Source organism: Hibiscus syriacus, unplaced genomic scaffold (assembly GCF_006381635.1).
Source record: "Hibiscus syriacus cultivar Baekdansim isolate YM2019G1 unplaced genomic scaffold, ASM638163v2 tig00110575_pilon, whole genome shotgun sequence".
In the NCBI taxonomy this organism is placed as follows: Eukaryota; Viridiplantae; Streptophyta; class Magnoliopsida; order Malvales; family Malvaceae; genus Hibiscus; species Hibiscus syriacus.
Genome location: NW_024062786.1, coordinates 248,269 through 309,216, shown reverse-complemented (window position 1 = coordinate 309,216; position 60,948 = coordinate 248,269). Strand labels below are relative to the sequence as shown.

Sequence of the window (60,948 nt, the reverse complement as noted above, 5' to 3'; positions counted from 1 at the left end):
GAGATCTGCTTCAACCCAGGTGGCTTGGATTAGCCCCGATTAAGTGTTATTTCCGCATTATTGTTTAACCCTTGAGGGTTTGTTCGTCGCTTAGTGAGCCAGAGACTCACAAGGACGTGGATAAGGCTGACTTAGGCGCCATTTCGACCTGGAAATCGTCTAAGTGCCGCACGAATCGTCTAGCAGAAGTCTAGCCCCGTGACACTAGGTTTGGGCTTGTGTGATGTTCAGCTGTGTGTTTATTGTACCTTATCTCCTATACCACTTCAAGACACTTTTTTTTTCTTATTTAAGATTAGGGGTTTTTTTAATGAAGTACTCGAGGTGATTTACTTTAGCGCAGTCTAGGTTAGGTCCTGTAGTAACGTTAAACAACTGAGCGCATCTCTTAAAGAACCCAATTCTGTTGTTTACACGTGCATCGTTGGGTATCCCACACTCCAGTCCACTGTTGATTATGTTGTTCACCAATCCAAATCACGCCGTCCGATTAGCCGCCAAGTAGGCTTCTGTCGGGACGTATTTACCCACCATGACACCGTGGCAAGACGGCTTCGGTGTCTGCACCGTCATCCAGAACCAAAACGCGGTTTTGTATGCGATCAAAGAGTTGTTGGCTACTATTTCCGGGTTTCTTAACCCATCAAAACCAACTGCCCTCCCAGCCTGTCCATAATTGTAATTCCTGTTAACAAAAAAACATCAACCTATTCAGTTAAACCAATGAAAAAAGACATAAAAATGAATGTAATAATGATATTACTGTTATTACCAGGAGGATAGTTGAATGGGGCCTCTTCCATGGTACGATTTTCCAGGGAAGCAAGGCCACCGTGTGTTGGTAGCGTCACAGTAGTTGCTTTGAGGATTGATTTCCTCTTTGAAGCACAGACCCCAAGCGAATGGGCCGTCGGGTGCGGTGGCCCATCTGCCGGTGGTCTCTTGCGATATTTGAGCTAGAAAAGCCGCGATTTTGCGCCTCCTGGTGGCTATATCCCCCGTGTTACCGAACTTGGGGAAGCAGCTCGCTGCTTGAATGAAAGAGTTGTAAGTGTAAAAGTTTCTTGCAAGGCATGCATTATCATCCTTGTGTAAAAATATGGAATTATACAGGTTTTCTGTGATCAAAGAGGAGATGGATGAGCGCCTTCGAGCCTCGACTCCGGTCGATCCGATGAATAGAATAGTAAGCACAAGATTAATAAGAAGGGAATAAGAGAAGAGGATTCCATAATGGCTGCGTGTTTGAAAATGACGATGGCTGCTGTTATTTATAATGGCCACTACACGTCCATGTGAACTTGCGGACATTGTGGCGGGAATTGTTATACCACATAAACAAGCTATGAAGCTAGCCAGCCATATCGAGTCTTTTGACTTCTATAAACGTTTTTCAGAACTAAAAGGTATGATATCAACTTTAGCCCTCGCTGTTTATATTTTTATCAATTTGATCTTTATTTTTTGAACTAATTTTAACTCTCAATATTTTATAATAGGCCAACTTATTTCTTTTAACAGAAAAATCAATTAAACATTAACTTTTCCATAAATTTTGACAAGAGAACAGGCCTTACAATTCACGAATAATTCATATTAATATGACAATTTATTTATTAAGACACATCAATAAATAATGTATAATATCTATTAAAATTATTATGAAATACATGTAAACTACATAATATTAACAAAATTTAGTTTGAAAAAGACCTTAATGATAAATAGGAGTGTTATTCTCTTCAGAGGTCTCAGATTCGAGGAACTATGTTTGTAGGGTGTGTGTATTGTCAATCACTAAGAAATATCCTAAATGTATACTACCTTGTAATCAACCTATACTATTAAAAAAAATAAGAATTAAATAGATAAAAATAATATACATATTAAAGACAATATATCATTATACCTAACCAATGGAGATTGAGATAGTCAGTGTAATTTGCAAAGAGTTGACCCCATCACTTTGTGAAATCGATTTGGTGCGACCAATTGTTCCTCAAATCTCATAAAATGGTGGAAATGTCGACACAGCGCATAAGCTGACTTGCAGGAAGAGCATGCAATGCAAAGGGCTGATATTGCCATTCCCAGCATTTAAATTCAATTTATTATTTTCTTTAATCTTCATGTAAATCTTTCTTACCATAAACTTGCCAACCTTTAAATGAATTGCCAGCATTTCAAGCCATAAATGTGTTCAAAATGTTAGATATTTATATAAACTTGGAAATGTTGATAATTTATTTTAAATGGAATTAAAAGATACGTGTAGTTGTGACTGATTGTAGTTAATGGAATGGATGGACTTTGTCAAATGTATTAAGAGTTGCAAAGGTCGGCTGAAGCATTTTTGGATTTGTTTTGACTTGGAGATCGAATCAAAATGATTTTAAAAATAATCTGGTGAAAGTTGACTTGCTAAGTGGCCAAAAATGATGGTAGCTTTCTGGATTTACTCGGTCGTTAATGATCAGACTGTATAATATAAATATTATTAAGTGGCCAATCAACGGCGGCCGGCTTCGGAGTAAGTACATTCAAAACGTAAAAACAACAGATAAACAGTCTTGAAAAAAAAAAACAAATAAAAGCAAACATAAATATTACAGAGCGGTAACGAGTATTATTCTCTCTAAATATTTTAAGCTCGAGTAGTTGTGTAGGTATGTCTGTGTTAATAACAGCTATTTTTTTTAATATATTATTAGAGTCGTTATATGAAGAGTACTCTAAGCCCGTGCTCAAGGCCTTTCACTTTTTACCTTTATAATTAGAAGACTTAACTTTTTTTTCAATTTCATAAAATGACTCTTACTTTCTATTTTTATAACTGGAAGTTAATTTAATCATTTTGTATGATTTGTCAATATAATATTATATTAATTATTTAGAGTAATAGACTTTCGTTTGTAGGGCCTATTTTTAAGTTTTTACTTAAAACCTCAAAAATATTTGAAACAATTATAAATATTATCTTATAATCCCTTCATGATATTGAAAAAAAAATACCTTAGTGAGAGTAAATACATTTGCCCATAATTAAATCCAAGGCGTCGGTTTTCGGCCTCTCCTGCAATGTTCTCTAGTGTTCTGCCATCACCAAAACCAAGTACAGGAGCAATTTCGGTCTGAAATTGCGAGGTTTCCAGGGAGCTTGAAACATACATTTGAAGGCAGGTTTTATGCTGTGTAAAAAAGAAAGATGGCAGTGAGTCGTCTCCTAGATAAAAGAAAACCCTTTCAATTTCAAGGGTTCTCAAAAAGATTCATTGGTTTGTTTGTGTGCATTCAAACATCTCAATCTCCTTAGATTTTATATTTTTTTTCTCTTTTCTCAGAGCTTGTATGATACGTAAACAAAGACATCGGTCTAGCATGCCGTTTTCGTAGTATTCTCACTTCGGAACGTTCTCCACATATCATTCCAAAGCATGGAAAGTGCCTTTCCCATTCATACAAAAGATGCAACTTTCCAGGAAACTGGCTTGGATAGACCACAATCACGATAAAGGCTACTTGAGCAATAACGCATCATATGTAAATATTTCTGTGATTCTCTTTTAATTGACCTCTTTGAACAACTTGCTTTTAGGCAACGTAGCAGAAATTTATAGCAAGACAAAGAAAGAAGGGGGTGGGGGGAGCCTTTGAAAGACATATGCTTCATTTTTCTATCAAATCACTCACTTATTCGTTACTGCAAACAAACTTACAAGAAACAATCTCTCTAACAAATCGATAACCACATCGGCTAGTCCAGTAAACTTCGTATGTCGGCCATCATTCCCTTGCTGAGGTGACAACGGGCTGTTGTGTTGAGAAATGGCAAGAATCAAAATTCCAAACTAAAAAAATGTCACCGTAAAGAGCTTCTGCTTTGATTACCTGAACTATGCAAATGAGTTGATATATGGTAACAATCTGAATAATGCTTGGGGTAGATGCTTTCATTTAGAGGTTCACAAGTTTCTGGGAACACCAAGGCGGAGTACCCTTGAATGTACGAGCAGTTCCACGGAGACTCCGAGGTTACATTGAGAGTAATATTCAATAAGCAAAGATGACGAAAACTGTCCCCTTCTATGCCGTTGAGGAGACCTGCAAATTTTATGTTATCTCCTTTGACATCTTTAACAGTGATCCTTTCTATTACAGGGAGAGCATTTGGATCATAAAACTCATCTGGATGCTCGGAAAAGTTGCTATTGAACCTTAGAGCTGTGTCTACACCGGACAAGGTAACATCTGATATATAGATATTTCTCACATAACCACCCCTTCCAGGAGCAGTCTTTATTATGAAAGCTGTGCTTGAATCGAAAAAATAGAGGTTTTCTGCATGAACTTCGGAAACACCTCCTGACATCTCACTTCCAATTGCGATCCCAGAGCCGTTTCGATTATGACCAGTGAGCCGGTGGATGAAAATATTTGTGCTGGGGCGTGCTAATGAAATGCCGTACTCATCCCACCCACTCTTGATGGCAATTAGATCATCCCCAGTGCTAATATAACAGTCTTCAATGCACACATCATCGGAAGAATCTGTATGTGTTCAACCATATTAGTAGAACGAGGTGAAACGGTTCAAACAGAATTTCCAGTTTAGCATAAAGAATTCACCTGGATCGATCCCATCCGTGTTTGGTGAATCCAGAGGAGCCAGAATTGTGACATTCTGGACTGTGACACGGCTATGCATTGAGAAAATAAAAGTCACAACCTCATTGCAAGATCTGAAGAGCATGCTAATATTATAATGAGGACCACTAACCTGCAGTATACTGGATGGATGGTCCAAAATGGAGAATTCAAGAAATTCAAGTTTGAGATTACAACTCCAGTCGAGTTCATCAACTCAACCAGATGGGGCCGAGTAGAGTCCAGAGTTTTACTTCTAAACCAGTTCCACCAAACACTGCCTTGGCCATCGATGGTTCCGTTGTCACCTGCATGGAGAAGCACTGGCATCAAGAAAAGAAATAAAATACTATCAGAAGACGACTTTCCATCGATGCTACTTAACCTGTTATGATTACATCGGTCAAATTGCAACCATATATGAGGCTTCGATGCCTTCCTCCAGGTAATTCCCTTCCTTGGCCATAGGAAGGCAGAGGATCAACAACTGGCCAATCATCAGGATTCTGAAACAACAAAATATGATTTTATATCATTGTAACAACAGGCTAAATCCGGACTACTACCAAATTTCAAGCCAAAATGAACCACAAGAAGACCATGTGTTTAGGTTGTAATGTTCATTGGACATGTGGGTTAATATTGTTTCGAAGTAAGCTAAAAACTGACCTTCGATCCAAGAATTACTGCATCCTTATCTAACCACAAAGTCAGGTGACTGATGAGATCGAAGCTTCCTGTCAACCACCGGCCAGCCGGTACAAAAAGCTTGGCCCCACCTTTGTCAGCGAATGAATTGAGGTAGAAGATGGCATTCTGAAAGGCTTTCGTATTGAGAGTGACACCGTCTCCAACCGCCCCAAATTCGGTAACAGTGACACTGTGAGGCCGAATCTCCTCGGGGTCCGTCTGTTTGCAATGTGAGCTGCCCTTGACAGCCCATGTAATATGACTCCAAAATGTAACTATTAAAAGTACCTTAACCATCTGAAAAGAAATGGTTTAGACTTTAACATGAATAGTTTAAATCATAATTTAAACAGCTTGTCTTCCCCATTTTTTCTTTAGTTACTCTTATTCATGATTGAACATGAGATGAAGATCTATTAATTAAGTAATTTAGATAAGAATGATCATTGAACAAACTCTGAGAGTTCAAAATGCAGATATGCACAATCTACTAATTTAGATAAGTATGACCATTTAGCAAACTCAGAGTTCAAATAACAGAAAATGAAAGCCAGATTAACAACAATGTGAATCAAAGTAAGCCTGAAAATAGCATAGTCAGAACCGAAGGGAACCGTACCGGCCAAGTCATGGAAAAAAACTAAAATGAAGAACTATTTGCTCATTCAGATCCTAAAAGTGAACTTGTTCGAGTCCAAAAACTTGGATTTTTAGAGAGAAAGAAAGCACAAATTTAGAGAGAAAGAAGTAAAAACTTTAAAACAATAAAACAGAAAGTCAAAAAGGAAAAACATTGATCGAACGACTCACATTGAAAGATCTCTTCATATGAAATAATGAATGGGATCTGCAACTTTCCCTTTTAAATCCAAGCAGGTAGGCAGAAAACTTGGGATGCTCCAACTCAAGTTTTTTTTTTTTTTTGTTAAAAACAAAACACTTTGAAGAATAGAAGAAGAGTTTGTTAAGATCCTTCCTCTAGCTAGCTAGTAATCAAGTGCGTGTGAGGGAGACAGTGTGTGGGTGATAAGATGGGTCACTGAAAGAACCACCCAAATAAAACATCATTGAAAGCGACCGTAGCTGCCCACCAAAAATTAAGCAGTAGGTCCTCTTATGTCTTTACTTGCTTGCTCTCTTCCCACAACTGATGAGAAGAAATGAAGAATTACCCTGAAAAGTTAAAGCTTTCAGAAGCTGAACATAGGTAAAAAAAACCATTTTTTAATTACTACCTTACCTAACTCCTAATGGATATTTTTCGACTATGTTTACAGATCCATCATTTAGTTCCTACGTAAATTATGTTGTGAGTGGTCCTCCACCGCAAACACTTCAATCACAATGTGTCATAAAAATCGATATCCGATTTTTCATAATTTTCGCAGTTCTTAGCGAGTGGTGGGATTGTCATTCATACACCTCCAGTGTCCTTATTTTATAGATATCATATATTGACATTCAGTCTTTATCGAGATAATGTTATTGAGAGTGATGATGACAACGACGAGGAAGAAGAGGAGGATGAGGATGTTGAAGATGATGATGAGGAGGATGAGGATGACAACGATGAGGATGGTGAAGAGCATCATATCAGAAGAAACCCTCCTAGAAGTAGACGACTATCACCCTGTGGAACACATTCCAGGAGACATCGATGAATTAGACAACCATGATAATCTTTTTATTTATTGTGTGTTTATTATATATTTGTCTCTTATTTTGTTTTGTTTTATTATGTATTTATATGAAGTAAGATTTTTCCTCTTAATTGGTTTTTGACTCTTATTTTGTTTCATTGTTCTATATATTTATAAAGTAAGTTTTTGTATGAAGTTTAATGTCTTTTTGCTAACAATGACAAGCAAGATACAATAATTTGGGTAGGCTCGTTTTATAGGATTATTTCCTAAGACCTATATATATATATATATATATACATATGCAAGGTGAAAGCTAATTTTAATCTAATCATACAAAAACTTTAGTTGTTTAGCTAGAATAGCTAATATTCAGACAAATATTTTTTATTACAAATATTTAAGCACGCCATTCAATAAAAAATTACTTGAGGAGTTGAAGCTTAAAATAAAAAGAAAGGTTAAACTTGGGAGGAAAAGAATAATCTCTTTGTTATATTGTAGATTGTCAGTATCATTTAAGAGTTTTTTTTCTAAGCGATGATGTCGACCTTTATGATATGATTGAGATATACTACTCTCATTTTGTATCTCATGTGGATTTGTTTGTAGAGTTTAAGGATGCTGATGATGATGTTTCGAGTTAGACTACCCAACAAATTAAACAGAATGAGTTCGAGAACACAAAGATAGATGATGAACAGTCGAAAGTATGGTTCAAACGCAATTGGGCATCGTAACATCATTAAGAAAAGTCTGCTTTAGGTGTATGCGTATGTTTTTATTTATTGTTTTAGGTTTATGTGTATGTTTTTATTTACTGTTTAAGGTCTGTGAAAGATGTGTGGTATTTTTGGTTCGTTGGTTTGGTATGTTTCATGTCATGTTTAATAGTTTGTTGTTTAATGTAATGTTTATGGTTTGTTGTTTTTATAGTTCACATATATAACAAATCTCATATTGAATTTAATTAGTCCTACTAAGAACAAAATCCATTACAATATTGCTTTCATGATTCCAAAAACAATAAAAGCAACCTTTAAACGTGTCATCACATGAGCAATATGTTTATGAAATCTTTTCGATGTACGAAACTGAGAAAATTTTGGCAATGGTTGAGATAGTCATGCTTCTGCAGTGGAAAAACTGTTTTTGCTTCATCTGTATATGGATTGGTTTAGACTGTACAACACTTGATCTCCTTTTGCAGCCTCTCTTTTATGTGAAGTAACTGTATGCCTAAAGCATAAGTTGCTTTGATGACACCCATTGTAGAGGCTTGCTTCAAGATATGACAACCAACTTCAACATTGACACAATATTTGGAAAAACACTCAACTATACCTTCCCTGAACAATGCATCTGGATTTTTGGAAACATAAACATTTCATACGAACAACCATTCAGAACGATCCAAATATTTCAAAGCATACCAATGAAGTTGAACATTTACAAATATGAATATGTAATTTGATGCCAAGCAAAAGTCTAGTAAGTTAAACGAAGGTGAAAAAGTCTTCAATAGAATTAGAAGCAACACAATGTAAAATCTCAGCTAATATATCATTTGGAAGATAAGATAATGAATATTTAGATGCCATTGAAAACGATAGAAAATTCTATGAAAATGATAGATAACATCATCAGAAAGATACACAGAAGGCAAAGTACTGAGAACTGTTTGCTTAATCTCTTATATATATAATGTCTGATGTTGGATAAGATAAAATCTGAAGAAAAAGAAAAACGAGTTTCAATGGATGCACTTTCCCCATTTTCAGAGAATATGTGTCATGTCATAGTGTTCCATCCCATCCGAAATGAAAGACGCATTCCAGGGGAAGCGTTTTCCATTATTATTAAGAAAATCTCTTCCACGTCATAGTGTTCCATCCCATTCGAAATGAAAGGCGTGTTCCAGGAGAAGTATTTTCCATTATTATTCAGAGAATATCTGCTATGTCATAGTGATCAATCACATATGAAATAAAAGGTGTGTTCCAGAGGAAACGTTTTTCATTATTATCAGATAATCTCTACCATGTCATAGTGTTCAATCCTATCCAAAATGAAAGGTGCGTTCCAGGGGAAATGTTTTCCATTATTATCCAGAGAATCTCTGTCATGTCATAGTGTTCTAACCCATCCGAAATGAAATGCGCGTTCCAAGGGAAACAATTTCCATTATTATTCAGAGAATCTCTGCCATTTTATATAATTGACATGAATTGTTCCCCGATCCTCAATATCTTAAACTCTTCAATTCTAAAACTTTGTATCTTTGAAATCTTAAACTCTCAAACGTTCAAACTTTCAAACTTTGAAATTCTCAAACTCTTAAACTAAGAAAATGACTCTTATTTCACTTGTTGTTTACTATGATGAAGAAATTGGGGAAGATAAATATAAGGTTATTTTCTAATCAGATCATTATATCATACTATGCTTAAGGAGAAACATCACTCTTCATAATTTAATCACAAAAATCTCAAGGAAGGCTCGTGTTAGAAACAGTAGAAGACTAGCTACACTTCAGTACATATTTTTGACTAAATTTTTTGTTAACATTTACATCGTTCAATCTCTCAAACGAAGACCATGCTACTATGATGATTGATACTTCAAGTCAAAATTCGAACTCTATTACAGAAATTTATGCCACTTTTGTTGACATGCATCCATTTCTGGGTATGTCTTTATCCTCCTACTATGGCTTGCTTGAACCAATTATCAAGTTGACAGTCCAACTCAAACAATATGTAATGATTTCACGTTATTAATGGCTAGCCCACCTCCTGTTAGCATACCATCAAGTTCTATGGGAAGGCATTCATCTGTCACTTTTTTCGACCTTAATATGGAGATACCTTTTAGTTCTAAGGGGAGATATTCATCTGCCAGGACCTTCAACCTCAATATGGTAATGCATTCCACATAACACTTAATTCATAACCTATATGGTGGCATCCCTTCAAGTTTCAAAGGAAGGCATTCATTTGCGAACTTGTTTGAACTAAACATTGGAGTCACAAAAGAACCCTCATATCTTCCAGAAGAACCTCTTCGTGAGCTAGGAGCAGATGGTGTTGAAGCTGTATTATTCCTTGAACCCGAGTCACCACAATTCAACATGGACTCTGATGATGATGCTAATAAAGTTCCTACAAATATGATACAATTCGAACCTTCAGCACACATGTATGAAGCTGACTATGATGCGACATATGGGCTAAGATTTCTTGATATGCCTCATCTTGAAGACTATGGGAGACATTCATCAGTTAATGATGGCGATTTATATAGTGGAATGGATTTCACATCTAAAGAAGAAACAATGATGGCAATTAAGAATTACATTATTCGTAATTCAGTTCAGTCCAAAGTCGACCAATCTACTAGAGCTGGGTATATGGGCTAAGGCCCGCGGGCTACCCGTTTAACCCGTGACCCGTGCGGGGTTTGGACATAAATAACTGAAGCTCGTTTAAATTGCGGGTTTTTTTATGCCATACCGTTAAACCCGCGGGTTTAATGGGTATAACCGCAGGTAGCCCGTGAAGCCTGCAATAGCCCGTTTAATTTAAAATTTATAAAATTTTAGAGAAAATAAACTAAAAAAATTTTATAGAAAAAGAAAATAAATTACCTATAAATATAATGTTACTTATAACCATTGTAGTACTTAAATTTATTAGGGCATTTGTCATAATTCTACCGCTACTTGATATTTTTTTTTCATTTACAATGTATCAAAATATTCTTCATTTTAAAAATTAAAAATTAAAAATTAAAAGATTTATATAGTATTTTAGTCTTATAAAATTTACATCATTATCACTTTGGTATTTAAAGATTTTTTTATTTAATTTTGACCTTTATTTTTTCATAAGTATGTTATCCATTTCGTTCTTTAATTATAAAAAGTCACGTGATATTCTAATAATATATCACATGACACGTAATATTTGGATTAAAAATAAGAAAGAAAAGTAAAAGAAAAAATTGAAAACATACTTTTTCAACTTTTAAAGGCTTTTACAAAAGAAAATTTGTTAGATTTGTATAATGTTTGACTTTGTTGATTTTTTCTGTTTGAATTTCTGCTTCAAGACACTTCTGTGTCTTCATGTTATAGCATTGAATAATCGTGTTTTATAAAAATATAATGTGGTTATTGTTTTATTTGTTTTTCAATTTGGTGATGTAAGTTAATATTTTTTTAATTTGAGTTTAAGTAATTATATCGTTATATATATATATTAATGATTAAAAAAATTAAAAAAATATTATTTTATAATCATTTCCGGCTATTTAAAATAAAATTTAAGTATTTTTTTACGGTGATACATTCATTTTCAAGTTACTGGATCATTTTTAAAGGTGTAACAAGTTAGAACATTATTTTTTATTGCATTTAAAACATTTAAAATTATTTTTATTTAACGGGCCGAGGGTAAGCCTGCGAGTTAAATGGACGGGCCGTGGGCCTTATAATTCAAACTCGTTTATAATTGCGGGCTTTTTAAACCACTCCGTTTAAGCCCGCACCGTCAAAACCCGCGGGCTAAACGGATGGGTAGCCCGTATACCCACCTCCACATCTACCACCAATAAGTATGTATGTTATTGTGTCAAACGTGATAACGGCTGCGACTGGATGGTTTGTGTTTCAAAGAGGAAGAATACGACAGATGGAAACTAACAAATTACAGTAGTCCTCATACATATTGTGCACAAGGAATCAATCAGGACCATCCAAACTTGGACTCCAACGTGATTTGTCAAGCCATCATGCCCTTGGTCAAAGAAAGCTCCCACATACCTATTGCAATGCTGCTTTTTGCAATACAATCTCATTATGTGTACTCCATCTCTTATAAAAAAAAATCATGGGATTCATCTTATAACGAACTACCCAGTTGGTTTAATCTGGTTCAAGGACTGAATCCTGAGACAATAGTTGAGTTCGAAACTCGCCATGTCTACCATAATGATCGAGTTCTTTGAGATCGATGCTAATTCCACCGTGTTTTTTGGACTTACTTACAATGCATTAATGCAGTGAAATACTGTAAACCTATTGTCCAAATTGATGGTACATTCTTGTATGAAAAATACAAACAAGTTTTATTATTGGCAGTTGTCCAAGATGATAATCGCAACATTCTTCCCGTTGCATTTGCCCTTGTTGAAGGAGATGATATAGAGTCTTGGGCTTTTTTCTTGAGAAATATACGGTTACATGTTATCACGAGGGAACATATTTGTATCATTTATAACCGACGAGCTGGGATCAAAACAACAATAGACTCTTTGGGTCCAATATGGAAACCCCCACACTTTCTTTATATACTACATATTGCTGCAAACTATCATGACAAATATAAGAAGAATGATGAGCGACAATTAATTATACAATTATATAATGAGTATTTTACATTTTTCCCAATTTCATTTCTCACTCATTTTCATTTTTTTATACTAACTACTTCATTTCGCTTAGGGTAAGAACTCTCATCTCAAACGTTTGAGGTTATGCTTCAAGTATTACGAGGAAAAAATGAACATGGATACAATTAAATCAGTGAAATCAACAAAGAAAAGTGGATAAACGCATACGATGATGGATGTCGATATGGACATATGACAACCAACTTGGCTAAAGTAATCAATTTAACCATAAAGGGGGATCGTCATTTACCATTAAGTGCTTTGGCTAAAACAACATATTTTCGTTTGGGTTAACTTTTTACTAAGCTCGTTGGACAAACTCTTACTCGGATACAAAACAGTTATTTTTATCACCCACAATTAGTAGCAGACCTGCAACAAAAGGTTACAACACCAAATAACATGTCCGTAATAAGCTTTTCTCACCCCCAAGAATTATTTTGGGTAACAGAAATGCCATTACCTCTGTAAGGGATTGAATCTAACTCTTTCAGAGTTAATTTACGAGATATATGTTGTGATTGTGGGTTTTTCTTTCAAGCTTTAAAGTATCCATACCATCTTGCTCATTTTCTTGTCAAGACTATAAGCGTTATGTGGATCCCGTATACCAACTTTCATAAGTACTCAAGGTATATGAATACGAGTTTCCCCCATAGGTAATGACAAAAGACTCAAATGAGGTTCAGACTTGGCTTCCAATTATACAAGATCCAGACTTATTAAAGGAGTCAGATCGTCCAAAATCCACTCGAATTCATTGTGATATGGATATTTGAGAGACATCAAGACAAAACTTAAGATGTGGTCATTGCAGAAACCCCTACCATAATAGGAGAATCTATCAATCTCTTTCATCATCACGTAACCGTTGACCACCACTCATGTAAACATATTTTCTAATGTTTCAACTTATGTTATTTCATTTTCTTTTAGTTTCAATTAAATGTTTAACGTTTATTTCTTACAATCTAACATACAATTAACTTTAACCCTAAACCCTTCTTTAAAAGAACAAACATTCTACCATGCAATCAATTTTAATCCTAAATTTCTTTAAAACCCTAAACCATACATATATAACACCATAAACCACTAAAAACCCCTAAAACCAATTACAAAACCCTAAAAATGCTTTAACATAAAAGCCTAAACCTAAAATTATCAGGCATGGAAGGTGTGTTTCCTACAACGCGCCATTTAAGGGAGGCGCGTTCCCTAGGATGCACAATTCATAATTTATGCGACACACCTTCCCTCTCCTCAGCTAAGGTGCGTATCCTTCTCTCTCCTGAAAAAATGTGTTAAATCGAAAAATATTTAGGAAGGGTGTTTGATAAGTAATACTTTTTAATAAGGTGATTTTTTTGGTCAAAATGCCGAAAACGATGACTGGTATACATATTTATATTTAGATGAGTAAACAGGGTGGTTTCTGTTTTGAAAGCTGACGGAGAGAATATTTCCCTAATTGATTGAGTTTCATGGAGATTAAAAGTCTTGCATGAGCTAAGACATTGTATCTCATTTCATAAGATCCCACGCTTTCGGTTAAGATTTTAAAATCCTTAAGATCTAATAAATGAAGGAGAATACACAGTATGAATAAAACAAAATCAAAAACAAGAAAAAGTTTTGATTTTGGGAAGGGAAATTAGTTCCTCCCAATGCCTATAGGGAGAAAGAAAGCAATACAATTTACAAGATCAATAGTGTCGTTTGCTTTGTACAAATTAGCCTTTTATGTTACTGGCAGAACATGGCACCTTGGAAGCACTAATCCCAAGTTCATCGTTAAATAAATAAATGAAGGGCAAAAGCTCAAAATTTTCTTTAACGGTAACGTATCTTAGCTTAGATTGTCTGAAATGGACTTGACCAGTCAAAGAGGAACCAACCAGTAACAGTTCTCTGCCAGCTGAGATGTTCAAACCAGTGGACTCGGTTATGGTGAACTCACTGCCACTGCCCTTTGGAACTTGAAACTTAGGGTTTGAGCGTTTAACCCTTAGATAAACCCTCAAAGAAGGGAATGAAATCCCAGAGTAGAACACGAGAGACTCTAAATTACTGTAATAAATAAACAGTTCAGTGAATATTTTTCAAAAAGACAAGGTATCCAATGACCAAACACACTGTTTTTTCCTTTGTTTTGGTGACTTTCAATATTCACGCTCCGCGTGCATGGATCTGCCTTTAACTTTTCCAAAGAGATTGTTAGCTTTGGTTGATGTTTATGTTACCTTAACTTCACCAAAATCTTTTTTAGATTTGCATTCATTATGTTTGTCTCATGAACAAACAGGAGCGACAACCTAATTCAACATCTCTGTTAAGCTCTGTTCTGTTCTGTTGTGTCTTTTATTTTTTTTACCTTTTGGACCCCAAAAATAAGACGTTCGTTAGTGTTTAGAGATTAAGAGAGAAGGGTTTTACAAGAACAACTCCATTGACAGATATGAAAGTGAATTAAAAGAACATGCATGAGGGAGAGTTCTTGCTTTGACAATGGCCAATGACTTTCATTTTGCATCATGACCATTGTAGGGCTGACTTCTACAAAACACAGAGATAAAATCAAATATTAGATAGAGTAATCTATTAAGTATTTAGATTTATGAGAGAGATAAATGTTGGCTAAAGAGATTATTTTTGCATTCTACTCCAAAAAAGTTGCGATAAAATTGTTTAACTATCTTGTTATCTGAGATAGATTATGAACAAACACCATTCATTCACATGAATTAATGAGGTAAAAAGTGGATCCTTTGTATCTATATATATGAACTAAACTTTCACTCAATATTCCTAATAGATACGGGACCATTACTGAAATGTGTCCCCTCCATCCCAAACAATTATGGCCCCTCCAATTAGCAAACATGTCCGTACATTCAAATTGACCCTTTCCTACTTTTTATCACTCTCATTGGATCATTAGATTCTACTTTAGGAACGATTTGTTAAATATTTAATTCAGTTTCATTAATGTGCGACTCTATTTAGAGTTATAATAGGTCATTGAATCATCTCTATGATTAAAATGAATGCTATTCTAATTAAATATTTTAAATATGAGTAATCGTGTTTATAGGATAAATTTATATTATTAATGATTAAAAATATTAAACACTATCTTATAAGGATTATTAAAAAAATATTTTGAACTATTCTCATTAAGCTTAAAGGTGCCTTGTAGGGTTGGGCCTATTAACTTGATAGCTATATAAATGGGCCAATGTATTTCTATACACCATGAGCATAGAGTTCAATGGCCCAATGTTGCAACCTCTTTTACTCCTTTAAAAATATCATTCATTCGAACTTTTCATCGAACAAGTAGCGAGCGAACTTTGCCCAAAAAAAAAAAATATCCACGCCGCCTATAAGCAAGGCCGTCAAAAGTAACATTCAAGATGCCTTCCCTTTCTCAACGCCAACCGTTATCGTCTGATTCTTATTCTTTTCTCATTATATATGTGGTAGAAATTTTGAGTCATTTGATTTACCACTTTTTGTTTTTTGGGTCCTGACAGTTGCTATGAAGGGGAACAGTTTGTTCATGTGCTTAAATCAATCCAAAGGTAAATGAACTCAAATCAACTTATCGATGATTAAGAAAACAACCCTTTTTCGCAATTCAACTACTTGATAACTCTAACTACTTTCAATGAACAGAGGGATAGAGTCAGCGAGAGTATTGACCGGAAACTCCTTGCCTGAGAAAGTGTGGCTTAAGGTTTGATGTCTTGCCCAATGCTTTATTGAATTTGATTTGATTAATCTCGTGGGTTTATTATTGATCTGATTGTAGTATTTGTGGCATTAGCAACAATTTGCAATTGGTGTTAATGATGTAACCCGTGTACCTGAACGGATGGCACACATCTCCGACGAGGGATGCACTGCCCCATCTCCTTGTGTTAAGCTTCAGGTTGGCCAACCTGTTTTTACCTCTGGTGTTTGAAGTAATCTCTCGTGTTTTAATAACAAGCTTTAGTTAGTTTGTTTATTTGCTATATGTTTGTTGCGTTGATAGGCTATTTTGTTAGCTGGTGATTGCAATCCAATGTGGCTGACGAAGCACCTACCCATGTTGGCTAAATCCAGAAAGGTGCCATTGATCATTGTTGGAGATGATAAAAAGGGTTCCTTAAGATTGGGTGAGCTTGTAAAGCTAAAAACAGCAATTGCAATTGGAGTAAATGTAAGGAGTCTGGGATTTGCAGATTGTTCTTATATCATTTGGGTGGGTATTGACAATGTGCTGAATTATTTGTCTTTTTTTAGGCTCGAGGAAGTGCTATCAATCGAATAACGGAAGGAGTTCTTGATGGTAATAAACCGAATCGAGGAGCAGTGCTTCAAGTTGAATGACTTGCCTGTTGTTTTGTTAGCTGATTGATTATAGCAAATACAAAATGATTTCTGTTATCTGAGAGTTAAGTTGTTTTCCATCACATTTCCAAATATGAATATGAAAATATGATCTTCACCTTCTTTACTCTCTTGTTCTTTCTTTATTCTTCCTCTTGGAACAGCAGCTCTCTTTCCTCCTTTCCATAGGTTTGTTTCTGGATATGTTACGGATTTGTTTGTTCGTGTTCAAATTGACCCGGTTTTCATGCAAGAAAAAAAATTGCTCGCTACCAAAGCATTTTCAGCTAATAATGTGAATAATGATGAACTTTATAGTTACTATCAAGTATAGTTGTTTATTTGAAGCTTAAAAGAGGGAGAGAGAACAAGAAAATGAATTTTTTTTAATAAAAAGCAACTCCCTTAGAGGAATTTTAACCATGGGGAAAGCGTTAAACATCTCTTAGACTGGTTCTGGTAGCATTGCGTTCAAACTCCGAATCCAATCACAGAAGCTGGGATCGTCAAAATGAATGAAACTGTTTTTCAGTTTCGTCCTTTGTTCTGTTGTAAGGGTTTGAAGCTGTGGAAATCTTGCCTCCTGCACAAGTTTTCACGCCATAGTTAATTGTTCTCTGAATACATTTACTTTTCAGTAAAATACAGATTATGACTAAAACCCAAAAGGCTTTGCCTTTATTTTTTTTTCTTAACTGCTCGTAAGGTGGATCCTTGTGCGCTGGTAACCGAGAAACAAAATATCGAGCCTGAGAGCTCCCCTCCTGCAACAAAACCTCATCATCTTTTCCTTTGGTGGTTAAGAAGAAGAACAAAAAGAAAAGTTGGAACAAATCAAGAGGGAAAAAACCTTAAACACAAGGATTTGAGAAGCTGTAAATCATAACTCCGTGAGCTCTTCAGCCAATGTTCTACAAGCTGCCAAAGCTGCAGCACTTCTTGCTTCATCAGCTGCAAGTTCAGCACCCTGAACCAGCAGTTGAGAGGAAGATGCTCACAATTGTCCCAGAAATAAATAAATAAACAAACAAATGTAGAACACTGAAAACGTAAATGCAGACCATCCAGGGTCAGATTGTCACAGGGTATGCATCTATATAATTTACAAAGTGATTATAATATAGACATCAGACATGTTAGATGGATGAAACAGCTATGATCGTATTTACTTTCTGCATTTAGTAGCTTCACACTAGAAAGCTTTTTTTCTTCTTCTTCCAAGTTTCTATTAGAGCGGGCCAGCATGTTTTTTTCAACAGTTCGGATATTACAAAAAGAAACGTAATTCTGAACAATAACAAAGCATGACTCTATTCATGAGTGGCATAGGAAGAAATGCCTAAAGGTCTTAGCTTGGCACTAGCTTTCAGACTCTATGTAAAGTCTTCGATCTCGTGTTCAGTCACACTTTGAAAACAGGACGACATACAGAACAAACATGCATGCCAGGATCCACGGTCAAAGATGAACAAAATAGAAGCAAATATTGCAGATATACAAGACAGCTAAAACATGGTTTAATTTACATACCAGCCAAATGAAGACATCTGTACCATGGTCTAGAACAACCGCTGTATCAGACTGTATAACAAGATCATAAGCTGGCAATTCTTCAAATGTGCCTCCTTCCTGATGCATCAGACAGTGAGGGGCAACCATGAGAAGTGAAAGATCAAGGGACGCATTCAAAAACAAATTTCGTAATACAGATCTCTCATCCTCATGTCCAACTATATTTCCCAACAATGGTCCCCGCCTAAGATGGAACAGAATCTCTGGTAGTAGAGAGATTTCCTTTGGGAACCAATGAAGCTTTGACTTCGGCGCTTGAGAGCTAAATTTTAGAGCAATGTCTTTAACTCTTTCATCTATTGTTGTACGCATATCAATTGCATCGGAATAGCTTTTTGCTCCCAAGAGAGTCCTCTTGGCAATTAGGACAGCAGCCACCCCATCTTCAACACTTTGAAGAAACTCTGGAACACTATCAACAGTTGGCAATCTGATAGTTACCACTCTAGTTATATCTGCTTGATAAACATTTGTGTAATGAAAAAAAACTGGAAAAAACGAAATCACTCTTGATGTTATGCTTATTCTCCATCAATATCGAGAAGCATTGTGTTTCTTCAACACTCGCCATTTGAATACAGAGAGAAATATCATTCTTAAAGGTTTCATGGGTATCTATACGAGCCTCTTCACCAGGACCCACAACCTGAGTAATAAGAATATCATCAGAACAGCGTATCTCCAACAAACCATGGGAACCAGCAGCCCTGACAGATGCCCTTTGTAAGTTCATACCAAAGGTTTCACTGAAATCATCATGAAGAACAAAAACACCCCCTGAAGCTTTCGCAAGAGGCAGCAGCACAGGAACCCTTACAGGGCAAGTTCCAGCACAGAGAATGTCAACCACTGTGTTTTGTTGATGAGCCTCACGACCAAGATGCTCCATCCATTTTAGTGCACTATTTTCCTTATGAGGATAATTAGGGTGAGTATAAGAATAAGGGACAGATCCAGGGCCATAAGTGTTTGGTCTACCAGCGCATACAATGATTCTGCTGCTAACACCTGGCCTTTTAACTACACCTCGAGAAAAATCTGCAAATGGCCCTTGAATAATAGCCAGAGCAACCTTAACCGCAGCACCCAGCACCTATCTCTTGATGCTTCTGGAACAGTCAACTTGTATGGCCTCAATGACGAGAATATCAGGTGTGCCACCTCTATTGAAGCATGCATTGGAGACAAGTTTACACCTGTTCCGTAAATCAATGCTTTCAACGTCTCCTGATTTGGTGAAGAGCCACCTGGAATCACATCAGCTGACGCAATGGATTCCTCTGAAAAGTCATAGACTGATACTGTGCGACAACGAATCAACAAATGCATGCAGGGAGCTCTGTAAATGCTGAAGGTGTGGCTCATCTAAACATTCACCAATGACAAGAACAACCATCACAGAAGTTATCAAATCAGTAACTGGAACAAAATATGGTCTCTTATTCCTGGTTGAATGAAATCAACCAAAGGTGATGACAACTCAGGAAAATGACGAAGCTCTACCTTGCTCAATGCTATGTATTCACCTTCACTTCCATTTAGATTCCCGCAGATTACACACTGCCATTGCCCTGAGCCAATTAGTATGTTAGAATATAGATTTGAATATGCTCCACAGTCAAGGCATCGATGAGAATCCCGTTGTACTACTTGGGGACCTGGTAAAGTCTCCCTCCCGGGAGACACCAATACTCCAAAACCTAAACTAAGTACATTGGCTTGTTTCTTGTGTTTGAGCACCTGACACAAAATAAATGGAAGAGTACAAATCAATTATAGATAGAAATAGAGCATATAACTGCAGAGATTAACAGGCTGTAAAATTCAATAACATGTACATAATCATAAAATCAACATTATGAGCAGAGAAAAAGAGATACCTTATGAGCAGAGAATAAAACGCATGGCGACTTTCCATTGGGCACAGGTTCCTATTCAGCACTGGGAAGTTGTTGTACCTCCACCGACCCATTCGAAAAATATGGTGGTGAAAATGTGGGTAAATATGAGCCAGATGAGACATCAATTTGCTGAGGAGTTGCAGGAGAGGTTCGGAAAGGCATAGCAGCAGGCCGAACCGGTGATGTGAATACAGGAGGGGCAGGGGGAGTACTCAGATGGCGAACAGAGCTTCCTGTTTTGACCCCATTCGCAGGTGAAAGCATAGTTGGATATTTTATTGAAGAGGAAGGGACCTGATCTTGTTGTAAATTAGGCAGAGGAAATGTAGGTGCTCCAGGGGAGATTGTGGGAGGAGCAGGAGCAATTAGACTTTTGTCAGGTTTAGACGAAAGAGGATCCATTATTGCAATTGAAGATTGCACTTAATTGAATACAATGCCAATCGAATTCCACCTCTTGGAAAGAATCAAACGTGCAGGATTAAAGCGTTTGCGAATAACTCACCAGCAAAAGCCGAAAGAAAACCTTAAAACCCCATAAACAAACAAAGAACAAGATTGGATTTTGAAGGAAACACGACTCAAGATATCCACATTAAATGCAAGAATTGGATCGAGATTCAAGAATGCTCCAAAAACTCACCACAATTCACCTCACGAGATAAAAGAAATAAAAAAAATGGGAATTTGATCACTTGGCTCTCTATCTTCACCTCAATCCAAGCTTCGATAAAATCCCTTCTTTCAAATTCCAACCTAAATCAAAATTAAAAAAACTTGCAAAATGCTTTATACGGAATGAATAGGTAATTTCTTCGACATTGTTGCATGTTGGATTTTGTTTTGTGCAGGGATTTCTGCTAATAAATATTTACTTGTCTGCTTAAAGATAATTGTTGCCACCATCTTTAATGATAGCATTTATGAATAGGTGATTTCTTTGACACTGCTGTCTGCCTAAATATTATTTTTGTTCATGTAGAAAGAGAGTACTATGCTCCAAGTCTATTGCTCATTTAAACTGATTTCAGAAACTAATCAAGCAACTAAATAGTCTTTTGTATGATGTTTTTCAATAACCTAAGATAGTATCTATTGAAAATTTACAGCACATTCTTAATCAATTGATTGATACATTTTGTAAATATAAATTGTAAATTGATTAATATATTTCGTAGATATAAAATGTGTTCTAACATAAAAAATTAGCTGACCTTATTCCCATATGCAATGGGGTAATGGGGAGGTAGAGTAGTAGACTGCCCCCAACGCTAGGTTGAGAGCAACTTCCGTGGAAGACTTCAGGCAACTACCATATGTTCTAACATAAATATTTCAAAGAAAATATTTCTAAATGTAGATACAAAATGTTCCAACTTAAATACACTAAAAAATACTTTTAATATAATATTTGTTCAAAGATTTTAACCGTTTGACATTAAATGCTTATATCCCTAATATTTATAGTGTTTAAATTCACTCATACCACTATTATTCACAGTGCTCAAATTTGAGATTTATCAATAATTCTTTTACTACAAATAATATCAATATTTCTTTTGCTACTGAATTTACTTGACTTGAAAAAAAACAATTTTTTACGACTAAAACCATTTAATGGATTAGTTCTTTGTTATGTTTTGAATGTTCAACGGAAGAAAAGTCTTGTGTAATGTTTGGTTTTATGTTTTAAACGTGCAGCTAAATAAAGTTTTCGTGTCATGTTTCAAGTGTGCACTTTTCTTTTGTTACTGAGTGGCCAAAAGAATCCGTGTATCGAGTAGGTCTTTGTCCTCTAAACAGGTTCTCCATGAAATATAATATCAGAACCAGGGAGGAGACGGGACGAGGATAACCGATCAGGAGAACGGAAAGAAAGAAATGATGCCGTTGTTGGCACAATATTCATAGAACAAACTAAAAATCTCAAGCTGCATTTGACATTACTGCTTAAAACTGAAAGATGAAAGCATTTTTACATTTTTCAACTAGATCCTATAGCACATAAACTATAGTTCCTCTTCACACTAATCCATAACAATAATAATCAAAGAATGAAACAAAATGAAGACTCAAGATGAGAGCATCAAGCATTCATCATCTATGTCCTTGCCCAAAAGATTTGCCACTATCAAATCAACATCTTGCAACCCAACACCAGTGCATGTAGGATTGATCCCAAGCCTAACAGAGGCTTCATTGATTCTTGAAGCAGTTTCGCTTTGGTTGTTCGAGACCCTCACATTTGGAGCGGTCCTGCACTTCCCCATGCATTTGCAGGCAACAACGGTGCCTTCTGCACCCACCTTCTTTTCAAACTCTTCTAACAATGCAGGAGCTCCCAGCTTCTTGCACTTTCCACCCATGCAAACTTCAATCTTCTTGGTTGATGATGTCCCTTCCAAGCCATTTGAGCTGCTGCTGCTGCAACATTCACCATCGAAACCGATACAAGGAACTCGAACTTGAATCTGGGGGATCAAATCCGAGTTTTCGAGCTCCAAAAGAGAGCTAGCTTGTGTTGAATCCTCTGCCACCGTTGGTGCTTCTGTTGGTGGCCCTATCTCGAGGGATGGTTTCAAAGCATTGTTTCTCAGGGCTTTCATATCAACTACCTCCCCACATTCGCTTTCACTTGACTCAGAGGAAGAAGAAGATGACGATGACTCTGATTTCACCAAAGCTGCTTTGAGCTGAGCTCGTTCCTCTTTCAATTTTCTCTTTAATACCTTTTGTTCTGATTTCAACTTTTGCAGTTGTGCCAACAAAACATCACTTGCTTCCTGGAAAAAACAGAACAACATTTAAGGTTTCGAATTCAATCCAATATTATCAAAAAGCCTAATTCAATTTGTTAAACAACTTTCATACAAAGGATCAGAGTTCAGTTAAAGTCAATTAAAGAGGAAGTAAATTGTTTTATCAGGTCAAGAACCAGATCTAACCGATAACAAAAACAGAAGTAGAAACCGGAACGGAAAATTAATCTCTTTACCTGAATCATCGTCACCTTAACTTCAGCGGCCAATCCGATCCTAATATCCTCACCGGAAGCAATCTCTGGAAGCATGGACAAGTCCTTGGACAATCTCTTCATAAGCTTCAACTTCTTCTTGACTCTCCTGATATCGGAGTTTTTTCCCTTGTCTTTCTTCGTGGCGGCGCCTCCACCACAACCACCACTCCTCGGCGACACATAATACTCGACATGCCCTGAATCAAAAAACTGGAAACTCAATCTCCTGCAAGATTTGTCCCTCGGCCTAACCGAAATCCTAGAACCTCCAACACCAAGATTCAACTCTCCGGTAAACCGTCGGCCGAAATCAAACCTTGCCGCCGGCAGCCTTGAAACCGTCCTGCAAGAAATGACAGAGGTCTCCATGGCGTGAATCCTATGGTATTGATTTCCGTTTAGCTTTGAAAAGAATATGGGATTGAATTGAAGGAAAAGCGATTTCATATATTGAAATATACGTTCCTTCAACGGTTTCGGTTTCTTGGAAGGGAAGAGAGTTGTATACGTGTCACGCTATTAACGGTTGGATTAAATCTAAATGTGACGTGTCAGTGTTATTGCGCTCGGCGGTGGCGCGCTCGTGAGGAATTCGGTTTGCCACGCTCTACGTACACTTTTACATGCGTTTCTTTTGAATATCAGCGGTTCGATGAGCTCATACGATTAAATACGGTTTAGATTTTACCACATCATCGTTGCTTTTCTGCTGAGTGGCAGGACAGTTGTCTCTTTTTCATGCAGGCGTAACCGAGCACCTCGTGTCCTTATTGAGAAATAAAAAATTCCCTGAAAAATAGTAAAAAGAGACGGCCAAGGAAACCTGGCGGCGATTTTTTGGAGGAATATCCGGGTATGTTCAATTATGACTAAGATTAATTTTAAATAATTACTACTAATCAATTTCTAATAAAGTCTGAAATAATTTAGTACTACTCAATTTCTAAAATGGTTTATATAATAAACAAGTATTTAAAATATATTATTTTTATTTAAGTATTTAAAATATTTAATTTTTATTTAGATATTTAAAGTATTTTTAATTAAAATAAATATGTAAAATTATTATTTTATCAAAATAAGTACTTAAAATATTTTTTTAATTAAAATATATATATATATATAATGTTCAATTTTTTCATCTAAACAATTATACCAAGACTTATGTTTAGAGTTTTCCCTCTTAAATTAAAATGTTTTAATTTTTCCCTTTTTACCATTTTTCCATCTAAATTCATTTTAATTTAAATTATATTTCCTTATTTATTTGTTTTCATTCACTTGCTTTTCATTTCCTTCTTATTTTGCATTTTGGTAACTTCCCGTAACTTCCTCCATTTTCTCTCATTGTTCTCCCAAACAAGCTGATCAATTCTTTCTTTTTTTCTTCTTGATTTCTAAATTCACTCATCTTAATTTTGATTTTAATTCTCAAGTTTCTCTTCTCTTCTTGTTTTAAAGGTTGATCATAATGGAGTTCCATTGATGATCTCAATTTCAATATAGTTTTCAGCAAGGTAAGGATTTTTTTTCTTTGGTTTTCATTCAAGCTTTGAGGGCAAATGACTAAGTGTTAATGATTCTATTGAATTGATGATTAATTGAAAGGATTTCTAAGATTTTAATTGATTTTTGGAGCCATTAATATGCTGATTTCTTGAATTTATTTTGAGATTTTCTTAATGAAAATAAGTTGTTTTGGAGTGATTATAATCATATTAAATCAGTTTTTCAATTGCAAATGATTTGTATATTGATTTCTTGAAAACAATGTTAATTTTCGGTATTTTTGGGAATCCGAGAATTTAGGTTTGTAGATGTTGTTTTGTGTGGTTCTACCTGAGTTAGATGTTGATTATAGTTTTTGTTTATCAATTTTTAGTGTGGAGATTCGTGCGTTTCGGTTTGGAGCTTCCAAAGTGACGTTTCAGTAATGTTTTCGGCGTTTGCATTCTGTTTTGGAAACAGAGGATTCTGCTTTGTTTTAGATTAGATTTTGATGTGTTCATTTGTTTTTGCAAGGTTCTTCTTGTGTTGTTGGTTGAGGAAACTTGGTGTTTTGAGTTTGGTGAACGTTGAGGTAGTGTTTGGAAGCGTTTTCGGTTTCCGAACAACAAGGTGAGTGGCTCTCATTCTTAGGAAATGAACATGATTAAAGGTTGAGGTTTGTGTAGTGTTTCATTTGTTAATTCATATATATATATATATATATATATATATATATATATATATTGTGTTATTTGGTTAATTATGATGATGGAATATGAATTGTGTTGATTTACATACAATGACACTTATATTGGAAATGAGAATGTGAGTTGTGAATGTGATGTGTTGCGAATGATGCATAGGATTTTGGAAATGGTTTTGTGAATATATATATATATATATATATTGAATGTGAATTGGATGAGCTTAACTTTCTCACTGCCCAAATATGCGGGTTGATCATGACAACCAAATCCGTAAGTGTGTTCCAAAGTGTATTTGAATCAATATATGAAAACTATGCATCATTGACAACCACTATTGGTTAATTGAATTAATTGGCTATTTTTCTTAAAAGGACCTTTGGATATGAAAAGTATGCATAGGAAATAGTACTTTATGTGTTTTTTATTAGAATGTGATTCGGGATTATACGGGGTTCAGATGGTTCGTTGAGCTTTGCTCCAAGAAGATATGGGGTAAGGTTGGGCGTTGAGTTTACTCCGTAATTCATGATTTTGGATCTATCTGAGTCCTTAAGTAAAATGAGAGTTGTATGGAGTTCGTTTATCCTATGAGTGAGTTGTGTTTCGAACAAAAGCCATTGATCTTAAAATAGAAAGATGTGTGTAATTGTGTGACTTATCAAGGAAGGTATTTGTGCATATGTGCTTGTGATTGCTTTTGAACTATATGGTCATTTGATGTTTGTTTAATCTGGAAATCAAATGATTTGGAAAATATTATCTAATAATTCAAGTATGAGGTGTAGAATTATATGTGTGGAGTAAGGAACAAGTTACGTGTTAACATATAGGATTGATCTTTATCTTGTTATGTGCATTGCTTTGAATGTTAGTCGTTCACTGGGCTTTATAAACTCACACTTGTTGTTAACATTTTTTAGAGGATTAGAGGCGAGGAGCTTGGAATATATGTGATCAAGTAAGGCTAATGCATACAGATTTAACACCATAGAGGTCAAGAAGGGTCAAAAAAAGAAGGGGTTGATGTTCGTTGACATCAACATTGCTGGCCAGAAATTGAGTGCACTAGTGGACACAGGTGCCTCAGAGTTGTTCATGTCTGAACAAGTTGCCAAGAAACTTGGCCTTCATGTGGAGAAAACAAGTGGTTTTATCAAAATTGTTAACGCCGAAGAAGTTCCAATTGCGGGGGTCGCGAAGGGAATTGAGTTAACCATTGGAGGTTGGTCCAGCAGGGAAGCCATCAAGGTGATTCCTCTTGATGACTTTGACTTTGTGCTTGGGTTGAGTTTCTTGGACCGAATCAATGTTTTCCCTGCTCCTTTTGTCGATTGTTTGTGCATCCTAGATCCAAAGTAGCAGTGCATTGTTCTAGTGAACCGAGAGTCCAGAGTAGGGGCAAAAGTTCTGTCATCAATTCAATTCTCTAAGGCAATGCGTAAAAAGGAGCCGACCTTCTTGGTTATCTTGGTGTATGAGGAGACAACCACAATCAAGAAAGTTTCTGACGTGGTGAGTCACATTTTGGCAGTATTCAAATATGTGATGTCTGTCGAGTTACCTAAGAAGAGGGAGGTAGATCACAAGATTCAGTTTGTGTCGAAATCGGAGCCACCCGCTCGAGCCCCTTTCCGAATGGATCTGCTAGAGTTAGAGAAGATGCGTAGATAGTTGAAAGATCTCCTTTATGTTGGATACATACGACCATCCAAGTCCCCCTATGATGCACCGATGTTGTTTCAAAAGAAGCATGATGGTTCTTTGTGGATGTGCATCGATTACCGGGCTTTAAATAAACTCACGGTGAAGAACAAGTACCCAATTTCTCTCATTACGGACTTGTTTGATCATCTTGGTGATGCAAGGTGGTTCACCAAGTTAGATTTATGATCAGACTATTACCAAGTCAGGATAACCGAGGGAGATGATCTGAAGACAGCCTGTGTGACTGAGTACGATTCCTATGAGTACCTTGTGATGCCTTTTGGCCTCACGAATGCTCCTGTCACTTTCTGCACCTTGATGAACAAGGTGTTGCAACTCTTTTTGGGTCAGTTCGTTGTAGTTTACCTCGAAGACATCGTTATATATAGCAAGACGTTGGAGGAGCGTGTTGAACACTTAAAGCAAGTTCTCTTAGTTTTGTGAGAGAATGAGCTCTTTTTTAAAGAAGATAAGTGTTTTTTTACAAAAAAAAAGAGGTTTCCTTCCTTGGCCACATTATTGGAGGTGGCAAGATCTGGATGGATATGGACAATATTTGAGCCATTGACGAATGGGAGGTGTCAACCAAGGTGATGGAGCTGAGGTCATTCATGGGATTGACCAACTATTATTGGAGGTTTGTCAGGGGTTACTCAAAAATCACTGTCCCATTGACCGAGTTATTGAAGAAAAATAAGGCGTGGGATTGGGGCCCAAAGTGTCAAAGTGACTTTGACGAAATCAAGCTTGCTATGGTAAGCGAGCCAGTTTTGGTGTTGAAATATCACACCAAGCCATTTGAGGTATTCACCGATGCATCCAACGTTGCCATTGGTGGGGTCTTGATGCAAGAAGGACATCCGATTTCTTATGAAAGTCGGAAGCTCAATGAGTCCGAGAGGAGATACATGGTCCATGAGAAAGACATGACTATCGTTGTGCACTGTTTACGCATATGACAATATTATTTTCTTAGGTCCAAGTTTGTGGTGTTTGCAGACAATGTTGCCAATAATTACTTCTTAACCTAGAAGAAGTTATCACCGAAGCAGGCTCGTTGGAAAGAGAAAGTGAATTCTGTGGTTGATGCCTTAAGCCGAAGGTATGACATAGAGCTTGTGAGTCTACCGATGGGACGGATACGTGAGCGCATCAATGAGGGGTTGTCATATGATCCGATGGCTACTTCAATGAGCGCATCAATGTGAGTTTCACTCGAAAGTTTTGGCTTGATGAAGGCTTGTTGTATGCTCAAGGAAACCGTCTCTATGTTCCACAATTTGAAGGATTGTGAAATAAGCTCATGAAAGAATGCCATGATTCCAAGTGGGCGGGGCATCTGGGGTTCCACCGGACTTTGGCCTTGATAGCATAACATTATTATTGGCCGCACATGGGCAGTGATGTTGAGGCCTATATGAAGACTTATCTTGTGTGCCAGCACAATGTAGAGCAGAGGAGACCAGCTGGGTTGTTGTAGCCTCTGTCAATCCTCGAAGGACCATGAGAAAGTCTTTCCATGGATTTCATTGTCAGTTTGTAACATCCTCAACACCAGGTTAATGACTAAAGTGTAAAACTTTAGAATTTATTGGATAAAGTATATAAATTGAATAGTTCAGGAATTTATATTGAAAAATTTTGTGTAGGACTAAATAGCAAAGAATGATGAATGGAAGGGTAAAATGTTCATTTGACTTAGAGATGAATTAAAAATATATTGTGGTAAGGATATATACACGTGGAATTGAAGAATTAAAGGAAAAATAAAGTTTCCAGAGAACTCTTATTCTTCAGCCGTGAGCTACCATAGCAAATATGAGTTTTATTGTGAGTTGATTATTTGTTGAATTTAAGTTTGGTTTATGATCCTTAGATGATACTTAAGCTTAAGGGAAGATAAAGTTATCTTAAAACTATAAGATGAAGGGATTATGAGGGATTAAAGATAAGGAGTTTCTAAATAAAATCTTGGAAAAGAGTTGATAAGTAGAATTTGAAAATAAATTAACTTGTTATCAGTTGAATTAAGAAGTATGAAGTGTTAGAATTGAAAATAGAACATGTTGGAAATTTGGTAGGATTCTTAAATTCAAGATATAGGAGGAGATTTTGAAGATAAAAATGTGTTGGATAAATAAAAATTGGTTTGAGTATGTGTACTTGAGTTAAGAGTATACAATGGAATAAGACTTGAAGGATTTGAGCTGATATAGGTAAATTTTTAGGTTTAAAAAGTGAAATATGGGCTATGAGTATCGGTACTGCTTCATCCAGTACCAATACTTCAAGAGTAAAAGAGTGATATTTGGTATAGGGGTATCGATACTGGTTGAACAATATCGATACCATAAGCCTGAATTTGACAAAGTCATTCATGGGGTATCGATACCTGAGAAGGCAGTATCGATACCAATAGTACCGATACCATAAGGTCAATATCGATACTATTTTTGAAATGAGGATTACAGAATCGAAATTGGGTATCGATTCTCAGGCTTGGTATCGATACCACAGATAGGGAAGTATCGATACCATACCTTGGGTACTGATACTACTCCAAATAAAAAATGGAATTAAGCATTTCTTTTAGTCTAAGAAATTAAGGATCAAATCATGATATTTGGATTTTTGATATGTATATAAATGTATGATTGTGTAGATATTGAGCACAAGCAAGTTCTAGAACGACTGAAAAGTTAGAATTGATCAAGAAAGAGAAATTAAGTCATTGAAGTAATTGGGATCAAGTGAGGATAAGGTGAGTGCATACTCTAGGTGTAGTTCAATGGAAATAAGACTTATGATAAGTCTATTTCCTATGTTAATCTTCATAGTCCAATAGTTATGAACATGCATATATTATGATCATTATAGACACATTCATAAGTTATATATATGTTTATATGATTTAATACATGTTATATGATTCATGTGAACATACTCAAATAACATATGTTATATGATATGAGATTGATAGTTATATGTACATGTGATATGTGATAAAAGAGAAGACATATGAGATTATAAGAGAAATGACATGAGTACACGAATATATGAAGCATAATAATAATGCCCATGTTATGTGATATGAGAGTTATAGGTATAGTTGGCATGCCAAGAGTTGAGGGTTATGTAACATCCCCCATACCGGGTTAGTGATTAAATTGTGAAATTTTAAAAGTTAGTGATCAAAGTAGATAAATTGAAAGTTGAAGGAATTGATTGAAATATTTGGTGTAGGATCAATTAGCAAAGCAAGGGGAACTAAAGGGGCAAATGAGTCTTTTGACAAGGGAAAATAATTAAATAATAGTGGAGGATATTTAAATCCACATGGAAAGCTAATGAGAGAAACAATGTTCTGGATATTTATTTCTTCTTCATTCTTCTTCTCTGCCGTGAAGCCAAGCTAAAGGTGAGTTTTCTTGTGATCAAATTCTTGATGAATTTAAGGTTGCTTATTGATCCTTAGTTGATAACTAAGCTTAAGGAAAGCTTAGATTATCTTAAAAACCATAAGATGAGGAGAATATGAAGAATCAAAGAAAGGAAGTAGAAAAGTGAAATCTTGGATTAGAGCTCATAATAAGAATTAGAAGTGGGATTTGACTTGTCATAAAGCTAACTAAGAAGTATGAAGTGTTAGAATTCAAATTAGAACATGTTGGAATTTGGGTTAGATTCTTAAATTCTATATGGAGAATTGGATTTCTAAGTTTTAGAGGTATGAAATGGATAATAATTAGTTTAAATAAGCATATGCAAGTTAGGGATATAAAAAGAGGGGATATATAAAGTATTAAGTAGACTAAGAAGAGATTTTTGTGCTAAAATGACAATTCTAGGTAATGTGCATCGATGCACATTCATTGTGCACCGATGCATCAAGGATAAATCCCAGAAATTGTTCAAGGTGTACCGATGCACATGAAGTGCATCGATGCACTCTTTTAAAATACAAACATCGCATGCCATCGATGCATCAATGCATAAGGAGTGCATCGATGCACCCCATTAAATACAAACATCGAATATGATTTATGCATCGATGCATGGTGTAGTGCATCGATGCATACCTCCATTAAAAGATGAAAATGACTTTTCTTTTAGCCTAAGAAATGATAGTTTAGAATATACTAATTAGTATACTGATAAGTATCAATGAATTACTATGTAGATATCGAGCCTAAACGAGTTCTGGAACAATCGACAAGTAGGATTGATCGAGGGAAAGACAAAGAAATCTAGGTGAGTGCATATGCATAACATGAATATATATTCTATTCAGTTCTAGACTTGTGATAAGTCTAGATTCAATATTTTGATACATGATCACATTTCATATTATGATACATGACATGAATTCATACTATATGCATTATGTGACATGAATATGCAAGAAAAAGTTATATGAGTTATGTGATAAAGGTATGAAGATAATATGTCTACGTGATACAAATTATGAGAATTGTGAAAGCCCATGTTATGTAGATGAGAACTTTAGGTATAGTTGGCATGCCAAGGGTAGAGGGTCTACGCGGTCCTTCGGGATATATATATATATATATTCTTTGGAACATGTGTGAAGTCTTGTGAGACACATACTTGATCCCTAGTATATGTATATGATTCTTAAGGAATGATATGTGGTCCTTATGGACATTTTTATGTGGCACTACGGTGCAATTCTACGCGGCACTCCGGTGTAATTCTACGTGGCACTTCGGTGCAATTATATGAGCTGTGGTGACAGTATAGTGCACAACCTCACAATACTCACATACCTTATGCTCTCAGTATGGTACCATGGACTAATGAACTTAATAAGGTGAACTTATGAATTTGAATTTGATAAGTATATGTGTAGGAAACATGGTTATGGTTATTGCATTGTTTACTTACATCTTATCATTTCAATCCATCTCATTTTGGCAATTCCTTTATATTTTATTGTTATTATTATAATTCCTCACTAAGTCGATGACTTAGCGTGTGAGTGTTTCACATGTAGGATCCAATAAAGTAGACGATCGAGGTTAAGCAGCTGGACAACATTACTCATGCAACTACCAGATCAGAAGCAACTTAATCAGTATGTCATTTTGTTATGTAAATGGACGTTGGCATGTAACTAAAGGGTTAAGTTGTGTATACTCTGAGTATTTTGATAAACTTGTATTAATATATGTATATGATTGTATTTTAATAAAATAAGTTCAAATGTTTTATCGATTTTTTTAGTATTGTTTTGTTTAGTCAATGTGACATCCTGGACTCGTATCCGGGTTGGATATGAGTTGAGGGTGTTACATCTATGGTTTAGCCAATTCTAGGCATAAACCAGAGTCTATAGAGTCTTTAAATAGAATACATGCCAATAAATAGTGAGAACTTCTGATATGGTATAGTATGAGTATGTTGTTTTGCTAATTGAATAATGTGTTTATTTTATTAGATGTCCAGACATAATAGCTCCCGAAGTGAAGCGGGAGAAGATAGGCCTACTGAAAGCAGTAATTCACCTGTCCTGGCCTGGCAAGATGAAGGACATACATCTCAAGGAGTGTCTGTGCAAGATCAGGACACGTTCTTTAGAACGTTAGACGCTATTCTGACGCGTCTTCAACCTCCTTCTCCACCAACTCAAAGGATGAATGTAGCAAAAAAGTTGAGAGGTTTAGGAGCTCCCGAATTTAAGGGAGAAGCCGAGGAAGGTCCGGTTGCAGCGGATCTTTGGTTAAATGATTTGAAAATCATGTTGGATGGTTTCCACTGTTCTGAAGTGGAGAAGTTAGATGGAGTTGTTTCGTTGCTGAGGGGTCAGGCGAGGATATGGTGGATGAACCTCACCATGAGGATGTCTAGTGACCAGTTGACTTGGTCTTTGCTCTTAGATGAATTTAAAAACAAGTACATTGGAGATCAATTTATTCGACAGATGAAGCAGGAGTTTTTGAATTTGAAACAGATGAACCGCTCTATATATGAGTATGAATGTGAGTTCAACAAGCTGAGTAGGTTTGCATCCGAGCTTGTGCCTACTGAAAAAGAGGCTTGTGAATGGTTTGTGGAGGGCTTACGCCCTAGATTGAAAGATATGCTGATAGTATTGAATTTGTCCTCGTTCCAAGAGGTGATCAATCGTGCCAAGGCTCCTGAAAGAGCTCAGAATGAGAGATTTGGGGATTTTAGAGTTCATACATCAAAGAGAACGGGTGCTTTTTCTAGCTCAGCACCATCAAAAAGAGGAAGAGACTCAGGATTTCGATCACAAGCTAGATCAGAATCAGTTGCATCATCTGCTAAGGGAGCAAGTCAGGCAAGACCTAGACAGACGCAGTCAGTGAGATATGGTGTTGGGAGATCTACTCTGAGTCAAGCGAGACAGTGTCAGTACTGTGGGAAAAATCATTCTGGGGTTTGTCGAATGGCTGCTGGGACTTATTTTCGATGCGGAGATGCCATACATTTTATCCGGGATTGTCCATTGATGGTTGGTGAGCCTGCACCATCTGAAAGAGTTGGTTCTGCCTCACAAAGAGGACGAGGAAGAGGCAGAGGACGAGGAAGAGGCAGAGGAAGAAACCAGTATGAATCCTCTGCTCAACCTGAAGTTCGATCAACCGCATGGGTGTACAATCTAAAGACAAGTAAAGACCGTGATGACCCTGATATTATAACAGGTACTTTTTAGCTGTACGATAAATTAGTATTGGTATTGATTGATCCAGGCTCTAATTATTCTTACATTAAGAGTAAGTTAATAAAGGAATTGAGGATTCCCTTAGAAGCTACGAGTAATGAGATTATAGTAACTAATCTTTTAGGCCACAGTGCTCAGGTGAACAAAGTCTGTAAGGGGTATCCCATAAAGATTCAGTGAATTGAATTCCCTGCTAATATGATGGAATTACCCTTTGACGAGTTTAAAGTGATTCTGGGAATGAATTGGTTGTTCCGTTACTATGGAGATGTTAATTATAGATCGAAAAAGGTAACCCTGAAAAGTCCAAGAGAAACAGAGATAAGTGTGAGTAGTGAAAGGTTTAACCCTTTAGCAAATGTAATATCAGTAATGTCAGCTATGAAGCTGTTGCTACAGGGATCTCAAGGATTTCTTGCAAATATGATAGATTCAAGAGCTAAAGAAAAAGGATTAAATGAGATTTTAATAGTTCGAGAATTTCCTGATGTTTTCCCGGCTGAGTTGCCAGGATTACCTCCAGATAGAGAGGTAGAATTGCAAATTGAAGTAATGCCAGGAACCGCTCCAATTGCAATGACACCTTATCGGATGGCTCCGAAAGAATTGCAAGAGTTGAAGAATCAATTGCAAGAGTTGTTAGAAAAGGGATTTATTCGACCAAGTGTCACCTTGGGGAGATCCGGCGTTATTTTTTAAGAAGAATGATGGATCAATGTGTCTCTGTATTGATTATCGACAGCTTAATACGGTGACCATCAAGAACAAGTATCCCCTTCCGCGCATTGATAACTTGTTTGATCAACTAAAAGGAGCTTCGGTATTTTCAAAGATCGATCTACGTTCGAGTTATCATCAATTGAAGATTCAGGAGAAAGATATTTCGAAGACGGCTTTCAGAACGAGATATGGTCATTATGAATTCATCGTAATGCCATTCGGAGTAACGAATGCACCTGCTGCTTTCATGGATCTTATTAACAGGATTTTTCAGCCCTATTTGGACCAGTTTGTTGTTATCTTTATTGATGACATACTGGTGTACTCGAAATCCATTGAAGAGCACAACACACATCTGAGGCTAGTTTTGTAAATTCTCAGGGATAAAAATATTTATGCGAAATTGTCCAAATGTGAATTCTGGCTAAATAAAGTAATTTTCTTGGGGCATGTGATATCGACAGATGGGATTAGAGTGGACCCAAAGCTATAATGGACTGGGAAGTTCCAAAGAATGTATCTGAAGTTCGGAGTTTCCTTGGACTTGCCGGTTATTATCGAAGATTCGTCAAGAATTTTTTGATGATAGTGCTGCCCTTAACGAGGTTGATGAGAAAGAACGTACCACTTACTTGGACTCCTGAATGTCAAGATAACTTTGAAGCTTTAAAGAAAATTTTAACAGAAGCCCCTGTATTGGTTCAACCAAAATCTTGGAAGAATTTTGTAGTATTCAGTGACGCATCTCATAATGGTTTGGGTTGTGTATTAATACAAGAAGGGAAGGTGGTAGCGTATGCATCGAGGCAGTTGAAACCACATAAAAAGAATTACCCTACTCATGATTTAGAAATGGATGCAGTGGTGTTCACCCTCAAGATTTGGCGTCATTATCTGTATGGAGAACGATGTTATTTGTATACAAATCATAAGAGTTTGAAGTATCTGATGACTCAAAAAGAGCTGAATTTGAGGCAACGTAGATGGGTATAGTTTTTAAAATATTATGATGTGATAATTGACTATCATCCCGAAAAGGCTAACTTGGTAGCAGATACCTTAAGCAGGAAAACGTTTGCAACATTACGAGCTATGGATGCAAGATTATCTTTAACTGGATATGGTGGTCTTTGTGCAGAGTTAAAACTTAAACCAGCATGGTTGGAACGAATAGGAGAATTGCAAAGTAAAGATGAAACGTGTTTAAAAACAATTGAGCAAGTAAAGAGGAAAGAGATTAAAGACTTTGAGGTTAAGTCAGATGGAAATATATATTGTAAAGGAAGAATTGTGATACCCAACAATGAAGACTTGAAGAAAGAAATATTAACAGAGGCTCATTACAGTCCATTAACGATGCACTCGGGTGGAACCAAGATCTATATGGATTTGAAGGATCGATTTTGGTGGACAGGGATGAAACGAAGCATCACCGAATTTGTGTCTAAGTGTTTGATATGTCAATAAGTCAAAGCTGAGCATCAAGTTCCATCAGGATTATTGCAACCGCTTTACATTCCTCAATGGAAATGGGAAAATGTTACGATGGATTTTGTTTTGGGGTTACCCTTGACTCCAAACAAAAGAGAATCAATCTGGGTAATTATTGATCGATTAACTAAGTCAGCGTATTTTCTTCCCGTTAGAACAGATTTCTCTATGGAAAAGTACGCTGAGTTGTATATTAGAGAAATTATTATATTACATGGAGTGCCTGTTTCCATAGTCTCTGATCGAGACCCTCGATTCACTTCGAGATTCTGGAAATCTTTACATGGAGCGTTAGGAACTCGTTTAAACTTTAGTACGACTTTTCATCCTCAGAATGATGGGCAATCAGAGAGAACTATTCAGATCTTGGAAGATATGTTGAGAGCGTACATAATGGAATTCAAAGGATCATGGGAAAAGTATTTACCACTGGCAGAATTCGCTTACAACAATAGTTATCAGTCCAATATAAAGATGGCCCCATATGAGGCATTATATGGAAGGAAATGTCGTACTCCATTAAAATGGTATGAACTCAAAGATCGAAGTGTTCTTGGTCCGGAGTTAATTCAAGATGTAGAAAAGAAAGTTCGAGAAATTTAGCATAACCTCAAAGTAGCCTCTGATCGGCAAAAGTCTTATTCTGATCTTAAAAGAAAAGAGATTGAATTCGAGGTTGGAGATAAAGTTTTCCTTAAAGTATCTCTCTGGAAGAAAGTATTACGTTTTGGTCGGAAAGGAAAGTTAAGTCCTAGATTTATTGGGCCATATGAAGTTGCTAAGAGGATAGGACCCGTGGCATATCAGTTATCCTTGCCATTGGGAATGGATAAGATCCATAACGTCATCCATGTGTCCATGTTACGAAGATATAGGTCTGATCCCTCTCACATCATTGCACCAGAACAAGTAGAAGTCCAATCGGATCTGACATATGAAGAAGAACCCGTGAGAATATTGGCTTATGAAGTCAAAGAGTTAAGGAGTAAGACAGTTCCGTTGGTCGAGGTTCTTTGGAGAAATCACAAGGTAGAAGAAGCCATGTGGGAACGTGAAGAAGATATGCGACTTTAATATCCCCATCTGTTCGTACAATGAAAAATTTGAGGACGAATTTTCTTAAGGGAAGGAGATTTGTAACATCCCCCATACCGGGTTAGTGATTAAATTGTGAAATTTTAGAAGTTAGTGATCAAAGTAGATAAATTGAAAGTTGAAGGAATTGATTGAAATATTTGGTGTGGATCAATTAGCAAAGCAAGGGGAACTAAAGGGGTAAAAGAGTCTTTTGACAAGGAAAAATAATTAAATGATAATGGAGGATATTTAAATCCACGTGGAAAGCTAATAAGAGAAACAAGGTTCTGGATATTTCTTTCTTCTTCCTTCTTCTTCTCTGCCGTGAAGCCAAGCTAAAGGTGAGTTTTCATGTGATCAAATTCTTGATAAATTTAAGGTTGCTTATTGATCCTTAGTTGATAACTAAGCTTAAGAAAAGCTTATATTATCTTAAAACCATAAGATGATGAGAATATGAAGAATCAAAGAAAGGAAGTAGAAAAGTGAAATCTTGGATTAGAGCTCATAATAAGAATTAGAAGTGGGATTTGACTTGTCATAAAGCTAACTAAGAAGTATGAAGTGTTAGAATTCAAATTAGAACATGTTGGAATTTGGGTTAGATTCTTAAATTCTATATGGAGAATTAGATTTCTAAGTTTTAGAGGTATGAAATGGATAATAATTAGTTTAAGTAAGCGTATGCAAGTTAGGGATATAAAAAGAGGGGATATATAAAGTGTTAAGTAGAATAAGAAGATATTTTCGTGCTAAAATGACAATTCTGGGTAATGTGCATCGATGCACATTCATTGTGCACCGATGCATCAATGATAAATCCCAGAAATTGTTCAAGGTGTACTGATGCACATGAAGTGCATCGATGCATAAGGAGTGCATCGATGCACCCCATTAAATACAAACATTGAATATGATTTATGCATCGATGCATGGTGTAGTGCATCGATGCATACCTCCGTTAAAAGATGAAAATGGCTTTTCTTTTAGCCTAAGAAATGATAGTTTAGAATATACTAATTAGTATACTGATAAGTATCAATGAATTACTATGTAGATATCGAGCCTAAACGAGTTCTGGAACAATTTACTAGTAGGATTGATCAAGGGAAAGACAAAGAAATCTAGGTGAGTGCTTATGCATAGCATGAATATGTATTCTATTCAGTTCTACACTTGTGATAAGTCTAGATTCAATATTTTGATACATGATCGCATTTCATATTATGATACATGACATGAATTCATACTATATGCATTACGTGACATGAATATGCAAGAAAAAGTTATATTAGTTATGTGATAAAGGTATGAAGATAATATGTCTACGTGATACAAATTATGTGAATTGTGAAAACCCATGTTATATAGATGATAACTATAGGTATAGTTGGCATGCTAAGGGTAGAGGGTCTACGCGGTCCTTTGGGATATATATATATATATTCTTTGGAACATGTATGAAGTCTTGTGAGACACATACTTGATCCCTAGTATATGTATATGATTCTTAAGGAATGATATGTGGTCCTTATGGACATTATTATATGGCACTACGGTGCAATTCTATGTGGCACTCCGGTGCAATTCTACGCGGTACTCCGATATAATTCTACGTGGCACTTCGGTGTAATTATACGAGCTGTAGTGACAGCATAGTGCACAACCTCACAATACTCACATACCTTAGGTTCTCAGTATGGTACCATGGGCTAATGAACTTAATAAGGTGAACTTATGATTGTGAATTTGATAAGTATATGTGTAGGAAACATGGTTATGGTTATTGCATTGTTTACATACATCTTATCATTTCAATCCATCTCATTTTGGCAATTCCTTTATATTTTATTGTTATTATTATAATGCCTCACTAAGTCGATGACTTAGCATGTGATTGTTTCACACGTAGGATCCGATAAAGTAGACGATCGAGGTTACGCAGCTGGACAACATTACTCCTGCAACTATCAGATCAGAAGCAACTTAATCATTAGGTCATTTTGTTATATAAATGGATGTTGGCATGTAACTAAAGGGTTAAGGTTTGTATACTCTGAGTATTTTGATAAACGTGTATTAATATATGTATATTATTGTATTTTAATAAAATAAGTTCAAATGTTTTATCGTTTTTTTAGTATTGTTTTGTTTAGTTAATGTGACATCCTGGACTCGTATCCGGGTCGGATATGAGTTGAGGGTGTTACAGGTTACATAGGTCCTTCGTGATATATACATAGGTCCTTCGGGATATATACATAAGGTCCTTTGGGACAAATTTCATGTGACACTCAGTAGAACCTTATATGAACTGTGGTAACAGCAAATGTGCACAACCTCAATGTATTCGCATACCTTAAGTTCTCAGTAATGTACAGGGGACTATAAAAGATATAAAAAATGTTTACATTATTATGTGTTATCATGTTATTAGTGTTTACAATGAATCATATATGATAGGATGGAATAATTGTTGAATTATGTTTCGATATAACAAATTTAAGGCAAAATGTTTTTGGACTTGAATTGAATTTATTCAAAGTTTAAAAAAGGTTTCAAAAATAATTCAAAGTCCATTAAATTCGAATTTGAGCAAAAATGTAAATGGGTATCGATACCCTTTCAAAGGGTATACATACCCGGGTGTACCGATACCCCCTTCAAGGGTATTCATACCCCTATGACTGCTCAAACACCGAATGTAAAAAGGGTACCAATACCCCTATGGGTATCCATACATAGGTGTACTAATGCCCCTGGCTGCAACAGCTAGTAACATATAGTTTAATTTGAATTTAACAAAGGTAATACCGATACCCCCTGTTATGGGTAACCTATTTTTACAGAAAAATCATCCCTAAACGGCTCCAAAACATCCCCAACGGCTCCAAAACATCCTCAACAGCTCCAAAACATCCCTAACAGCTATATACGACTTCAAACACGTTCCAAGCTATAAATACAAGCTTAGGACACTTGATGATGCATGAGAACAACTATCCAAGATATCAAACACAAGAGAAAAAGTATTTCATTATCACTTGTAAATATTGTTCTTGTGAGCTTAATTCTTGTAAACACATACCTGAGAGAGGTTTATTTGTTTACTTCTTTTATTCTTTTGTAAATGGGAAATGTTTTAGCTAAGCCCGAATAAAAGCTAGGGAAATGTTCTAGTTTATCTGGTGAAAAACTAGGGAGTTGTAAAGGTTATCTCTTTGTCATTGAAAAAAGAACAAATTAGTGAATTTGTTGGAAAATCCTTGGTGAGGAGCTAAGGTAGTGGATGTAGACTTGGTTGAGAAGTCAAACCACTATAAATCGCTATGAAATTTTCTATCTTTCAATCTCCTTAATCTTTAAACACAAAAATCATTCTGACCACTCTTTGCAAACCATTTCAGTTGTTGATTCGAGCTTCCACAAATACAAACAATTGATATCATAGCTTAACTCGTTAGAAGGCTTAACATCATTGAGACAATCCTCGAAGAAGATCTACCGATTTCTGATGCAACCGACAAAGAAATGGCTTCAACCTCCGGTGTTTATTACTTTGAAGATATACCTATTATGGATTCACAATCGGTCAACAAGCCACCATTCTTAAATGGAACAAATTATGCTCATTGGAAGAATAAGATGATGTACTTTATTCGAGCCTATGATCTAGGAGCTTGGAACTCAATCACGAGGGGTTACTCCACTCCACCCGGTGAATACGACGATTGGAGTAATGAAGAGAAGAAAAAGTTCTAGCTTAATTCTAAGGCAATCCATATTCTTTTTTGTGCATTAGGTCCTAATGAATATGGAAGAATCTCATCTTATTCCAGTGCCAAAGAGATTTGGGATAAGCTCCAAGTCACTCATGAAGGAACCGACGAAGTGAGTGAATCAATGAAAAGTCTTCTCAACTATAACTACGAAAATTTCAAGATGAAACCCGATGAATACATCAAAGCAATGACGGATAGAGTTTCTGTGATTGTCAATGGTCTCAGGGTATTTGGAGAAGTAATCCCTAATGAGAAGCTTGTAAGGAAGATGATCTACTCTCTTCCAAGTTCATGGCAATCGAAGAAGACCGCCATTATCGAAGCTAGAGGCCTAAAGTCTTTCACTCTCGACGAGCTGATTGGTTCCCTTCTCACTCATGAGATGATGTTGAAGGAATAGGAAAGAAGAAGGAGGAGGTAGACATTGCCTTCAAATCCACCAATGAAAGCTATCAAGATTCAAGTGATGAGGTGGATGAAGATGATGATGAACAAGAAGATGATATGGTCAAGCTCTTAAAAGAGTTAAAGAGATTCATGACTTCCAAGGAAGTAAAACATGAATCAACCAAGAAGAAGAGTCCCCAGGTGTGCTTTAATTGTCAAAGTACGGGGCATGTCAAGTATGATTGTCCCCTTCTAAGAAAGAAGGGATCTTCTAAAAAGAAGGCATATGTGGCAGCTTGGAGTGATGAAGATGACTTCAATGATGATGAAGTAGTCAGCCTATGCCTAATGGCCACTCATGAATAATTCGAGGTATCTTCTAACTCAAATGAATTTAATTCATTTACTTTTGATGAGTTACAAGATGCTTATAATATATTGTATTTGGGATTTGAGACCATGAATTCCAAATATACGAAATTAATTTCAAAACTCAAAATTGAAAATAAATCGATTTTGAAAGCAAGAGTTGATTTTGAAAATCAAAATGAAATTTTGAAAATTGATTTAGAGCTTTCAAAAATCAAAATAAATGATTTAGAAAAGGAAAGTTTTGAGTTAGAAGTTAAGCTTGAAAGCTTAACAAAATAAAAAGAATTAATTTATAAAAACAGCTTATTATGTTTAAAAATGTCAAAAATGCTCATATTGCCATTATCATGGTCATAAGGAACATATTTGTCCTTCGAAGAAAGGAAAAAGTTTTAAAATTAGGCAAGTATGGGTTCCGAAAGGAACAAGGGATGTTGAAACTAACGTTCAATGATCCAAAGCAATTTGGATACCAAAAGCTATTTAAATGTCTCTTGTAGGTGTGTGAGAGCAATGGTGATGAAAGTGATGATATTCAAGATGCTCTAGCCATACATGAAAAGGAATGTGTAACCTCTTAGCTTAATATTTTTAATTTTGGTTATTTGGCTGCTCATTTGATTTTAAACATGCATGAGTTTTTGGTTTTAAATGATTATGCATTATTTTTTTAATCTCATGTATGTTGAAAAAATGTTTATGATGAACATTTTAAAGCTTTAATGATTTTTCACAATTATTAGTTCATCATAATAAAATTTTGGTCAAAATTGGTTTTAAATGCAAATGATATCTCTCTAACAATTGCTATCAACTTTTCAAATACTTTGATTTTATAAATTTTAAATTTTGACCTAAATTTAAATATTTATGAATGTGGTTTAAATGAAAATGATATCTCTCTAACAATTGATATCAAAAAAAATTCAAATGCATAACATTTTATAAAACTTCATGCATATGTACTTAATTTCAACTATTGATATTGCATAAAGTATTTTAGACTTGGATACATTGAATTTCATGTCTACTAACATGTTTGTTATTCTTTGTTGAAATTCAATTTTGTTTAAGTGTCAAGTTTTTAAAGCTAAATTTTATTTGGAATGCACTTATTGAGGGGAGATCTTTGATTTTTCAAATGATTTTTAAATTTCAAATTTATCACTTACTCTCCAATGTTATTTTAGAACTTTAAAGATTGAATTATTTTTGATATAACAAAAAGAGAGAGAAGTTTGGTTTGAAAATTTTAATTTCTTAATGAAAAAGGGGGTGCTTAACATTTTTATATATTTTTCAACAATTGGTAACAATTGATATCTTTTTAACAATTGATATCCTTTTGTTAACAATTTGTATCTTTTTCATTAAACATTTTATTAAGGGGGAGTTTTGCCAAAAATAATTTTTCAAATGTTTTGTTATATAAAAAAGAAGAAGATTGTTGAATTATGTTTAAATATAACAAATTTAAGGAAAAATGTTTTTGGACTTGAATTGAATTTATTCAAAGTTTTAAAAAGGTTTCAAAAATAATTCAATGTCCATTAAATTCGAATTTGAGCAAAAATACAAATGGGAATCGATACCCCTTCAAAGGGTATCCATACCCGGGTGTACTGATACCCCCTGTAGGGGTATTCATACCCCTATGACTGCTCAAACACCAAATGCAAAAAGGGTACCGATATCCCTATGGGTATCCATACCCGGGTGTACCGATACCCCCTGCAGGGGTATCCATACCCCCTGGCTGTAACGACTAGTTTAATTTGAATTTAACAAATGTAGTACTGATACCCCTTGAAGGGGTACCGATACCCCCTGTTATGGGTATCATATTTTTGTAGAAAATCATCCCCAAACGGCTCCAAAACATCCCCAACGGCTAGATATGACTTCAAACACATTCCAAGCTATAAATACAAGCTGAGGACACTGAAGATGCATGAGAACAACTATCCAAGCAATCAAACACAAGAGAAGAAGTTTTTCATTCTTATTTTCATTCTCTCTTGTAAATATTGTTCTTGTGAGCTTAATTCTTGTAAACACCTACCTTAGAGAGGTTTATTTGTTTATTTCTTTTATCCTTTTATAAATGGGAACGGTTCTAGCTAAGCCCGTGTAAAAGTTAGGGAAAGGTTCTTGTTTATCCAGTGAAAAACTAGGGAGTTGTAAAGGTTATCTCTTCATCCTTGAAAAAGAAAGAACAAATTAGTGAATTTGTTGGAAAATCCTTGGTGAGGAGCTAAGGTAGTAGATGTAGACTTGGTTGAGAAGTCGAATCACTATAAATCACTATAAAATTTTCTATCTTTCAATCTCCTTACTCCCTAAACGCAAAAATTGTAACATCCCAAACTGTAAAGTTTTAGAATTTGTTGATTTAAATAGGAATATTTTAGTTGAATTAAGTGGTGAATATGAAAGAATTAAAAGGATAGTATGGTAATTTAGCTTAAAAGATATTGTCATCTCTCTATTTAGAGAGATACACGTGGAAGAGGAGATAATTCTCCAGAGTTATCTTCTCCTCTTTGTTCTTCATACGTGAGGCTTGAAGCATGAGGTGGGTTTTTTGATTTTTTGGCTATTTGTTAAATTAAAAGTTAGGTTTTGATCATTAGAAGATAACTAAGCTTAAGGAAAGCTTAAGTTATCTTATAATCAAAAGATGAATAAGTTATAAGAAATTAAAGAAAACATGTTTTTATATGAAATTATGGAAAAGAGTTGATAAGTTGAATTTAAAGTTAAATTTGACTTGTCATCATGCTAATTAAGGAATATGAAGTGTTAGAATTGTATTTAGAACATATTGAAATTTGAGTATGATTCTTGATTTATATATGAGGGATAGGATTTTGAGGTTATGGATGGTTTTCATGGATATAAATTGGTTTAAGTAATGGTGGTTAGGTTTAATGACATGGTAGGGGTTTAAAATAAAAGAATTGAATGAAGAATTGATGATTTTCGGGCTTAAAATACAATTTCTGGGTAGAGGGAACCGATACCCTATGAATGGGTATCGATTCCCCCCTCTTGAATGAAAAATTCCAGTATGTTCAGGGGGTATCGATTCCCCCTAAATGAAAAATAGAATTTGGTTCTTTAATTTGGTTTAAGTTATTAACATCAAGTTTAAGGTATAGGCTTCTGATAGTTATTTTGAAATATTATATTTATGTAGATATTGAGTCTAAACAAGTTCCGGAATAATCAAAGGATTAGGATCGAATCAAAGCAAATAAGGCTAAGGTGAGTGAAATTTTAATTGTACTTATATTATTGAACGAACGTTGGCTTGCGATGAGCTAGTGATGGAGTTACTATGGTAAGAAGTGACTACTAAAATATTATTTGATTTGTGATTCTTATATGTGCATGAATACATGAAATGGGTATAGGTTATTATATATGTTATATGATATGCATAGACATAAGAGCATAAAACATAAGATATATGATATGATATACATGACTATATGCATATGTGATATATGTTATGAGACATGACCAATGTGAAATGAGATAAGCTATGTGATATGATATGAAATACATGGTTACACATACATGTGGTATGTGACAGAAAAGAAAGAACAAGTGATGAGAAATGTATTCATCATAAATTCCCATAGTATATGATACGAGAGCTATTGGTATAGTTGACATGCCAAGAGTCGAGGGTATTGTAGTCCCTCGGGACGTAGTGGTCTTACGGGACATATATAGTAGTCCTTCGGGACGAATACTAAACAAATGTTTAGTGCCCATGAGGGAATTTATACGAGCTATGGTGACAGTATTAGTGCACAACCTCAATGTACTCACATACCTTTGTTCTCAACAACAATATACATGGGCAATTGAAATATAAATTAAAGTGAAAGTGATGCAAAAAGGTAAGTTTCATGTGTGCATGACTTGGTTATATATGTCATATGAAATATATACATGCATATTGAAGCATCATAATCAAATGGTAAGAATGCATATTCATGAATCTACTGTTACATGTTTATTTATTGCCTCACTAAGTCTATGACTTAGCGTGTAAGTGATTTACACGTAGGTACCAAGAAACGAGAAGAGCAAGAATAGAAGTAGCAAGGACAGTATTATTACTAGAAGATCAGATCAGAAGTAATCGACAAAGTAGGTATTTTGTTGTGTATAGAGTGTTGGCATATAATAAGTCGTTAATTATGAGCACTCTGATCGAGTTGTATTTTATGGTATCTTTTATGTAAATTAACATATTTTGTTTTAAACAAAGTTTTAAATTCCTGGGGTTTTTCTTTAAGAGTCAAAGTGACACCTCGGACTCGTATTCGAGTCGGGTATGGGTTGAGGTGTTACAGTTAATGAAATCAGAGATAAGGTTTAGTCGATTCTCGGCATAAATCGGAGTCTAGAGTGTTTTATAAGGTATACATGCTAACAAAATAGTGAAAACTTCTGATCTGATGGAATAGTAAGTATACTGTTATGCTAATAGAACTATATGATTGTATTTTTATAGATGTCCGAACAAGGTAGTTCTAGAAATGAAGCAGGAGATGATATACCCGCTGAAAGCAGTAATTCACCTGCCCCAGACATAGTGAAGAACAGACACCCTCTGGAGTGCTTGTGAATGATCAAGATGTATTCTTTAGAACTTTAGACGTGGTATTGACTCGTTTTTAACCTTCTATTACTTCAACTCTAAAAATCAATGTTGTAAAAGAGTTTAAGGGTTTAGGAGCTCCAGAGTTTAAAGGGGAAGCCGATGAAGGTCCTGTTACTACGGACCTTTGGCTTAATGACGTGAAAGTCATGCTTGAGGGACTTCATTGTTCCGATGCTGAAAAGCTAGATGGAGTGATTTCCTTGTTGAGAGGACAAGCGAGGTTCTGGTGGACCAATGTTACATTGAGGATGTCTAACAATCAAGTTACTTGGTCATTGTTTTTAGAAGAATTCAAACATAAGTACATCGGAGATCAATTTTTTCTACAAATGAAGCAAGAGTTCATGAATCTGAAGTAATGGAATCACATTGTATATGAGTATGAGTGTGAATTCAATAAGTTAAGCCACTTTGCTGCCGAGCTTGTTCATACTAAGAAGGATGCTTGTGAGTGGTTCGTAGAGGGGTTACGTCCTTGGTTGAAGGAAATATTGATTGTCTTGAATTTATCTTCGTTTCAAGAAGTAGTCAACCGTGCTAAAGCTATGGAAAGAGCTCGGAACGAGAGATTTGAAAATTCAAGGACTCAAACAGTCAAGAGAACGGGTGCTTCTTCGAGTTTCGTACCGTCAAAAATAGGCAGAGATACTGGTTCTCGACCTCAAGCTAGATCGGAGTCAATGGTATCCTCAGCTAGAGGATCAAATCCGATGAGAGGCAGACAAACTCAATCAGTGGGATCTGGAGCTGGAAGATTTAACCAGAGCCAAGTTTGATAATGCCCATATTGTGGAAAAAATCATTCCGGGATATGTAGAATGATTTCTGGAGCTTGCTTTAGATGCGGGGACACCAGACATTTTGTTCGGGATTATCCTAGGGTAGTCGATGAATCTGCACAGCCAGAGAGGTCTATTTCTACATGCCAAAGGGGAAGAGGTAGAGGCAGAGGAAGAAGTCATTCAGAGTCCTCTGCTCAACAAGAGATACGTTCCACTGCTCGAGTATAAATCTCAGGACCAATGAAGATCGGGATGATCCGGAGATTATAACAGGTATCTTTCTGCTGTTTGATAAACATGGTATGGTATTGATTGATATGAGGTCTACATATTCATACATTACTAGTAAGTTAGTGAGAGAATTGAACATTCAATTAGAAGCTACTAACAATGAGGTGATAGTGACGAATTCGTTAGGGCATAGTGCTCGGGTAAATATGGTGAGTCGAGGGTGTCCCATACGAATTCAGGGAATTGAATTCTCTGCTAATTTGATGGAATTACCTTTTGAAGAATTTGAAGTGATACTGGGAATGGAATGGTTATATCGTTATTATGCTAATGTCGAATGTAGACTGAAAAGAGTAACGTTGAGAAGTCCGGAAGAGGTAGAAATCGTGGTGTTTAGTGAAGGGTGGAATCCATTGGCAAATGTAATCTCAGTGATGACGGCAAAGAAGTTACTGTTACAAGGATGTCAAGGGTTCATTGCTAGTGTGTTGGATGTAAGAGCCAAAGACAAAGAGATTGAAGAAATTCCTATCGTGAGAGAGTTCTCTGATGTATTTCCTGCAGAATTGCCAGGTTTACCTCTGGACAGAGAGGTAGAATTTCAGATTGAGATAATGTCGGGAATAGCGCCCATTGTAATGGCACCGTACAGAATGGCTCCAAAAGAGTTGCAAGAATTAAAGATTCAATTACAGGAATTACTGGACAAAGGTTTTATTAGACCAAGTGTATCACCATGGGGAGCTCCAGTTTTGTTTGTTAAGAAGAAAGATGGATCAATGTGACTCTGTATCAACTACAGGCAGCTCAATAAAGTGACTATCAAGAATAAATATCCACTTCCTCGAATTGATGACTTATTTGATCAATTAAAGGGAGTTTCACTGTTCTCAAAAATTGATCTAATTTCAGGTTATCATCAGTTAAAGATTCAAGAGAAATATGTTCCAAAGACGGCGTTTAGAACAAGATATGGTCACTATGAGTTTATCGTAATGTCATTTGGAGTTATGAATGCACCAGCTGCTTTCATGGATTTAATGAACATAATTTTTCAACCCTATTTGGATCAGTTCGTGGTGGTTTTCATTGATGATATTTTAATATATTCAAAGTCAGAGGAAGAGCATAGTTCTCATTTGAGGATTGTCTTACAGAATTTACGAGACAAGAAGCTTTATGCTAAATTCTCTAAATGTGAATTCTGGTTGAATGAAGTGGCATTTCTTGGACATGTAATTTCTGCAGAAGGAGTTTGAGTGGATCCTCAAAAGATTAAAGCTATTCTGGAGTGGGAAGTTCCAAAGAATGTGTCAGAAGTTCAAAGTTTTTTGGGGTTAGTTGGTTATTATCGAAGGTTCGTTAAAAACTTTTCAATAATAGCATTACCCCTAACTAAGCTGTTGAGAAAGGAAGTAAAATTTACTTGGACTCAAGAATGCCAATAGAGTTTTGAAAAGTTAAAGAAGATTTTGACAGAAGCTCCAGTGTTAATCCAACCTGAGTCTGGCAAGGACTTTGTAGTGTATAGTGATGCGTCTCATAATGGCTTGGGATGTGTATTAATGCAATAAAGCAAGGTGGTGGACTATGCTTTGAGACAATTAAAACCGCATGAGAAGAATTATCCAACACACGATCTGGAGATGGCTGCAATAGTGTTCGCTTTAAAGATCTGGTGTCATTACTTGTATGGTGAAAATTGCTACTTGTATACGGATCACAAAAGTTTAAAGTACTTGATGACTCAGAAAGAGTTAAATTTAAGACAGAGAAGATGGGTGGAATTTCTCAAGGATTATGATGTGATTAATTTCCATCCCGGAAAGACAAATGTGGTAGCGGATGCCTTAAGCCGAAAGACGTTTGCAGCCTTACGAGCTATGTATGCTAAACTATCATTAGGCGGAGATGGTGCAATTTGTGTGGAATTGACTATCAAACCATCATGGTTAGATCGAATTAAAGAATTGCAAGCTAAAGATGAAAAGTGTTCAAAGAAGTTGCAGTAAATAAAGAATGGAGAGTGTACAGATTATGAGATGAAAACTGATGGGAACCTATATTATCAAGGGAGGCTAGTGATTCCAGATGTTAATGAATTAAAGAATGATTTATTAATGGAAGCTCATTGTAGTCCATTAACGATGTATCCAGGAGGAAACAAAATGTATATGGACCTCAAGAGTCGATATTGGTGGCTGGGAATGAAGAAAGACATTACAGAATTCGTATCTAAGTGTTTGACTTGTCAGCAACTTAAGGCTGAGCATCAGGTTCCGTCGGGACTGTTACAATCAATTTCAATTCCTCAATGGAAATGAGAGAATGTAATGATGGATTTTGTGATGGGGTTTCTTTTAACTCCGAACAAAAGAGATTCAATATGGGTGATTATAGACAGGTTGACTAAGTCAGCTCATTTCATTCCGATACGAGCTGATTTCTCTATGGATAAATATGTTGAGTTGTATATTAGAGAGATTATACGGTTATATGGTGTACCTGTTTCCATAGTTTCTGATCGAGATCCTAGATTCACGTCACGATTTTGGAAGTTTTTACATGAAGCATTGGGCACATAACTGAACTTTAGCACAACGTTTTATCCTCAGACAGATGGTCAGTCTGAATGAACTATCCAAATTCTGGAGGATATGTTAAGAGCTTGTGTTATCGAATTTAAAGGATCGTGGGAAAAATATTTGCCACTTGCTGAATTTGCATACAACAATAGTTATCAGTCAAGCATCAAAATGGCTCCCTATGAAGCTTTATATGGGAGAAGATGTCGTACACCCTTGAATTAGTATGGACTTAAGGATCGAGAAGTTATTGGTCCTGAGTTGATTCAGGAAATGGAAGAGAAACTTCAAGTAATTCAGAATAATCTAAAAGCTTCATCTGATAGACAGAAAGCATATGCTGATTTAAAAAGGAAAGAAATTGAGTTTCAAATCGGAGATAAAGTGTTCTTGAAAGTGTCTCCATGGAAGAAAGTATTGAGATTTGGACGTAAAGGAAAATTGAGTCCTCGGTTTATTGGACCATATGAAATCGTTAAGAGAGTGGGACCAGTGGCATATCAATTAGCTTTGCCACCTGATATGGAGAAAATTCACAATGTTTTCCATGTTTCAATGCTTCGTAAGTATCAATCTGATCCCTCCCATATTATATCACCAGAAGAAATAGAAGTGCAATCGGATTTGACATATAAGGAAGAACCGGTCCAAATTTTAGCCCATGAAGTTAAACAATTAAGGAACAAGACTATTACATTAGTCAAAGTGTTGTGGAGAAATCACAAGGTGGAAGAAGTGACGTGGGAACATGAAGAGGACATGAAGATTCAATATCCCCATCTCTTTGTACAATGAAAATTCGAGGATGAATTTTCTTAAGGAGATGAGATTTGTAACATCCCAAACTACGGGTTAGTGATTTTATTGTAAAGTTTTAGAATTTGTTGATTTAAATAAGAATATTTCAGTTGGATTAAGTGGTGAATATGAAAGAATTAAAAGGATAGTACGGTAATTTAGCTTAAAAGATATTGTCATCTCTCTATTTAGAGAGATACACTTGGAAGAGGAGATAATTCTCCAGAGTTATCTTCTCCTTTTTTGTTCTTCATACGTGAGGCTTGAAGCATGAGATGAGTTTTCTGATTTTTTGGTTATTTGTTAAATTAAAAGTTAGGTTTTGATCATTAGAAGATAACTAAGCTTAAGGAAAGCTTAAGTTGTCTTATAATCAAAAGATGAAGAAGTTATAAGAAATTAAAGAAAACGGGTTTTTATATGAAATTATGGAAAAGAGTTGATAAGTTGAATTTGAAGTTAAATTTGACTTGTCATCATGCTAATTAAGGAATATGAAGTGTTAGAATTGTATTTAGAACATATTGAAATTTGAGTATGATTCTTGATTTACATATGAGGGATAGGATTTTGAGGTTATAGATGGTTTTCATGGATATAAATTGGTTTAAGTAACATTGGTTAGGTTTAATGACATGGTAGGGGTTTAAAATAGAAGAATTGATGATTTTCGGGCTTAAAATATAATTTCTGGGTAGAGAGAACCGATATCCTATGAATGGGTATCGATTCCCCCCTCTTGAACGAAAAATTCCAGTATGTTCAGGGGGGTATCGATTCCCCCTGGGCAGGGTATCGATTCCCCCTAAATGAAAAATAGAATTTGGTTCTTTAATTTGGTTTAAGTTGTTAACATCAAGTTTAAGGTTTAGGCTTCTGATAGTTGTTTTGAAATGTTATATTTATGTAGATATTGAGTCTAAACAAGTTCCGGAATAATCAAAGGATTAGGATCGATCAAAGCAAATAAGGCTAAGGTGAGTACTTATATTATTGAAAGAACGTTGGCTTGCGATGAGCTAGTGATGGAGTTACTATGGTAAGAAGTTACTACTAAAATATTATTTGATTTGTGATTCTTATATGTGCATGAATACATGAAATGGGTATAGGTTATTATATATGTTATATGATATGCATAGACATAAGAGCATAAAATATAAGATATATGATATGATATACATGATTATATGCATATGTGATATATGCTATGAGACATGACCAATGTGAAATGAGATAAGCTATGTGATATGATATGAAATACATGGTTACACATACATGTGGTATGTGACAGAAAAGAAAGAACAAGTGATGAGAAATGTATTCATCGTAAATGCCCATAGTATATGATACGAGAGCTATATATATAGTTGACATGCCAAGAGTCGGGGGTATTGTAGTCCCTCGGGACGTAATGGTCTTACGGGACATATATAGTAGTCCTTCGGGACGAATACTGAAAAAATGTTCTATGCCCATGAGGGAATTTATACGAGCTATGGTGACATCATTAGTGCACAACCTCAATGTACTCACATACATTCGTTCTCAACAACAATATACATGGGCAATTGAAATATAAATTAAAGTGAAAGTGATGCAAAAAGGTAAGTTTCATGTGTGCATGACTTGGTTATATATGTCATATGAAATATATACATGCATATTGAAACATCATAATCAAATGGTAAGAATGCATATTCATGAATCTACTGTTACATGTTTATTTATTGCCTCACTAAGTCTATGACTTAGCGTGTAAGTGATTTACACGTAGGTACCAAGAAACGAGAAGAGCAAGAATAGAAGTAGCAAGGACATTATTATTACTAGAAGATCAGATCAGAAGTAATCGACAAAGTAGGTATTTTGTTGTGTATAGAGTGTTGGCATGTAATAAGTCGTTAATTATGAGCACTCTGATCGAGTTGTATTTTATGGTCTCTTTTATATAAATTAACGTATTTTGTTTTAAACAAAGTTTTAAATTCCTGGGGGTTTTCTTTAAGAGTCAAAGTTTGAAAAGTCAAAGTGACACCTAGGACTCGTATTCAAGTCGAGTACGGGTTGGGGTGTTACAAAAATCGTTCCGACCCCTCTTTGCAAACCGTTTCGGTTGTCGATTCGGCTTCCGCAAATCCCAATAATAATGATATGATAGTTATGATTTTATTTGAATAATTACATTGCATGTTCATATTTATAGGAAATGCATTATTATATTTTTATGCCTCACTAAGTCAATGACTTAGCGTGTAAGTGTTTTACACGTAGGTACTGAGAAACAAGAGGATCAGACCTAGGATCTGCAGAGTAGCATACCTCCACTCGAAGACCAGATCAGAAGTAAATTACACAATATGTATTTTGTTGTATCAAAGGTGTTGACATGTAGACAAATTGTGATTTACATATGCTCTGATATGTTTTTGTAATATTTGGATTGTACTTATGTAAATGGTTAACTTTATATTAATGAAAGTTTAAATTTTCCATGATTTCAATAAATGTAAACGTTTTGAATAGTCAATGTGACACATTGGATTCGTATCCGGGTCGGGTACGGGTTGGGGGTGTTAAACGGTTTGCCCGTTTTCGACGGATTTTCTAGCATCATGGTTGTGGTTGATAGATTTTCCAAGTATGAAACCTTTATTCCAGCATCCAAAATATGTTCGGCCGAGGAGGCAACTCGCCTATTTCTCAAGCACGTGGTTAAGTACTAGGGTGTTTCAAAGACGATTATTAGTGATCGGGACACAAGGTTTACTGGGAGGTTCTGGACGGAGTTGTTCAAGTTGATGTGGTCAAGTGTAACACCCCCAATCGTACCCGACCCGGATACGAGTCCTATATGTCACATTGACTTTTTAAAACAATATTCTTATAAAATACAAAACGTTTGGACTTATATTAAGAAAATACAATAATATACAGTTGAATTATGTTCGTTATAACAAATTTAAGGAAAGAAACGTTTTTATGTAACCATATATGACTTATGCATATTTAATAAAAACTATAATGTATGCATGTTCATAACCATTATACTATGAAATTGACCTAGGAAATAGACTCATCGCAAGTCTTATTTCTATTAGATTATCCCTATATTATGCACTCACCTTGGCCTTGCTTGCGTTGATTCAATCCTAATTCTTCGATTGTTTCGGAACGGGATTGCGTTCTATATCTTCATAAACATAATTTCCGAGACGATTATCAACAGACTAACCTTATAACTTGATACTAATAGCTTAAACGAATTTAATGAATCAATATTCAATTTTCCTTTAGGGGGTATCGATACACCCCATGAGGTATCGGTACCCTTACTGCATTCTGTTATTTTTCGTTCAAGAGGGTATCGGTAAACATACATAGGGTACCGATACACTCTACCCAAAACAGGCTTTTTCACCCGAAAATTCATCAACTCTTCTCTGAATTTCCTCATACAAAGCTCATTTCATACCACTAAACTCAACTACAACCATTTTAACTAACTTTTATCATTCACACACCTTATTATCTCCCATACTTCATTCAAATTCTTAAAGCTAAGAATCATACCCAATTTTCCATGTTATCCAAAGTTAGTTCTAACACTTATAACTTATTATTCACACCTATGACAAGTCAATTTCAGCTTCTAAATCCATTTATACATCTTTATTCAAAATTTCACGTATCCACTTCTTATCTTTAATCCTTCATAACTTACAAATCTTTGAGTGGCAAGAATAACATGAATTATCCCGAGCTTATTTGTAAAAGGCCGAAGTGGGCGAATCGAAAGTGTCGTGACGTAAATTTTGAGGTTGGCGACCTAGTCCTTGCCAAATTAAGTGGGATCTTGCGCAACCCAAATCACAAAGGGCTTGTGCGAAGATACGAGGGGCCATTTAAAGTTGTGAAGTGGGTGGGCACCATGGCCTATAGCTTGGAGTTGCCTTCGACTATCTGAGCTCATCCTATGTTCCATGTGAGTTTTTTTGAAGTCGTACCATCAGGATGAGGAGGAGCTAGATCGAGGCAAGTCACACCGAGGGCCAGTCGAGGTAAAGGTCTCTTACGAGAAAAAAGTATAAGCCATCCACGCAGAGAGAGTCGTTCATCGAGTAGGACAACGACCAAGGCATGAATACCTTGTTCAGTGGAAGGGACTTCCCAAGAGTGAGGGAAGTTGGGAACCTTCCGAAGCCTTATGGAAATTCCGAGATAAGATAGACCAGTTTCACTCTAGCCGCGCAACGAGGGCGTTGCTAGAACTAGTGGGGAGAATGTTACGGACTGCTAGCCCATGACCGAGCCCAATTCGTTCAAGGTTGCAGAGACTATCTTTGCCACGTTTTGAGCCTTCCAGAAGACCCATGAGAGTTGACCCATCCACCTTGGAGTGAGATAAGTCATGATAATTATTTGAAATTATCTTAGAGATAATTCCCACAAATTATCCCTTGTTTTAGGTTGTAGATAAAGAAGGGCTCTCATCTTGACCGTTGATGTAATTTAATTTTAACCGTTGATTGTAGGGGGCTCCAACTATAAAAGGAGGCTCACCCCCACCTCATTTACACACTTAAGTTTGTAGGGGGCATCCATCTCTTTATTTTCTACCATTTTCTTTGTTTTCGCAACGTTCTAAGCTTTCTTGCTTAGTGAAGGTTTGTGTTACTTAGTCGATTTTCGACCTTGAAAACGTCTAAGTCCGCACGAGCTTGCTAGCAGCACTCTAGCCCCGTGACAATAAGCACTCTGTCCTTGAGTTGTGGACGTTACAGCGTGGTTAATTTCCTAAAAATAAGTGTGTTTCTATGTTGTGGATGCAATTGTGATGTGGCGCTGACCTTGAAATATGCTACGAACTATAGCACCGACAATCACTAGAAGAGGCAGAGAGGGCAACAACACTAGTGTAAGAAGCCATCCTCTGATAAATGCCACAACGAATCCTTCTTGTTTCTTCATCACTGGACTATTCATGAACATGTTTTCTCATAAATGAAAGCAGAACCCTGAACTTAGAAGGTTTGCTCATATGTCACCGTAGCAATTTCTTTCTCTGGAGTCAGTTTCAAACGGTTGCATCTCAAGAAAGAAAACCCATGAAGGAAAGAAATGGTGTTCATCTAGAATAATGATATTGAAAACCCTACAGCATTTTTCGTACAAACTGCTCTAATTCCTCCTAACATTCGTTTAGGAAAATTACTCTGGCCATCTTCCAGCAGTATCTTTAAAAAAATCAGTAGATGCACTAACTTCACTTGGTTTCTTTAATATTTCCCATACTTTTTCATCAAATTCAACTCTTTCTTGCCTGAGAAGTACCCTATTAATAAAGGAAAATCTATGCCTTCGTTTTCAAAGGAACAAACAAACAATGAGTCACTGGTGATGTTCGATGAAAACAGCACTCTGCCTCTGGTATTAATATATTATTATCTGCATGGAATATTCTATCAAAAAATTATCTGAAAAATCCTAAGAACAGTCCAAAGAGTAAACTTCACAAGGCTGAGCTCAACTCTTTCGCATCATCTATAAAGCGTGATATTCTGTAAGTATAGAATTTTGACTCTCAACAATTGATTTGTAACTAATCCTACTCTCATATTACTGATTTTGTGAAGTGGAAGCAGTCGTGTGAAGTGCAACTAAGGAAGCATAGAAACCGTCTTTGATGTTTATCAAAGTGTCATGCTTTCCTTTCTCTACGATAACGCCGTTTTTAACGACGGCGATAACATCCGCATTCTTGATTGTGGATAGCCTATGAGCTACTACAACCGTTGTGCGGTCCACCATGACTTTATCTAGTGCATCCTGAACCACTTTCTCCGATTCAGCATCCAGTGCACTCGTGGCCTCGTCTAATAGCAGTATCTTTGGACTTTTAACGATGGCTCGTGCAATGGCTACGCGTTGCTTCTGTCCTCCCGACAATTGAAGTCCTCGCTCTCCCACAACAGTATCGTAACCCTGGATATTAGGTGGAAAGATCAGTAACCAGTCATTAGTCGAGCATATCTGCTAACACGTATCTAACCTGTTGTAATGAACTGATGAAGTTGTAAGCATTGGACAACTCTGATGCAGCTACAATTTCTGCCTCGGTTGCATTTCCTCCCTTTCCGTATGCAATGTTGGAACGGATTGTATCATTAAATAAAACAGGTTCCTGGCTCACAAGTCCCATCTGCTGCCTCAGCCATTTCAATTGGAGCGTTTGGATTTCGACTCCATCAAGAGTGATAACTCCGGAATCGGGATCATAAAACCTTTGCAATAATGAGATTACTGTAGATTTCCCGCTCCCGCTTTCCCCAACCAGCGCAACCGTCTAAAAGAAGAAAAAAGATTGATATTCATATGATTTTAGTGTCAACAATTATATCGTTAAGTGAAATATTTGTGAGTTTGATATGGAAATAGGATCAATACTTTGCCAGCATGAATAGACAAACTCAAGTCTTGGAAGATTTGAATATCTGGCCTTGACGGATACTTAAAACTAACATGACGAAGCTCAATATCTCCCTTTACATTTGCTAGTGTACTCCCAGACTCGCTACTCGGATCTATCTTAGACTCACGGTCGATAATCGCAAATATGGAAGCAGCGGCGATCTTAGCTTTGTTGGAGTCAGGAGCGAAGGAACTTGTTTGAGAAATTCCAACAGCTGCCATCGTTAAAGCTAAGAAAACCTGTGAAATAGATAGATAACAAACAGTACGGTAGGGACATACAAAGGAAATATGATGCCTTAAAAAGATCCAAGTATGTCAAACTCACTCGAAAAACATCTGTGAATGTCGTATAGCCATGCTCAACGAGTTGAGCTCCTGCATAGAAACTTGTTGCATAAACGGAAAACAAAAAGAAGAACGAAAGTCCGTATCCCGTTCCACTGATCAAACCCTGCCTTAACCCTGTTTTCATAGGAGCCTCGCATTTCTTTTTATAAAGTTGCATTACCTTTTCTTCAGCACAAAAGGAAGCAACCGTTCTTATACTCCCAACTGCATCATTAGCAACTTGACTGGCCTCCTCGTACATCATCTGAAACCAATTTATATTACATACGTAAATCAATAATATTCTTAAGAACATGACCCTTTTTACGTTATTTTTTACAAATATTGAAGTAATATTTGAGCATACTTTTGCATCTGCACTAAATCCCTTCATGAATTTTGCTTGAATATATCCATTTACCCCTACTAGAGGGATTAGTGCTAGGATAATAAATGCCATCTGCCAACTTGCAATGAAAGCAATGACAACACCAGCCACTGCTGATGCCAAGCTGGAGACTAGCTGAGCTAGTGCATCTCCAACCAGGGCACGTATCGAGCCTGCATCCGCCGAGAGCCTTGCGCCAATTGAGCCACTTGAATTCTCAGGTTCATCAAACCAACCGAGTTCCATGCGGACCACTTTCTCAAAACATGTTGATCTGATTCGTTGGATTAATTTACATCCAGCGACAGAAAAGAAGTATGATTGAATTGGATATATAAAGAATGATGCCATGCCAATGGCCAAAAATATCAGTGCCCAGAATTTTGAATCCTTTTTCAATTCATCATGTGGTTCGTAAAATGTTTTGATCATACTGGAAATTAGGATGCCAAAAACCGGAAGTATCACACCATTGGCAGCCGCAAACAGAGTTCCAATTAAGATCACGAGAATCTCTGGTTTGTTGAGGTAAGCAATCCGGAGGAGGGGAACCTCTGGAGCGTGTTTCATTGGTGGTCCATCACGGTCTTCTGTATGTAACATTGCAGGATCAGTGACATTCATTTCAGTAGGTAAACCAAAAGGTGTGGAGAAAGAATTGCGGCTGCTACTATTTCTAGATGATCCCCTGCTGATTGATCGCTTCAATGATCTTCTTAGGCTTGACTCTCTAAACGATTCTGGAGTAACATCTGATACATCTGCAACCTGTTCCGACTGTTTTTTTACTTCTTGTAAACGAATAAGCTGAGAGTAAGCTCCCTCGGGATCCTTGAGTAGTTCTGAATGTGACCCTGCACAATTCAAAGAGATGCTATCGACAATGAGAACGATGAAAGTCTGCATATATTTGGAATCTCGAAATACAAAAATCTGGAAAATACACCAGTATGCAGGCAAAATCATAGTTTAGTTAGTCGAATAAAAATGCATCCCCTTGATAACATGCATCGTTTAGATAGCACCACTTACTATCAAGTTACAAAATTTGAAAAAAAATATCATTAAAAGTTATACCTTCTTCAACCATCTTTCCTTGATGAATTACAGCAATGGTATCTGCATTTCTAATGGTACTCAAACGATGAGCAACAATGACAGTAGTCCTATTGCCCATTATCCTGTCCAACGCCTCTTGCACGACTCTTTCAGATTCAGCATCGAGTGCACTTGTAGCTTCGTCTAAAAGTAAAATCCGAGGATTCTTTAAAATTGCTCTTGCAATCGCCACTCGCTGCTTCTGTCCGCCAGAAAGCTGAGTTCCATGCTCTCCAACCATGGTATCTAGTCCCTATGAGTAGGGTCCAAAATTTCAAAAGTCAATCCAATTGTGCAATTTACAAATAAAAGTACTCGAGAAATAAAGTAGAACTAATTGAACGATAAATTAAAACCTGAGGTAGTTTATCAATGAACTTAGCAGCATTTGCAAGCTCTGCCGCTGCTCTTATCTCTTCTGTGGTTGCACCTTCTTTTCCATACGTAATATTATCCCTTATGCTTGACGTAAACAACACTGGTTCCTGGCTAACAAGACCAATATTTCCTCGTATCCATCTAAGCTGGAACTCCTTGAGATTAATTCCATCGATAAGAACCTCACCGGCTTGTGGATCATAAAATCTCTCTATCAGACTGATCGCAGTTGATTTTCCGCTTCCACTTTGTCCAACCAAAGAAACTGTAGTGCCACTCAGAATAGAAAGAGAGAATCCACTGAAAATTTGCTCCTCTGGTCTGGCAGGGTAGCTGAAATAAATATCCCTCAGTTCTATATCCCCACGAATGTCCTCCAAAACTTTCCCACTCGTGTCGAATGAATCAATCTCTGGTTTCCTTTTGATGGTCTCGAACATCTTAAACGCTGCAGCTTGACCAGCAGCGAATGCAGTCATGCACGGAGATGACTGCCCCAGGGACCTGAAACATACGTCATACCAACGAATTTAGCCTCTTAAGCATGCATAACACAGTAAAAGATGGAGAAAATTCAAATTTTAAGCTCACATGGAACCGGTTAATATGGCCATAATCACATTAAGTACTTGACCACCGGTGTACCCTTTCTCCAAAATCATCTTCCCACCAAACCAGACAGCCAAAGCATAGCTGCAGAATATAATTAGCATAACTAAGCCAACACCTAGTCCAGCAGCAGTACCTTCCTGGACGCCTGATTTATATGCTGTAACAAGTGACTTGTTGTAATTGTTTATGGCTTGCTTCTCGCCGGTAAATGACGCAACCTGGAACCAGAGCAAATGATTAGTCATATATATACATTCACCAAATAGGAAAAAGCAAAATATTGATGACTGAAAATGATTTTGAGATGGAACTTACAGTTCGAATCGAACCAATTGTTTGTTCAACTACAGTAGCGGCCTTAGCATAAGCATTTTGTCCACGGGTTGCCATCTTGGATATTGTAATTGCTATAGTTCCACCAGATAATACAAGTAGAGGGATAGCAGATAACATGACTAGGGTAAGAAGCCATCCTTTGACAAACGCTATAACAAAGCCTCCAAGGAAAGTGGATATTAACTGTGAAAACTTCCCAACCTGGGTAAAAGTATAGATGAATGAACCATGATTCCCATGAAAATATATTACTCAACAAGCACTCTAAACGTCCCGAGTCACGACTCAGGACTTAAGACTAGGATAATATAGTTGTATACCTTTTCACCCATAGCGTCCTGTATGAGAACTGTGTCCCCAGACATTCTTCCAACAACTTCCCCTGTGTTTGTTTCCACATCAAAGAATCCAACATCTTGTCTCAATATGGTTTTCAAGTACAGGCCCCGTATTCGTGCAGCCTGTCTCTCGCCTGTGATCATCCAGCAAGTCACCTCTGAGAAAATAACAAAATCCAAGCTTTTCAGTATGAG

The 60,948-nt window shown here is 36.2% G+C and overlaps 4 protein-coding genes and 2 pseudogenes across 5 annotated transcripts in view; 1 reads left to right on the top strand and 5 right to left on the bottom strand.

Annotated features, from left to right (window-relative positions):
• Positions 1-285: 285 nt before the first annotated feature.
• LOC120133034 lies at positions 286-1,232 on the bottom strand (annotated as a pseudogene).
• A 2,163-nt stretch (positions 1,233-3,395) lies between these two features.
• Positions 3,396-5,637, bottom strand: LOC120133033 (probable polygalacturonase; the record flags this gene model as incomplete). Its single annotated transcript, XM_039149697.1, has 6 exons — positions 3,396-3,810; positions 3,889-4,548; positions 4,627-4,697; positions 4,778-4,952; positions 5,030-5,150; positions 5,314-5,637. Coding segments are annotated over 6 exons (1,407 nt in total), but the record flags the coding sequence as incomplete, so codon positions are not given.
• Positions 5,638-15,783: 10,146 nt separating this feature from the next.
• Positions 15,784-16,857, top strand: LOC120133018. The gene is made up of 6 exons (XM_039149684.1): positions 15,784-15,873; positions 15,962-16,009; positions 16,104-16,164; positions 16,255-16,359; positions 16,465-16,632; positions 16,716-16,857. The coding sequence occupies exons 1-6, from the start codon at positions 15,842-15,844 to the stop codon at positions 16,800-16,802; spliced, it is 501 nt and encodes a 166-aa protein (XP_039005615.1). The 5' UTR covers positions 15,784-15,841; the 3' UTR covers positions 16,803-16,857.
• A 382-nt stretch (positions 16,858-17,239) lies between these two features.
• On the bottom strand, positions 17,240-20,684 carry LOC120133009 (annotated as a pseudogene).
• Positions 20,685-22,184: 1,500 nt separating this feature from the next.
• Positions 22,185-23,733, bottom strand: LOC120133015 (diacylglycerol O-acyltransferase 3-like). Of its 2 annotated transcripts, XR_005517063.1 has the most exons (3): positions 23,271-23,733; positions 22,249-23,058; positions 22,194-22,212 (listed from the first exon to the last, which is right to left on the bottom strand). XR_005517063.1 is itself a non-coding variant. In XM_039149683.1 (2 exons), the coding sequence occupies exons 1-2, from the start codon at positions 23,658-23,660 to the stop codon at positions 22,348-22,350; spliced, it is 1,101 nt and encodes a 366-aa protein (XP_039005614.1). In that variant the 5' UTR covers positions 23,661-23,733; the 3' UTR covers positions 22,185-22,347. The 2 variants fall into 2 exon arrangements, 1 of the variants encoding a protein (XP_039005614.1); XM_039149683.1 differs by having other exon boundaries at positions 22,185-23,058.
• A 32,669-nt stretch (positions 23,734-56,402) lies between these two features.
• Positions 56,403-60,948, bottom strand: part of LOC120133031 (ABC transporter B family member 4-like) — a 5,075-nt gene continuing 529 nt past the window's right edge. The window contains exons 3-12 of the mRNA XM_039149696.1: positions 60,736-60,911; positions 60,395-60,616; positions 60,059-60,297; positions 59,446-59,971; positions 59,069-59,342; positions 57,971-58,845; positions 57,602-57,868; positions 57,250-57,513; positions 56,855-57,148; positions 56,403-56,787 (exon numbers count right to left, since the gene is read on the bottom strand). Of these exons, the coding sequence (XP_039005627.1) occupies positions 56,422-56,787; positions 56,855-57,148; positions 57,250-57,513; positions 57,602-57,868; positions 57,971-58,845; positions 59,069-59,342; positions 59,446-59,971; positions 60,059-60,297; positions 60,395-60,616; positions 60,736-60,911 (3,503 nt within the window). The 3' untranslated portion in view covers positions 56,403-56,421. The remainder of the gene's footprint in view (positions 56,788-56,854; positions 57,149-57,249; positions 57,514-57,601; positions 57,869-57,970; positions 58,846-59,068; positions 59,343-59,445; positions 59,972-60,058; positions 60,298-60,394; positions 60,617-60,735; positions 60,912-60,948) is intronic.

Excerpts from the sequence above, each read along its gene's own strand:
- LOC120133015 (XM_039149683.1), bottom strand. The coding sequence starts at position 23,660 with ATGGAGACCTCTGTCATTTCTTGCAGGACGGTTTCAAGGCTGCCGGCG. Across the intron at positions 23,059-23,270 it reads TTAAGGTGACGATGATTCAG|GAAGCAAGTGATGTTTTGTT; the intron begins GTAAAGAGATTA and ends TGTTTTTTCCAG.
- LOC120133018 (XM_039149684.1), top strand. The coding sequence starts at position 15,842 with ATGCCTTCCCTTTCTCAACGCCAACCGTTATC. Across the intron at positions 16,010-16,103 it reads GTGCTTAAATCAATCCAAAG|AGGGATAGAGTCAGCGAGAG; the intron begins GTAAATGAACTC and ends TTCAATGAACAG. Across the intron at positions 16,360-16,464 it reads CTCCTTGTGTTAAGCTTCAG|GCTATTTTGTTAGCTGGTGA; the intron begins GTTGGCCAACCT and ends TTGCGTTGATAG.